At 43.4% G+C, this 72,089-nt stretch overlaps 1 protein-coding gene and 1 non-coding gene across 2 annotated transcripts; both read right to left on the reverse strand.

Annotated features, from left to right (window-relative positions):
* Nucleotides 1-16,157: 16,157 nt before the first annotated feature.
* Nucleotides 16,158-16,237, reverse strand: LOC141256924 (small nucleolar RNA SNORD103/SNORD85). The gene has a single exon (XR_012317863.1). It is a non-coding gene; the product is annotated as a small nucleolar RNA SNORD103/SNORD85 (small nucleolar RNA).
* Nucleotides 16,238-26,725: 10,488 nt separating this feature from the next.
* LOC141219524 (cbp/p300-interacting transactivator 3-like) lies at nucleotides 26,726-30,667 on the reverse strand. The gene is made up of 2 exons (XM_073666151.1): nucleotides 30,517-30,667; nucleotides 26,726-28,924 (listed from the first exon to the last, which is right to left on the reverse strand). The coding sequence occupies exon 2, from the start codon at nucleotides 28,919-28,921 to the stop codon at nucleotides 28,376-28,378; it is 546 nt and encodes a 181-aa protein (XP_073522252.1). The 5' UTR covers nucleotides 28,922-28,924; nucleotides 30,517-30,667; the 3' UTR covers nucleotides 26,726-28,375.
* Nucleotides 30,668-72,089: the final 41,422 nt, after the last annotated feature.

The following is a 72,089-nucleotide window of genomic DNA, read 5'->3' on the forward strand; positions in this document are numbered from 1 at the left end:
AAAGATGACGATATGGCGACTAGTGTTGAACGCAAGTGCTCGCTACTTGAGTTTGCATCGGGTGCTCGGGTACGTACTGAGTATCACAGGTGCTCAAGTGACATGCTCGAGTCTCCGCCCCATATGCTTTGCGGCCAAAAAAACCTCGTGGGGATTGCCTGCCATGCACGAGTGATCCCCGCATGTTTTTTTTCGGGTCTAATAATCATGAAACATGTGGGCGGGGACTCGAGCATGTCACTCGAGCACCCGTGATACATGGCGGATACTTGAGTACCCGATGCAAACTCAAGTAGCGAGCACTTGCACTCAAAACTAATGACAACTTATTCAATATGATGACCTAATGTTATCAAATTCTGTGTCGTACCTCTGGGTTCAAAATGTTCTCTATACCCCTTGATAAAATCCTTGAGGGGTGTAGTTTCCAAAATGGGATCACTTGTGGGGGGTTTTCACTATTTAGGCACATCAGAGGCTCTCCAAACGAGACATGGCGTCCGCTCTCGATTCCAGCCAATTTTGCATTCAAAAAGTCACACAGTGCTCCTTCCCTTCTGAACTCTGCCGTGCGCCCAAACAGTGCATTTTCCTCACATGGGTATTGGCGTACTCAGGAGAAATTGCACAAAAGTTTTTGGGGTCCATTTTCTCCTCTTGTGAAAATAAAAAAATTGGGGCTAAAACATCATTTTTGTGGAAAAAGTTAGATTTTTTTATTTTCACGGCTCCATGTTATAAACTTCTGTAAAGCACTTGAGGGTTCAGGGTGCTCACCACACATCTAGATAAGTTCCCTGAAGGGTCTAGTTTCCAAAATGGTGTCACTTGTGGGGGGTTTCCACTGTTTAGGCACCTCAGGGGCTCTCCAAACACAACATGGCGTCCGCTAATAATTCAAGCAAATTTTACAATCAAAAAGTCAAATGGCGCTCCTTCCCTTCCGAACCCTGCCGTGTGCCCAAACAGTGGTTTTCCCCCACATATGGGGTATCTGCATGCTCAGGGGAAATTGCACAACAAATTTTGGGGTCCATTTTTTCCTGTTACCCCTGCAAAAATAAAAAAATTGGGTCTAAAGTAACATTTTTGTGAAAAAATTTAAATGTTAATTTTTTTCTTCCACATTCCAAAAATTCCTGTGAAGCACCTGAAGGGTTAATAAGGTTCTTGAATGTGGTTTTGAGCACCTTGAGGGGTGCATTTTTTAGAATGGTGTCACTTTTGGGTATTTTCTGTCATAAAGACCCCTCAAAGTGACTTCAAATGTGATGTGGTCCCTAAAAAAATGGTTTCGTAAATTTTGTTGGAAAAATGAGAAATCGCTGGTCAACTTTTAACCCTTATAGCTCCCTAATAAAAAAATATTTTGGTTCCAAAATTGTGCTGATGTAAAGTAGACATGTGGGAAATGTTATTTATTAACTATTTTATGTGACATATCTCTCTGATTTAAGGGCATAAAAATTAAAATTTAGAAAATTGCAAAATTTTCAAAATTTTCGCCAAATTTCTTTTTTTTTTCACAAATAAACTTAAGTGATATCGAAGAAATTTTACTACAATCATGAAGTACAATATGTCACGAAAAAACAATCTCAGAATCAGGGGGATCCGTTGAAGCGTTCCAGAGTTATTACCTCATAAAGTGACAGTGGTCAGAATTGTATAAATTGGCCTGGTCATTAACGTGCAAACCACCTTGGGTTGTAAAGGGGTTAAAGGAATACTGTTTTTATTTCAAATAAAATATTTTATTCTGGGTGTGGGTGTTTTATTTTACATTTTACTTATACTATGGGGTTAGTAATGGGGGGCGTCTTATTACTAACTTGGGCTTGATGTCAGCTGGCATTATAAGCTGACATTAACAACAAACCCTATTACCCCACTGCCACCGCTACAAAGCAGTGTATAGAGCGAGGCTAAGTGCCAAAATTGGCGCATCCTATGGATGCGCCATTTCTGAGGCGTCTGAGGGCTCCTGTTTCTAGCCTCGGAGGGGACCAATATTCATGGCCCCTTCCTAGGCTATTAATGTCAGCCCCAGCTGTCTGCATAGCCTTTGCTAGCTGTTAAAATAGGGGGACCACACGTCATTTTTTTTGGGGGGGGGGGGGGTTCCCCATTTTAATAGCCAATAAAGGCTATGTATACAGCTGGGGGTTGATATTAGTAGCCTGGGAAGCTCCATGGGTATTACCCCCTTCCCAGGCTAAAAACATCCTCCCCAACTGTCCTTTTTCCTTCTGCTGGTTAATAAAATTACGGGGGACCCCACGCCATTTTTTCCCCATAAACTTAATCATTTATTAATTAAAGACATGAACAGTAAGGTACACACGCAAAGCACTGATTATATATATCACATATTTATAGCTATCTGTATATCTATCTATTATCTATATATCTAGCTATCCATCTATCTATCTATCTATCTAGCTGTCCATATATCTAACTATCTATCCATATATCTATTATGCATCTATCTATCCATATATCTATTATCTATATACACTGCTCAAAAAAATAAAGGGAGCACTTAAACAACAGAATATAACTCCAAGTGAATCAAACTTCTGTGAAATCAAACTGTCCACTTAGGAAGCAACACTGATTGACAATCAATTTCACATGCTGTTGTGCAAATGGAATAGACAATAGATGGAAATTATTGGCAATTATCAAGACACCCTCAATAGAGGAGTGATTCTGCAGGTGGGGACCACAGACCACATCTCAGTACCAATGCTTTCTGGCTGATGTTTTGGTCACTTTTGAATGTTGGTTGTGCTTTCACACTCGTGGTAGAATGCGATGGACTCTACAACCCACAAAAGTTGCTCGGGTAGTGCAACTCATCCAGGATGGCACATCAATGCGAGCTGTGGCAGGGTTTTCTGTGTCTGTCAGCGTAGTGTCCAGAGGCTAGAGGTGTTACCAGGAGACAGGCCAGTACACCAGGAGACGTGGAGGGAGCCGTAGGAGGGCAACAACCCAGCAGCAGGACCACTACCTCCACCTTTGTGCAAGGAGGAACAGGAGGATCACTGCCAGAGCCCTGCAAAATGACCTCCAGCAGGCCACAAATGTGCATGTGTCTGCACAAACGTTTAGAAATTGACTCCATGAGGGTGGAATGAGGGCCCGACGTCCACAGATGGGGGTTGTGCTCACAGCCCAACACCGTGCAGGACGCTTGGCATTTGCCACAGAACACCAAGATTGGCAAAGTCGCCACTGGCGCCCTGTGCTCTTCACAGATAAAAGCAGGTTCACACTGAGCACATGTGACAGACGTGACAGAGTCTGGAGACGCCGTGGAGAGCGATCTGCTGCCTGCAACATCCTTCAGCATGACCGGTTTGGTAGTGGGTCAGTAATGGTGTGGGGTGGCATTTCTTTGGAGGGCCGCACAGCCCTCCATGTGCTCGCCAGAGGTAGCCTGACTGCCATTAGGTACCGAGATGAGATCCTCAGACCCCTTGTGAGACCATATGCTTGTGCGGTTGGTCCTGGGTTCCTCCTAATGCAGGACAATGCCAGACCTCATGTGGCTGGAGTGTGTCAGCAGTTCCTGCAAAATGAAGGTATTGAAGCTATGGACTGGCCCGCCCGTTCCCCAGACCTGAATCCGGTTGAGCACATCTGGGACATCATGTCTCGCTCCATCCACCAACGTCACGTTGCACCACAGACTGTCCAGGAGTTGGCGGATGCTTTAGTCCAGGTCTGGGAGGAGATCCCACAGGAGACCATCCGCAACCTCATCAGGAGTATGCCGAGGCATTGTAGGGAGGTCATATAGGCACGTGGAGGACACACACAATACTGAGCCTCATTTTGACTTGTTTTAAGGACATTACATCGAAGTTGAAGCAGCCTGTAGTGTGTTTTTCCACTTTAATTTTGGGGGTGACTCCAAATCCAGGCCTCCATTGGTTAATAAATTTGATTTCCATTGATGATTTTTGTGTGATTTTGTTGTCAGCACATTCAACTTTGTACAGAACAAAGTATTCAATGAAAATATTTCATTCATTCAGATCTAGGATGTGTTATTTGAGTGTTCCCTTTATTTTTTTGAGCAGTGTATATATCTACTAGCTATTGAGCCCGTTCTACGCCCGGGTGGTGAGCATTTTTATTGGCATATGGTCTCCCATGCTGGTATTTGTGCTGCCCCCATCCTGGTAATTGTGCTGCCCCCATCCTGGTATTTGTGCTGTCCCCATCCTGTTATGTGCTGCTCTTATCCCTATCCTGGTATGCATGGCACGCTTCATCCCTTTCCTGGTATGCATGGCACCCCTCACCCCCAATCTTGGTATGCATGGCACCCCTCACCCCCCATCCTGGTATGCATGGCACCCCTCATCCCCAAATCCTGGTATGCATGGCACCCCTCATCCCCCAATCTTGGAATGCATGGCACCCCTCATCCCCCAATCCTGGTATGCATGGCACCCCCCATCCCCAATCCTGGTATGCATGGCACCCCCCATCCCAAATTCTGGTATACATGGCACCCCTCATTTCAAATCTGGTATACATGGCACCCGTCATCTCAATACTGGTATGCATGGCATCCCATCTCTCATCCTGGTATGCATGGCACCCCTCATCCCAAATTTGATATACATGGCACCCCTCATCCAAATCCTGGTATGTATGGCACCCCTCATCCCCCAATCCTGGTATGTATGGTACCAAATCCCTCATCCTGGTATGCATGGCTTTCTCAGCCCCAATCCTGGTATGTATGGCCACCTCATTCCTATCCTGGTATGCATGGCACTCCTTATCCCCCAATCCTGGTATGCATGATACCCCTCATCCCTCAATCCTGGTATGCATGGTACCCCTCATCCCCCAATCCTGGTATGTATGGTACCTCTCATCCTGATATGTGTGGTCCCCTCACCCCCAATCCTGGTATGCATGGTCCCCTCATCCCCCAATCCTGGTATGCATGGCACCCCTCACCCCCGAAGCCTGGTTTGCATGGTATCCCTCACCCCTCAATCCTGGTATGTATGGTACCCCTCATCCCCCAATCCTGGTATGCATGGCCCCCTCACCTCCCAATCCTGGTATGCATGGTCCCCTCACCCCCAATCCTGGTATGTATGGTACCCCTCATCCCCCAATCCTGATATGTGTGGCCCCCTCATCCCCCAATCTTGGTATGTGTGGTCCCCTCACCCCCAATCCTGGTATGCATGGTCCCCTCATCCCCCAATCCTGGCATGCATGGTCCCCTCATCCCCCAATCCTGGCATGCATGGCACCCCTCAATCCTGGTATGTGTGGTACCCCTCACCCCTCAATCCTGGTATGTATGGTACCCCTCATCCCCCAATCCTGGTATGCATGGTCCCCTCATCACCCAATCCTGGTATGCATGGAACCGCTCAATCCTGGTATGCGTGGTACCCCCCACCCCTCAATCCTGGTATGTATGGTATCCCTTATCTCCCAATCCTGGTATGCATGGCCCCATCATCCCCCAATCCTGGTATGCATGGTCCCCTCACCCCCAATCCTGGTATGTATGTTACCCCTCATTCCCCAATCCTGGTATGCATGGTACCCCTCATCCCCCAATCCTGGTATGTGTGGCCCCCTCATTCCCCAATCCTGGTATGCATGGTCCCCTCACCCCCAATCCTGGTATGCATGGTCCTCTTATCCCCCAATCCTGGTATGCATGGTACCCCTCATCCCCCAATCCTGGTATGCATGGTACCCCTCATCCCCCAATCCTGGTATGCATGGTACCCCTCATCCCCCAATCCTGGTATGTGTGGCCCCCTCAACCCCCAATCCTGGTATGCATGGTCCCCTCACCCCAAATCCTGGTATGCGTGGCCCCCTCATCCCCCAATCCTGGTATGTGTGGCCCCCTCATCCCCCAATCCTGGTATGCATGGTCCCCTCACCCCCAATCCTGGTATGCATGGTCCTCTTATCCCCCAATCCTGGTATGCATGGTACCCCTCATCCCCCAATCCTGGTATGCATGGTACCCCTCATCCCCCAATCCTGGTATGTGTGGCCCCCTCAACCCCCAATCCTGGTATGCATGGTCCCCTCACCCCAAATCCTGGTATGCGTGGCCCCCTCATCCCCCAATCCTGGTATGTGTGGCCCCCTCATCCCCCAATCCTGGTATGTGTGGCCCCCTCATCCCCCAATTCTGGTATGTGTGGCCCCCTCACCCCCCAATCCTGGTATGTGTGGCCCCCTCATCCCCCAATTCTGGTATGTGTGGCCCCCTCACCCCCCAATCCTGGTATGTATGGCACCCTCATCCCCCAATCCTGGTATGCATGGTACCCCTCATCCCTGTCACGCTGCACACATACAAAAAAAAAAAATAAACACTTATACTCACCTTTTTTCCCTGTGCTCCAGTGCTGCGGCGTCTTTTCTGCCGGAGGCCGGGGGAGGAGTGTGGCGCCGGAGTACGCCCGTGCCCATACCGTGCTGTCCGGCTCCATTTTGCTGAAGACACACTGCAAATGTGTCTTCAGTAAAACAGCGCCGGATAGCGCTATGCGCATGCGCCGATTCCGACGCCTTCACTCCTGCCCCAGTCTCCGGCGAAGAGAGGCGCCGCGGCAACGCTCCTCCCGTTCAGGTATGTAAGTATGGCGCCGGAGATCGCGGTATGCGTTCAGTGTCTACGCATACCGTGATCTCCGGCGCCATACACACTCCTCTTACCTGTAAAGGCTCCATGCGTGCTTCTGTCTGGAGCCAGACTGCGTGTCGAGCTTGCTCAGTCTATAAAGGCTTCAGGCAGAGACACGCATCCCCGGTTATATTATAGATATATCTATTATCTATCTATCCATATATCTATTAATCTATTCATATATCTATTAATCTATCTATCCATATATCTATTAATCTATCCATATATCTACTAACTATCAATGTATCTATATATCCATATAGCTATTTTCTATCTATAAATCAATTTATCTATCCATATATCTATCTAAATATCTATTCATATATCTAGTATTGATCTATCTATCCATATATCTATTATCTATCTATCCATATATCTACTATCTATAAATCTATTTATCTATCCATATATCTATCTATCCATAGTCTTTCTATATCTATTAATCTATCAATATATCCATATATCTAACTATTATCTATCTATAAATCGATTTATCTATCCATATATCTATTATCTATCTATCCATATATCTATTAATCCATTAATCAATCCATATATCTATTATCTATCAATATATCCATATACAGGTGCATCTCACAAAATTAGAATATCAATCATCAAAAAGTTAACTTATTTCAGTAGTTCTTCAATACAAAAAGTGAAACTCATATATTATATAGTCATTACAAACAGAGTGATCTATTTCAACTGTTTATTTCTGTTAATGTTGATGATTATGTCTTACAGCCAATGAAAACACAAAAGTCATTATCTCAGTAAATTAGAATACGTTACAACAACAGCTTAAAAAATGATTTTAAAATCAGAAATGTTGGCCTACTGAAATGTATGTTCAGTAAATGCACTCAATACTTGGTCGGGGCTCCTTTTGCATCAATTACTGCATCAATGCGGTGTGGCATGGAGGTGATCAGCCTGTGGCGCTGCTGAGGTGTTAAGGAAGCCCAGGTTGCTTTGATAGCAGCCTTCAGCTCGTCTGCATTGTTGGGTCTGGTGTCTCTCCTCTTCCTCTTGACACTACCCCATAGTTTCTCTATGGGGTTAAGGTCAGGTGAGTTTGCTGGCCAATCAAGCACAATGATACTGTTGTTTCTAAACCAGGTATTGGTACTTTTGGACAGGTGCCAAGTCCTGCTGGAGAATGACATTTCCATCTTCAAAAAGCTTGTCGGCAGAGGGAAGCATGAAGTCCTCTAAAATAAAACACAGTGGATCTACACCAGCACATGACATGATTCCCCAAACCATCACTGATTGTGGAAACTTCACACCAGACCTCAAGCAGCTTAGATTGTGGCCTCTCTACTCTTCCTCCAGACTCTGGGACCTTGATTTCCAAATGAAAATTGGAACTCTGGGACCTTGTGGAATGTGTCAATGACTGCCTTCTGGACATCTGTCAAGTCAGCAGTCTTCCCCATGATTGTGGAGCCTACGGAAGCATACTAAGGGGCCTTTTAAATGCTTAGGAAGCCTTTGAAGGTGTTTTTTGTTAATTATTCTAGTTCACTGAGATAATGACTTTTGTGTTTTCATTGGCTGTAAGCCATAATCATCAACATTAACAGAAATAAACACTTGAAATAGATCACTCTGTTTGTAATGACTCTATATATGGGTTTCACTTTTTGTATTTAAGAATTGAAATAAACTTTTTGATGATATTCTAATTTTGTGAGATGCACCTGTATCTAACTATAAATCTATTTATCCATATATCTATCCATCGATCAATTATCTATCAATATATCTATAGATCTATCTAGCTATCCATCTATCGATCTATTATCTATCAATATATCTATTATCTATATTAGATAAGTCAACAGATAAATAGATATATGGATAAATAAATAGATAATAGATCGATAGATATATGGATAGCTATATAGATAATAGATATAAATATCTGATATATATAATCATTTATTACCCCCTTCGCAACCTTGGGATTTTCCGTTTTTGCATTTTCATTTTTTGCTCCCCTTGTTCCCAGAGCCATAGCGATTTTATTTTTTGGTCAATAATGCCATGTGGGGGCTTATTTTTTGCGGGACGAGTTGTACTTTTAAACGCCATTACTAGTTTTACCATATCATGTACTGGAAAACGGGAAAAAAAATTCCAAGTGCGGTGAAATTGCAAAAAAAAATGCAATTCCACAGTTGTTTTTTTTTCTTTCCACGTTCACTGGATGCTAAAACTGACCTGCAATTATGATTCTCCAGGTCATTACGAGTTTGTAGACAACAAACATGTATAAGTTCTTCTTAATTTAAGTGGTGAAAAAAATTCCAAAGTTTGGTAAAAAAAAATTTAAAAAAAAAATGCCGCCATTTTCCGAGACCCGTCTCCATTTTTAGGGGTCTGGGGCCGGTTGAGGGCTTATTTTTTGCGTGCCGGGCTGACGTTTTTATTAATACCATTTTGGGGTAGAAACGATGTTTTGATCGCCCGTTATTGCATTTTATTTCAATGTTGCGGCGACCAAAAAAAAGTAATTCTGGCGTTTGGAATTTTTTTTCTCGTTACGCCGTTTACCGATTAGATTCTTTTTTTATATTGATAGATTGGGCGATTCTGAACGTGGCGATACTAAATATGTGTATGTGGGTTTTTTTTTTATTATTTTATTTTGAATGGGGCAAAAGGGGGGTGATTTAAACTTTTATATTTTTTTTAATATTTTTGAAAACATTTTTTTTTTTACATGCTTCAATAGTCTCCATAGGAGACTAGAAGCAGCAACTGTCCGATCGCCTCTGCTACATAGAGGTGATGAACAGATCACCTCTATGTAGCAGAAATGCTCCTGTACTATGAGCGCCGACCACTAGGTGGCGCTCATAGTAATCTTTACATGACAACAACTGGAGTCTGCTGCAGACTCAGGGTTGTCATGGCCACCCATCGGTGACCCGCGATCACGTGACAGGGTCACCGATGGGCAGGGCTAATGCCACGCTTCCGGCGCGGCGATGTTAAATGCCGCTGTCCGAGATTGACAGCGGCATTTAACATGTAAACAGCCGTGGGTGGATCGCAATTCCACCCGCGGCTGTTGCAGGCACATGTCAGCTGTAATAATCAGCTGACATGTGCTCGGTTCAGTGCGGGCTCAGCGCCGGAGCCCTCACTGAACAGGGGGTGATGGCCTGGGGCATACTAATACGCCCCAGGCCAGTAAGGGGTTAATACGAGTCAATTTCTTGAAAAAAAAATGGTGTGGGGTCCCCTGTAATTTTATTAACCAGCAAAGGAAAAGTGTAGTTAGGGCGAAAGTTTTTAGCATGGGAAGGGGGTAATACCCATGGGGCTTCCCAGGCTACTAATATCAACCCCCAGCTGTATACATAGCCTTTACTGGCTATTAAAATGGGGAACCCCCCAAAAAAATTACGTGGGTCCCCCTATTTAAACAGCTAGCAAAGGCTATGCAGACAGCTGGGGGCTGATATTAATAGCTTAGGAAGGGGCCAAGAATATTGGTCCCCTCCGAGGCTAGAAACAGTAGCCCTCAGCGGCCCCAGAATGATGCGCCAATTCTGGCACTTAGCCTCGCTCTACCCACTGCTTTGTAGCAGTGGCAGTGGGGTTATAGGGTTGGGGTTGATGTCAGCTTATAATGCCAGCTGACATCAAGCCCAGGTTAGTAATGGAGAGGCATCTAAAAGATGCCCCCATTACTAACCCCATAGTGTAAGTAAAATGTAAAATAAAACACCCACACCCAGAATAAAATATTTTATTTGAAATAAAAGACAGTATTCCTTTAATATTCTAAATTAAACCATACTTACTGTCACGCCCATTCCAGCTGAAGCATAGAAACCTAACATGTTGGTTAGACACGACTTATTTTTCGTGAATCCGTGCTGATTACCATTTATTATATTATTCTCTATGGTAGTTACCTGGATCCACCTTCTTACCTTTTTTAAATATCGGTATCACATTGGCTATCCTCCAATCCTGTGGCACTAGCCCTGTTACAAGAGAGTCTAAGAATGCGAGATACAGTGGTTTGTCAAATACTGAGCTGTTTGTTGGTGAACATGGATGCAAAGTGTCTGTTTAATATCGCAGCCTTTTCTTTGTCCTCTATAATTATCTTGTTATCGTCTTTTAAGGGGCTGATGCCATCTGATTTTCTTTTTTTGGCATTGTATAAAAATTTTTGGGATTTATTTTAATGTCCCTGGCGAGTTGTTGCTCTGTAGATAATTTTGCTAGCTTGATTTCTTTTTTACATTTCTTATTTAGGTCTTTATACTTCTGAAGAGCTATTTCTGTATTCTCGGCCTTCAAGATTTTGAATGACCTTTGTTTTTGTCTTATTAAACTTTGTACTGTCTTATTTATCCATAATGGTTTCTTTTTATTCCTGAACATTTTATTACCAGAGGGTATATACATTTTCTACAGGATTCTAGTAGTATTTCCTTAAACATGCCCCATTTACGTTTGGTATCCCCAGTTACCATGAAATTTGTTGAAATCAGCCTTCCTAAAGTTCCAGGTTTTTGCATTTCTTTTTTTAAATGTTTTATTGAATATTACAATGAAACTTACCATATTATGGTCACTGTTTCCCAAATGCTCCCGGACCTGTAGATATGAAATAGTATCTGGTCTATTTGACAGCACCAGATCCAGCAGATTACCTCCCCTGGTTGGTTCATCTACCAGCTGAGAGAGGTAATTGTCCTGAACTGTGGATAAGAACTTACAGCTTTTAGCACAGCTGGAAGATTCTTTGTCCCATTGAATATCTGGATAGTTAAAATTCCCCATAATAAGAACCCTATCATTATTTGCTGCATTTTTAATTTGTTCCAGCATTTCGTCCTCTACCAGTTCAGCTATATTAGGAGGCTTGTAACAAACTCCAATTAAAAGCTTTCCATTATTGCCATCCCCATGTACATTAACCCAGACTGATTCTACATTGTTGCCGCTCCCCCCAATGTTGTCATTGAGCACAGGTTTTAAGTTGGATCTTATGAAAATACACACCCCTCCACCTTTTTTGCCTTTCCTGTCCTTTCTAAATCTGGTATATCCCTCTATGTTTGTCACCCAGTCATGGCTTTCATCCTGCCAGGTTTCCATAATACCCACCACATCGTATTCTGTGACCAACATAAGAGTCTCCAGTTCAGCCATTTTGTTTGCGAGGCTTATTGCATTTGCCAGCAGACATTTAGTACAGTTAGCACATTTGCTACTCCTACTCGGCTTCCTACTTTCCTTGCGTATCCCAGCACCCCCCCCCCCCCCACAAGATCCTATAACCCCTACTGTCTCACTCTCTGTCTACTCTATCCCCTTATTAGCATGAATACCCTCCCTCTCCCCAGATCCTAGTTTAAAAGCTCCTCCATCCGTCTGACCATTTTTTCCCCTAGCATAGCTGCACCCTCCCCAGTGAGGTGCAGCCCGTTCCTACCACAGAGCCTGTACCCAACAGCAAAGTCAGCCCAGTTCTCCATGAACCCAAAAGCTTCCTTCCTACACCAATTTCTAAGCCACTTATTTATCTCCCTAAGCTTCCGCTGTCTCGAGTGACACCGGCAGTATTTCTGAAAACACCACCTTGGAGGTACTGGCCTTCATCTTCTCTCCTAGTTCCCTGTAATCATTTTTAAGGACATTCTACCTCCCTCTAACGTTGTCATTAGTACCGATGTGTACCATGACCGTTGGGTTTTCACAGCCCCACCCAACAATCTGTCTATCTGATCAGCAATATGCCGAACCTGAGCACCCAGCAGACAACACACTGTTCGGCATTCACGGTCTCGGCGGCAGATGTCCCTGTCTGTCCGCCTAATTATAGAGCCCCTACCACCAACATGTCTTTCCTTTACTGCACTCCTATTTCCCTCCTCCTTACAGCAGTCGTCTTCCTGGTTGCTAGGAGCAACGTCGGGCTGCAGTGATCCCAGCCTTGGGCTTGCATTTCTAATATCAGCCAAACAGGCATATTTACTAGGTTGTGCCGATGAGGACTGGGCTCCCTGACACTTTACCACCTACCCCTTCTTCTGTTACCCAGGTACCTACTTCTGGGTCCTGATCTTCCCCATCTCCATGTCACTGGCCCCAGCCAGCACAAGCTCAGTGAGATCTAAACTCCTCTCCAGGTTTGCAATGCTCCTCAGTGTTGATAGCTGCACATTTAGATCCAGTATCTGGGCTTCCCAACATGTAACTCGCTGTCATCGAGCCAGACATATTCACCCTCAAACGGCAGGTCAAGTAATGCATACATCTCACATGACGCACACCTGGTAGCATTGCCCATGGAGCACATTATATGGGGATAAACAATACAAGTAAGAACATAAAAACTAATGGAAGACTAGTTAAAAAAAAAAAAACTATGCTCTGGCGTTAAACTATGTTATTGTGTTTAACCATGTACTTTGCTGCCACCTTTGTACTTAACTGCAGCCTCTGAGACGCTCAATCAAGCCTCTGCACGCTCAGGAACCTTGCTTTTTTTTCATTATTATTTCATTATTCTGGCCTTTGGTAAATATTAAACATTATGGTAATCCTAATTTACCTAAAACAGGAAAGGTTTATCCTGATTTCATGTCAGATATTGAGAAAACCATGGATATGTGTCTTTTTATGTAGTGTATGTAAACTTCTGGTTTCAACTGTATCAAATATATGTGTAGTTACTTTCTTACCCTTATGCCATGTTTGTAATTTCCATGGGGATATTTCATACATTTTGTTGTGAGTCCATATAGTAATAAAAAAGTTAATTTTTAGGGGTCTATTTTGTTCTGATATTTTCATGTGTAAAGGACACTATTACGTTTGTTAAGAAAAAGAGTAAAGGAAAAAAATGAGTAGAAAAAAAGTAATTAATATATTACACACCTATATACAAAAATTTGTGACATTCGCTACACTAATGCCCTATATATACATAAAGCTACTCGGCCCCAACTATTATTTTGTTCTGCAAAAGAAAAAAAAACGGACATCTCTAAGGTTATGTGCCACGATGCAGAAATGCTCCGGATTTTTTCCTGAGCGTTTCTGCATCTCCCTGGAAGGAAAAGCACATGTACAATCTGCATGCGTTTTTCCTGCCAGGGACATGCGGAAGTGAAGCGTTCTTCACATGCATTTCTGCATGCGGGTTGACAAGCGCTTTCCAAGCGATTTTAGCATCACCTGGAAAGTGCTTGACAACTTGGTCACACTATATAAATCCATGCAAACGGCATAGATTTATATAGTGTGACCAAAAGACTGGTAGAAAAAAAATTGCTTGCCGGCAGCTCACGGTACATTGAAGGACCTGCCGTCACATGACTAAATGATGTCAGCACAGGTCCTTCAGTCCACTGCAATCTGCCGGAAAGCGAAAACAAGCGCACTGCGGGCCATCAGAAGGTAAATATATATATTTTTTTTATTATTCTTTTTTTTTAAAGTTCTACGGTACCCAGGTCCAGACGAGAGTCTCTTCTCCAAACCCAGATACCATCCGCACATTGAAACGCATGGATTCTGCATGTACAGATGCAGTGATGCGTAATCCATGCGTTCCAATGCAAGTCAATGGTGGCAAAAACGCAGCGCTTCTGCAAAATAATTGGTAATGCTGCGTTTTTTTCCGCAACGATAATCCGCAGTGGAAATTTCCACAGCATGTGCACAGCACATGCGGATCATCAGGGAACATGGCAGACCTTCTCTACCAAGCGTTTCTGCAGCGGAATTGCCGCTGCAGAAATGCTTAAAAAAAAAAAAACCCACAAAAAAAAACCATAGTGGGCACACAGCCTTACACAGGTCAGAATTGATCCGCTGATCACAGTGAAAGCTGAAGTGGGGAGGTAGTACAGCCACCCAGGACAACGTGCAGGAATGGTTAAGAGACAGCAGCAATCTCCACCGTCACCGCATGGTAACCAGAACTTGCGGCACCCTACATGTACAGCAGATTGTGGGAACACACTTCCATGGCACTGTACATGTACGGTAGATGTCATGAAGGGGTTAAAAATTCAACATCTAAAAGTGAATCAGTAATGCTGACTCTGCACCACAAACCAAGTCACAGATTTTGCATTATAATTTGTAAATTAAAAACCAAGAATAGATCCAAGATGCTTTGGGGAACGCTTATGCAAACTAGCTCACAAGTGAACGAGCTTGGCCTGCAGTTACAGCTCTTCAGCCTCTTTCGCCTCCTAATGCCAGTGATTGCCAGGTCACTCTTCGGTGAAGGTGCAGTCACTCCTGGAACACCAGATGCACAGATTCTTGCTCTCACAACATTAGGACACTACTGCACATGCACCACCCCCAGAATGATGGTGCATGCACAAGATGACAGTTCAGAAAGCAGGTCACAGAGAAGAGTAGTCTGTCAATTAACAGAAAGATGTGCACTATGAGAAGGGCCAGGTAACCTCCCTGGCTTAAGCACAGACCAAGCTCAGAAAATTTTATAGGGCCCTAATTTGTACAGAGCCATGGTCATGCTCCAGTCTATGGGACTGAGTGATAGTAAGTTACAGCACATTTGCCATTACTGCTACATTGGAATACAGAAGTCCTGTTCTGGTGAATTGTAGGGAACAAGAAATCAGACCAATCTAATCATCAGCTTGCTACTGGATAGGCAATTTAGCATTACTGGTATAAACCTTTTGAGGCTCAATCTGTTGTCAATTGTCTTCAGTCCCCCATACCATCAAAAAGTATAAATTATATGTAAAGTGTGCATTACAATACTAACGAGTCCCTGCCATTTCCAGCATCATGGGCCACAGCTCTGACTTGCCAGCTCATTCCTTTCTTAATGCAACCCTATGGGACCACCGTTCTGAGTTTCAGTCTTAGACCACATTCAGTATTTGTAAGCTAAAAGCAGGAGTCTGTGCAAAAAGGCAGACATGCTGCACGTGTTTCTATTATACTTTTCATTTGACTTTCACTCGAGCATTTATAAGCCAAAACCCAATTTAAAATACTGACCGTGGCCTTCCATTGAGAATGTTACTTGTTGTCCATACAGAAAGCTGAGCTAGCAGGTAACAATGCTGTCAGGTGAGGCAGGAGAGGACAGGAGCAGCTCTGAAAACAGCAGCCAGCAAGTATTTTAATGTACACACTACTGATTGGTAACAAAGGGGGCAATAAAGAAATTGGCCTATTAAGAGAGTTGGATAAAAGTTATCAGAATTATAAGACAGACACAAAGTTCAAACAGCCACTTTATTAACCATTACTCCACATTGCTCAGTTTAATGTATAAGTTTCTAATCATGTACTAATCCTCTTCTGACCAATACCACACGTGTTCCTGTATGAAGAAAGTCAAAGATTAGGAACACTGAAGAATAAGAGCAAACAACCCAACACCCAAGTGCTGACCGCTACACATTCCATTATGTCTCAATCAAGCTCAGATAGAGTACAGCAAAGCTCTCATAAGCGAACAAGGTTCTCAGTGAGGGCAAGTTTGACATCCTTGCTTGATCAAGACACTGCAGTATAAACTTATACCAAAGGCCACTTACCTGCTCACTGGAAGGTCCCATTCCTCAGGATTCTGCTGCTAGGGAATAGAAAAACAAAAAGTCAATTTAGACATTTCAGACTAGACCTAGTCTGCAGACTAGCTGCATATCACAGCCAATCTGCTATAAAGACCTGGCTCAGGTTCAGTTGAGTACTGCTTGTGAATCGTCATTCTATTCAGTGAGGGCAAGTTTGTCATCATAGCCAGGCCTCTCTCATAGCAGTAAGTGAAAGGTCAGGAACTTTGTAACAGGAAATATTGGCTCAACCCAACATGCCATGCATGAGAAGGCCACAGACGTGAGCCCATAATGCACCTACTATACTGCAAATTATCCTGCAGCCAGTCTACTGGGGGCTACACTGCTTGTAAGGCCGGCTGCAGACCAGCGTATGAGAAAGCGGCAGAGTTTCAGCCAGAAAACAAAGTACGATTTTTCCTAAATGACATCCAATTGCCATCTGTTTTTAAAAAATGTACCTGATCAAATACAGTTTCCTAGGTTTATAGTAGAAATGTATCCAGAAAAACTTCCATGTTTCAGGCAGGATTTTTTTTTTTTTTAAAGCTAAGTGCCCACGATGCAGAAATGCTGATATTTTCAGCATCTCCCAGGCAGGAAAAACACATGCGGATTTTATATGCGTTTTTCCTGCCAGGTAGAAGCATCTGTCAAGCGTCTTTGCATGCATTTCTGCATGCAGGTTATCAAGCGCTTTTCGCATCACTAGGAAAAGTGCTTGACAACTTGGTCACACTATATAAATCCATGCGGTTGACCAAGTAATAGTTAAAAAAAGAAAAAAAAAAAAAAAAAAGAAAAAAATCTCTCCGATGTATCCGGTCTCTTGTACAGCTCGTGGTGTAAAAGGACCTTCCATGACATCATTTAGTCATGTAACAGGTCACGCGACCACCAACGTCAGCTGTTGCATGACTAAATGACATCATGGAACCAGGATGCACTGTACAGGAGACAGAGGCCATCAGAAGGCACATATAATGTATATTTTCTCATCTTAAATTATTTTAACAGATACTATGGTACCTGGGTCTGGAGGAGAGTCTCCTCTTCTCCCGACCCGGGTACCATCCGCACATTGAATCGCTTAATATCCGCATGTGCACATGTAGTCATGCGGATATTAAGCGATTCAATGCAAGTCAACGGCGGCAATTACACCGCATGTCCGCAAAAATAATGGGCATGCTGCGGATTTTTCTGCAATGATAATCCACAGCAGAAATTTCCGCAGCATGTGCAGAGCACATGTAGATCATTGGGGACCATGGGGCATGCATCACCAAGGGTTTAAGTGTTTTTTTGTTGTGGAAATTCCACGGCAAATACACTTGAAAAACACATAGTGGGCACACAGCATAACACCTATAGCCCTGAATGGGTGACTAACCCAGGACTTGGAAGTAGTGCATTCTGCAATTTTCTCAAGGACAGTCAAAAAAAGTTCTGAACATCCTTATTGATTGACATGGGTCAGTGCAGTCCAGGTGCCATCTGATTCATATGCTAGTCTGAGTGAGCCCTAAAGCTGACACTTCTGTACCACAGACATCTGATAAATCAGCCAAACACCCCTCCCACCCATCTGAAGTGTATGGGGGCATCCCAACTCCCACAAGACAGTTTTGGGGAGCAAATGATTGAGTAGTTAGAACAGCTGATTTTTTTGCTTGCAGAAGAGAAGCAGATCTAGATGAAGGCAGCTATTGCCTTTACCAGTAGTAAGCACAACACTAGGCCAAGGCAGGCACTCATGTGTACAGGCTGCGCCACTGCCCCCCACTGGACAGGCCCCATGCCACCACCCCCCATGTTACATAGATGAGGCAGGCCAGATTCACAGGCCAAACGTACCTTCCAGCTGGCGGGATGATGCAGAGCACCGCTTCTGGTCATATTAACACTCCTACAAGGAAAGAGGGTCAGTGAGTGACAGTCACAATGGCAGGTCTAAATGAGTGAAGGTGGCGGCCAAGAGACAGCGGCCGCCATACTCCTGCCACTTACCACACGCACTCACATGGCGGACCTTTCTGCGTGAGAAGTCGGATCAGTCAGATCACCGCTTCCAGCCGGCACCACGTGGAGCATCCGCCAACACTGCCGCCGCCCATACAGGTCACCGCTACCAGTACGGGCAATGGCCCAGAGACACCTAGCCCGTACACGAGCCCAGGCCGGAGCATGGCCTCATCCCACCGGAGCAGCCCGCGGCTTCCCTCGCTCCGCAGTAACACAGTACGCTAACCGATCAGCACACGGCGCCATGCCGGCAGCAAGAGGCCGACCACACGCTGCACGCCCCTTATATTGCCTGCGTGACGCAGCACCGCGCCGGAAGCAGAACTAGAGGACTCTGGGAATTGAAGTGTTGTTCGGGAGGAGTCCTGGATGTTCCGGACTGTGCAAAGGTGTGAGCGCGCATGCGCGTCTCAAGTGTTTGATTGATTGATTGATTTATCTATCTATCTTGCCAGAACTCTTGTATTCTCTGCCAGACTCGTAGTCACACATCCCAGACACCAGATCCGCTCCCCAACATCCGGGAGACTCATCCGCTTGGTGGACCTGTGTGTGCACTATGCTGCCATTGCCTCCAGTAGCCACATAGGAGGGGAGATCAGCTCTACTATGGTGGCCCACAGTGTGATAGCCAGCTCTTCCATGTGTAGCTTGTAAATAGCCCATAGATGGGTTATCTGGAGCGCCTATCCCTGGGGTATCACACCGGAGGGGGCAGCTCTCAGCCCTAGAGGTGAGCGGATCGCCTCACACAGCCCCGGTCCAGGTCACTGCTCTCCGGCCGTGGACTGTGCATTTCCTGACCATCCGGCTTCCTTGGTGCGGCGTTTGATTCGCTGGCCTGGTGTGAAGTCATCAGTGCGCCATGTGGTTCACAGGTGATGAGGCGCCAGCACAGCAAACCATAAGATGGGCCCAGGATCGTGGAAGGTCAGGATATTCTCACAGGCCCTGTCCACAGCCAGAGAGCATAGACCGATCCCCTCATGTGTAATCAGCCCCCCCTTAATCAGCTGTGTGAAAAGGTGGTCCGGCTTGAGACAATGGTCTGCTGTCATATATAGTCCCTATACGTCAGGGTTCCCCAACTCCAGTCCTCAAGGCCCACCAACAGGTCATGTTTTCAGGATTTCCTTAGTATTGCACAGGTGATAATTCCATCATCAGCACAGGCAATAGTTACATCACCTGTGCAATACTAAGGAAATCCTGAAAACATGACCTGTTGGTGGGCCTTGAGGACTGGAGTTGGGGAACCCTGCTATACGTGACTACAGACTATACAGGCTTGAGACAATGGTCTGCCGTCATATATAGTCCCTATACGTGACTGCAAACTATACAGGCTTGAGACAATGGTCTGCCGTCATATATAGTCCCTATACGTGACTGCAGACTATACAGGCTTGGGACAATGGGCTGCTGTCATATATAGTCCCTATACGTGACTGCAGACTATACAGGCTTGGGACAATGGGCTGCTGTCATATATAGTCCCTATACGTGACTGCAGACTATACAGGCTTGAGACAATGGTCTGCCGTCATATATAGTCCCTATACGTGACTGCAGACTATACAGGCATGAGACAATGGTCTGCCGTCATATATAGTCCCTATACGTGACTGCAGACTATACAGGCTTGGGACAATGGGCTGCTGTCATATATAGTCCCTATACGTGACTGCAGACTATACAGGTTTGAGACAATGGTCTGCCTTTGTATATAGTCCCTATATGTGACTGCAGACTATACAGGCTTGAGACAATGGTCTGCTGTCATATATAGTCCCTATACGTGACTGCAGACTATACAGGCTTGGGACAATGGTCTGCCGTCATACATAGTCCCTATACGTGACTGCAGACTATACGGGCTTGGGACAATGGTCTGCCGTCATATATAGTCCCTATACGTGACTGCAGACTATACAGGCTTGAGACAATGGTCTGCCGTCATATATAGTCCCTATACGTGACTGCAGACTATACAGGCTTGGAACATTGGTCTGCCGTCATATATAGTCCCTATACGTGACTGCAGACTATACAGGCTTGAGATATTGGTCTGCCGTCGTATATAGTCCCTATACATGACTGCAGACTATACAGGCTTGGGACAATGGTCTGCTGTCATACATAGTCCCTATACGTGACTGCAGACTATACGGGCTTGGGACAATGGTCTGCCGTCATATATAGTCCCTATACGTGACTGCAGACTATACAGGCTTGAGACAATGGTCTGCCGTCATATATAGTCCCTATACGTGACTGCAGACTATACAGGCTTGGAACAATGGTCTGCCGTCATATATAGTCCCTATATGTGACTGCAGACTATACAGGCTTGAGATATTGGTCTGCCGTCGTATATAGTCCCTATACATGACTGCAGACTATACAGGCTTGGGACAATGGTCTGCTGTCATACATAGTCCCTATACGTGACTGCAGACTATACAGGCTTGAGACAATGGTCTGCCGTCGTATATAGTCCCTATACATGACTGCAGACTATACAGGCTTGGGACAATGGTCTCCCGTCATATATAGTCCCTATACGTGACTGCAGACTATACAGGCTAGAGATATTGGTCTGCCGTCGTATATAGTCCCTATACATGACTGCAGACTATACAGGCTTGGGACAATGGTCTGCCGTCATACATAGTCCCCATACGTGACTGCAGACTATACAGGCTTGGGACAATGGTCTGCCGTCATATATAGTCCCTATACGTGACTGCAGACTATACGGGCTTGAGATATTGGTCTGCCGTTGCATATAGTCCCTATACATGACTGCAGACTATACAGGCTTGGGACAATGGTCTGCCGTCATATATAGTCCCTATACGCGACTGCAGACTATACGGGCTTGGGACAATGGTCTGCCGTCATATATAGTCCCTATACGTGACTGCAGACTATACAGGCTTGAGACAATGGTCTGCCGTCATATATAGTCCCTATACGTGACTGCAGACTATACAGGCTTGAGACAATGGTCTGCCGTCATATATAGTCCCTATACATGACTGCAGACTATACAGGCTTGGGACAATGGTCTGCCGTCATATATAGTCCCTATACGTGACTGCAGACTATACAGGCTTGAGACAATGGTCTGCTGTCATATATAGTCCCTATACATGACTGCAGACTATACAGGCTTGGGACAATGGTCTGCCGTCATATATAGTCCCTATACGTGACTGCAGACTATACGGGCTTGGGACAATGGTCTGCTGTCATATATAGTCCCTATACGTGACTGCAGACTATACAGGCTTGAGACAATGGTCTGCCGTCATATATAGTCCCTATACGTGACTGCAGACTATACAGGCTTGAGACAATGGTCTGCCGTCATATATAGTCACAGAATTAAATCTAATTCACCACCTGCAGTCCCACACTTCTGGAGCACGGATTGCACTTGGGCAGGGCGCAACATCCAATAGAGAAAGCAGAAAAATCCAGCTCACATATGAAGTCCAAAAAAGTGCATTTTATTTTCCAAGGTACATGAAGGAAAGATTAAAATTGTGTGTTCACAAAAATGAGAATACAGGCATCTTTTGACGCGTTTCGAGCGGCGAGCTCTCTTTGTCAAGAATAAAGCACTGTTCTATTGCACGGGCGATGCTGCAGTACCCGCCATCAGCTTTGTGAAGAGATGCTACCAATACTGGACAGGTGTCTGGCTGCATTGCTGACCAGAGGGGTCCTTGCTTGCTCTGCATGTGTTCAGGCTTTTAAAGGCCTTTTAACCGTTTCAAGGTCCTAAAAATGGTTAAAAGAAGTGCCCTGTCCATTCTTCTGGCATCTTCCGCTCTGTAGACGCTCTGTACTTTACAATTCAAGTCAATGGGAAAACCCAAAAGATGCCCGAAAGACGCCCAGACATCTTTGTGGAGCTTTTTGCCATCGTTTTTGCTTTTAAAAGCACTAGTGGTTTCTTAATTATTCAGTGTATTGAAAAAAAAAAGTTCAGGAAAGGACAGTAAATAGGACAGTACTGAAACCATGGGATAACCCTCTAAAAACACTGGTGGCCAAAACTGGCAGAGAAACACTCAGGAAATAACCAAAAAAACACAGAAAAGATGTTTCAGGATAAAAAACACCAGAGTTTCCTAAAGCGTCTTCTGATTGAAAAACTCCTGGGGTTAAAAGATGTTGTGTGCACATGGCCTAATATTGGTGGCCATTGTTTAGGAACACTGGATAGCCCTTCTCTAGCCACACTCCCTCCTTAGCTGTTTTTCATTTGCCCCTTATTTTTCTTTTAATTTGCACCTAATTTAAAGTCTATTTTATACGTGTTTGCCTGCTTTTTTAGATGAAAAAAAAGAAAAGTGAGTTAAAAAAATGCAAGTGATGAATCAGGCCCATAGTGTTTAGCAAAATGACTTCTGTTTATAAATAAGTAAACATGGCATTAAACACATGGGACAGTAGGTGGCAGTATACAACTATATCATAGACCAATGAAGCCATTTCATAGGGCAGGAACTTCCGCTGAAGGAATAGCCCCATGCTATAAATTCCTGATATCTGTAAATGATTGGCTATGCAGGAAAATCCAAGGATTTTAATGGTATCAATTAAGCTGTCAAAAAGTATCAGAAGTGCAAGGACTGATTAGGGAGCTTTATTGCTGAGGATAGTACCCTCTGGAGTAAATGCTTTTGCCCTACATTGTGTTAGAAATGTGCTTCCTATTCCTTTCCTTCTATTTTATATCTGAGGCTCTATCAAAATCATTTCACACATAGAGTTTTCTTCTCTGAAAAACATGCAGAATTCACCGCACTTACACACCTCGGCTTCTATCAGTGAGGTTATTAATGGATGTCTGAGGCATGCTCTGCCACACTAAATGCATTTGGGCATGTCAATTATCAATATGCCTTTGCAATTGCCGACCAACGACGTCCCAGATCCAGATGTGCTCGATGGGAGACAGGTCCGGAGATGCTGCCGTTTGCAGTTTCAATGTTGAGGTGCGTAGAAATGCTAAAAAAAATAGCGCAGTCTTCAGTCAGTGGTGCAATCCCTCCCGGGGCAGTAGCCAACAATCCTCTGGAAATACCAAAAAAAAACAAAAAATGGAAGCAGCACTCACTTGGGCCAAGTTAAAGAGAAAATGTGGAGTTTATGCAGGCATATGGGACCTAGATGGGGAATCAGACTCCAGTTTATTTACACATGGATGCCTTGAGTGATGCAGTGCTGCCTCCATTTTTCATATATATACACTTTTTTTGACATTTCATACACTACAGTTTACATTTTTTCAACAGCATAATTCAACATATGTATGCTGCACCAGGAGAGCGCTTTTTTGGCCTTTATAAACCTATGGGTATGCTGGTGTAATTGTTTCATTGTTTGAAATTTGACTAGAGATGAGCAAACCCGAACTGTAAAGTTTGAGGTCCGTACCGGTGCTGAACTCTGAACAAGGACTTCTCCTGGAAAAGGAGAGAGAGAGACAGAGAGCGAGAGAGAGATTTCAATGGGAATCAGGATCAGATTCAAGTTCGGGTACAGTCATGGTACCCAAACCAAACTTTGGACTAAAGTTTGATCGGGAACCATTACCCGAACATCCCCGAGTCTGCTCAACCCTCAATTTGACCAGTAATTATGTTATGAATATTGTGGAAATCACACTTAAGTTTATTGAGAATTTTTTTTTTTTACTACATCGCCTCTGAAATCCTCCTAAAAAAAACTGTGTAAAATACTCTTGGGAAATCTACTTTTGCTGTTCAAATGAGCTGGTATTTTTTTTTACCTTTTTCTTCCTGAAAAGGTTTTGAAAATTGCCTGGTGGAAAAACAAAAGTGCATGTCCCTTTTCTGAAGTGGATCCTGAAGGAAACCTTTTCAAACTAGGCACTGTCCAATGAAAAGGCAACGAACGCTTCAGGAAAAAACTCTTCCTAAATAGATTCAGAAGAAAAACTGGTTCATGGTTTTAAATTCCTCAAAAACCTAAGTGTGAGTATAGCCTAAATTCATCTCATATTATTTATTTTACTTGTATAACACCATTATATTCCGCAGCACTTTACAGACATTATTGGCATAGTCCCCATTGGGGCTCACAATCTAAGCTCCCTATCAGTATGTCTTTGGAGTGTGGGAGGAAAGCAGAGAACCAAGGACAAGGACACCGGCACTGCAAGGTAACAAAGCCAACCACTAAGTCACTGTGCTGCACATATATATATTTTTTAGTGAACAGATAAAATCCTGTTCTGATGGCATATTTTTTTTACTACTCACTATAGTGTTTAACCATGCATGAACTCCATTGTTTTATCATTTTGTTTGCTTATGTGGTAAAGATCAAAAACATATTTAATAAAAGTGGTATAGCAAATACAGAAAGCAGTGCTATTGAAAAGCCCAAGCATTCCATGAAATTGTGAACATTTCACTAAGTGCTGTGTCAGCACTTGCTGCAACATGCCCTTATAGATGACACATCCTTGGAGACCAGCTCATCTTCTTCCAGCCTTATATGGTATGTATGAGGGGGCTGCGGAGCCCTGACATCAGCATTGGGGGCTGAGCTTGTCCATGTTACAGTAAAAAATAGACGTTTTGCTTCACATCCAAACTGGTCCATCACTCTGGTGGACAAAATATAAATTGTCTGATGCCCATCCCTGCCTATGGGCACAGGGCAAAGGCTGCAGATTGCTGTAATCTAAGACCTCATTGAGACGTCTGATTTTCTTCCATATATGAGAAAATTAGATTGATTATTCTGATCAGAGTTTGATCAGAGTATGGTCCGAGTGTCATCTGATTTTCTTGTATGTGGAGAAATGAAACATTTTTTCCACATTCTCCATTCTGACAGTCCGTGAAAATCGGACCGCACTCGGATGTCATTCGAATGCAGTCTGATTTTTTTCACGGACACATTGACTTGCATTGCTGATTTTGAACCGACCTCGGATCAAAATCGAACGTCTCTGATATTTTCCGTGGACCACTCAGTCCAAGGAAAAAAATCAGACATGTGAATGGCACCATAGAATGTCATAGGTACTCGTATGTAAAAATCAGATGTCTGAATGAGGCCTTACAGTCTCTCCATTCCCATGTGAGAAATACCGTTCTACCTACAGTACATTTCTGTTCTTGTAAATAACATTGCAATCACCGTACATATTACCGCACAGATTAGACTAGTACCACTTGGAGCTGTATTTGTTTTTCTTTTATTGTGATTCTTTATTTTCAGCATTTTTTGACCAATAAATTAAGATACCCAAACACTTTAAATAGCTGTCTGCCCAACGCTATTTCGGATGACCGCCACGTGCAGGCAGTTTTAATAGGAAATAGGCCACCGACACGTATTTTTGGCGGCAGCAGAGAAGAAAAAGTGCAAATTGAAATTCAACATCCCCATCCTCCTTTCCCTCAAAATCGTCAGGAGCTCCCCACACACATAATAGCAGGGCTTCTCAAACCTTTTGTAGTTGGGCCTCACCCGACAGACCAAGGTGATACCTGGACCTCACCATCTATTGTGGAAGTCTGTGCCAAAATTAAAAATATTGCCCAATTGATTTCATTGGTCTCCTAAATGTAATATGATGTTAATATTAGTAGAAATAACTAGCTAATTACGTTGCAGCAAGGGATTGCTGCAGCCAGAGAAAAAACTTCAATGTTACTTAATATTAAAGGGGTTTTCCACCAATCAGCAGTGTGCAATGCTGAAAGTTTGATATAAACAGTGTACAGAGCAGAACACCACCTCTCAGTCACACTCGACTGCAGATCAGCTCCTGTTATTGAATAAGGACATCAGTATCAAAGTGGGGGGAGATCCTTTTAAAGTGCTCAAGAAAACTGTCTGAGACTGCAGATTGCTGAATCCTCACAGTGTGTAATGTGCACACTGTCAGGATCCCCTTCTACTTCCAGCGATAATGGGTGGTCATGTGACTGCAAGTGTGCAATTTGCATGCCTGGGTCGCATATTGACTAGCTTTTCATCTGTTTCTCTCAATGTTCTATACATATAGGTAAAAAGAACTTTGTAAATGAATTGCCACATTGTGATACCGATGATCACAGACAGGACAGTGCAGAATTCTGTGTGACTTTTTGGCCCACACTTTGTAGCACAAATTGGCATAAAAAATCTGCGAGGAAAGGTGATGCAGGACAATTAGCGATCAGCCTGAGCCATTTCTGGTGTTATTCCACTAGCATACTCTAGGGGGCGTGTATACATTTCCTCTCATAGGCCCAAGGTATCTGATGGTTGTTTTATTCTCAAATTCCTTACAATTACGGTGTCTTTGAGATGCACAGATGACTGGTCTTTCTTTTTTCCGGAAATAGTAAAGAATTCCATCTTATTTCTTTGTTTGAAAAGCCACAAGATGATTATTTTATTTCATTTATATTACATTTGTGTCATTAATCCAAGAACAAATTCCTGTAATATTATTGTCTATTTCAACATAGAAGAGGACCAGCCCTCAAGATTGTGTGAGCATCAGGAAACATACAAGAATACATTTTGTGCATCTACAGTTAAAGAAAATCTGCAATATTGTTTTTATTTCATGGTCATAAATCACCAGCAAGCAGGAAGGAAGCGTTAAACCACTTGAGTAGATCTAGAAACCCAATGTATGATATGTTGTTTTTCTCTTACTAATATTTCCTTTTGCTAGTTCTTCTTATAGGAGTTATATTATGAAGACAACCCCTTTAAACACAGAAGCCAAACCTTTAGGGATTAGCTGTGTCTACCTGTACAGAGTATGACATGGATTCCCTTCAAATGAACAGCTGACTGTGTAACATGTGGACGGCTGTATCCTCCAAAGTGGTGGTTGCTCTTAAAGGCAAAGTCCCAAGTCCCCTTCTATGACATCTTCATGCTTAGTAGGGATAATAGGAGCTGTTTTAATGAAAAAGTCCCTTTAAAGAGAAGCAGAATTTCAGTAAGGCTGTATTATGTAGAGATAAAGTTTAGTCTGTTCAGATCTAACCTTAATTGTTTAAATCCATAAATGCAGTGTCACTGTATATCTTTTATCTGCAGCATTCAATGTGACTACCCAATTGTGCTTATCACCCTGATTCACAGCCAGTTCCTGTAATGGAATAAGTTACTATTATTTCCACAAACATGACTTGCTCAACTGTATAGTGCAAACTTTTATTTCCAATTCTCTAAACTTGTCTGACATTGCCATTGGGTTGATGCCTGAACAGACACGAATAAGCCATTGCTGGCTGTATACAGATAGTGACCCCAGTACGTTCAGTCTTTGTGTCTATAATGGTATCATTACAAAGAGATCTCACAGTAAGTCTGGAACGCCTGACATCACCGCCGCCGTACAGCTCATTCATTGCAAATTATGATACAAAACAAGCAGTTAGTTTTCTTCTCTTTAGGATCGCCTCCTAGCTTTGGATAAAAGACAATACATCAAAAACTGCACTGTGTGAACCTGATCTACAAAGGTTTAGACCACCTTAATAGGTCAGCTCTGGTGACAGTCAAGTAATAAGCCTTTAGCAGGATAGTGCAAATCAGGAGCGAATTGTAACAATAATTGTTTGTCCCATGTAAATCAAGAAGTGTGTTTTATCATATGGAAAACTGATTGTACATACAAAGAAAATGTAAACCCTCCCAAGTACAGTGACATGGAATCAGTGGAATTATCACATGTAAACAGAACTATTGCTATTGATTAAAATTGTTATTGATGATCAATATGAAACTGGTGGCCATGGTTCAGTGCATAGTTTGAAGTTAAATGCATTATGGTAATATTTTCCATATATTATTTCTTGAATCCTTCAATTACAAATGTGATTATTGAACAGTATCTCTCATGATTATAATCTAGTTCAAACAGCCTTATTTTACCAAAGCCTGTTTAGAGGGGAGGGCAGTGGTGAAGGGTTGTTATAAGTAGGACCACTGGAAGCCATGTACAGTGCCGCGGAGTTTCACAGTTGTCTTGTTACCAAGTTGTCCATCAGCAGGTTATTGTGCCAACCTGCTGCTTGCCTACAAAGTCCAAAATGAAATCCATCTCATTGTGCCCCAAGTATAGTTCAGGTAGCTCTTCAATTCTATCCAAACCTAACTCCAGCACCAGAGATGTTAATACATCCTCATCAATGAGGTCAGCGTCCGTCACATTTAAGGTAGGCATGTTTTGGTGATGACTTGGAGCCATTTTGTAAGGTGGTAGTCCCTGTACAAGTCCATTATTAGTCATCATAGGATGTCCCTGGTACTGAGTGTTGAGTTTTTGAAGATGCATTGTAGCCATTAGTTGCTGGGTTCCCATACAGGACTGAGCTTGTCCTGGGTACATCATAGAGCTAGCCATATGCTGGTGCATATTCATCCGTGCCCTCATATTTCCATCTGGATGAACAACTCCATATTGCATCATTGGTAGTGAAGGCATGCCTCTAGCTGGATGAGGATGTGACTGAGACTGCATACCGTTCATGTTCATCCTATAACTAGGGTGTCCGTTTTGCATGGTTTGCATCATCATTGGGTCTGCCATTCCCTGTTAGGAAAAGGGTAAATCGTTATTTTTACGATAATGTAATATTTATTTACATTTACAATAAATATGTTTAAATCCAAGCAGAATGTCCTTTGCTTGGCTTTACAGCCGATATTGAAATGGTGCCCGCCGTAAGCTACTCTAACAGCACGCGGATTGTACATGACGACAAGCCCCCAAGTCCAGACATTACTCCTCAGTTTATTACTTTAGCATAGACCCTAATGGGTAAAAGGCAGACACACCAAACTAGGTGCAACCTGCCCGATTTATAAGATTGCTTCCATTAATCAATAGTGAACTTCCAGATCACGCTTCCTCATGTTTGTATGTAATTCCTACATTTTTATATATAGCTTTATAAGTATACCGCATTAGTTTCCTAGATATCTTGCATCACAAATCCTAAATATAAGGGCTTTATGCTCTATTCTGGTCTAGTGTGTATGAGCATTGCGAAACATTGCATTTAGCCTCTGAAGCAACAATTCATGCAAATATGAATGTTAGGAAACAAGAAGTGACCTCCCTCATTAAGTACAAACCCCAGCAAAAATGCATAGTTCAATATACCCAGCTAAGTACAAGGGCGTGAGAAGTAAGGGCGGCCTTTGATTCTCTTTATTTCCAAGTATTTCTTCTTAGCATACTGATCTAATTCTATAGTTTGATGTTAGAAGGTCGATCCATAATCTTATGAAACGCTCCCTTGTGTGTTTGTGGTTAGCAATCTAAGGAAAGGACTGATATAAAGAAGACGCTGATACGACTGTCACAAGATTGTATTATTCAGTAATATTATGTCCATATAGTATTATATTATGTAAATACAAATTTATAGGACTTTGGCTTTAAACTACTAGTCTCTTCTGCCATGGCACAGGGTTTGTTCTTTGTTATAAAGTCATTTACAATGCAGGATTACACAAGTTGATGCTATAGAGCTTTCTAATGTAATATATTGGGGCACATTATTATTGTCCATGCCTTTGTGATAATGATGAAAAGCATTCATAACACTATAAAGCCAAGTGCATCCATATGTAGCCACAAGCCAGGCTCTAATAGGATTGAGTGTCCCTTTTCACACCCATCTGAATGTGTTTTAAAGTCATAGGGGATTTAACAATGAAAACAAAAGCGTTTCAACAGAAAAAGTTTAACCCTTAACAAGTCACAGAATTGCTCGGGTATCTGAACAAAGGAATATGACTCCACTTACTGTTTTGTGTTTCATTTTGTTAATTTTTCTTTTTCTGCAGCGTTCATGTGAGTTTTAGGATTATCTTAGGGTTTAGTTTGAGCACATTGAGTATAGCGTGTTGTTATACATGTCAGCACAATATAAATAGCAAACACATGCTATGTAACAGTAATACTATAATATAATAAGACGGAGTATGCAGAGACTAGGGATGAAATTACACGTGCAAGTTTGTGGCAAAAAAAACAAATTAGAAAAAAAGAATAAAGGAAAGATTGATACATCACCATTCTTTTCTGTCCACGCCTGTGTTTGCTTAAAGAAAAACTCAAAAAGTGCAACTGTGATTCTAGCAGCCTAAATATAAGAAGAGGGTTACTGCACTCACCCAAAGCTGAAGCTCCCTAGATCCTTCCTTTATAAATCCAATCAGTGTGTAAATGCCAGGAACCCTGAGCAGTCCTCCAGACTACTTCCTACCCCAGTGTGCATTGCTAAATAGGACTTTCTGGAGGAATACAGGGAGGTGGTGGCTAATCAGGCACGCTCCTCGCCCATGATAGGTTGGCCTCTAGCCACTTTAGCTGTAGCCCGGCCCATGTGTTGTTGGACTCCATGAACTGCTGCCTATCAGACGGTTATGCCACTGAGGCAAGGTGCCCTATGGTAAACGACAGTCAGCGTTTACACAATGTCTTTATAGAACAAGGCAAAAATAACAATGATATTGATGGTGAGCCTTGGACATAATTTACTCCTTATAGATTGTAAGCTCCTATGAACCAGTCTGTCTTACTTGATGTATTCCGGCTTTTCTGTGTCTTAGCGTTCCTGCGTGCACTCACGTGTATGCTGAATTGCCTTTATACACTGTAAACATGAGGCACCATAAATAAATGATATCAAAGTATCACGACTAATGTATGTTTGGTTTGTATACTGGAAAAGCTCCCCGTGTACACACTAAACTTGTCAGAATCCAAAAGTGGGACCTGGTCGGGATACGTCAGTGCTGCTAAAAAAGTAGATCAAACAGTCTAGTACATTATCCAATGGTATCCATTAAAAATATGTATGTTAAATACCGTATTTTGTGGATTATAAGACGCACCGGATTATAACACGCACCCCAAATCCTTTTTACCTGGGGGGCAGCGGTGGTGGAGCTGGGGTTACACATCCCGGAGATTGGCGGCGGAGGTGGCTGCGGTAGGAATCGGGCAATGCTGCGGGCCTCATTCTCAAAAGAAGTGTTGCTGATTCAAGACGATGGTGCTGCGGCCCTGTCCTCAGAGGAAGTGTCGCTGATTCAAGGCGGTGGTGGTGGTGGTGGTGGCGGGGCGATGCTGCGTCCCCCGTGGTGGCGGGGCGATGCTGCGGCCCTGTCCTCAGAAGTCGGCGGTGAGCTGAGACGAGGTTCCATATGCCGTACATAGCTCTGCGCTGAGCTTTGGCAAAATGGCTGCCGGAGCATGCACAGATCGAGATCTCGAGAGATGAGCCTTGCATCAGCGACACTTCTTCTGAGGACAGGGCCCGCAGCATCGCCTCGCTACCACTGCAGCCACCACCAACCTTCTGTATCTGGGACCCCGATCCGTCGTCGCTCCCCAGATAAAATACTGTAAGTTCGCATTATAAGACGCACCACCTTTTTCCTCCCAAATTTGGGGGAGAGGAGTGCATTTTCTAATCCGCAAAATACGGTATATGCCTTTTTCTTTTTTACAATGGGACTCTATCAGTTCTAACTATAAGGCACATGCAAAAAATAATATGCTATATAGACAACTCGGAAAGGAACATGGGAACAGCATTCGGGCAGAGTTGATCAATATCTTATCCCGTGAACTAATGTTTTTGAAGGAATGCTACTAATCTGCCTGATTAAAGGGAACCTGACAGATGATATATGTTGCCCAAACCATAGGCAGCATGTATCAGATTATGGCTGTAGTATCTTGGCCATGTTGGTTGGACTCTGAAATGCTGCGGTGTTTCAGAAAAAAACATACTTTTCGTTAGTAGCTGCTGGTGATGACGCGCGTATAGGCAGAGAGTTGTCAGTCACTTTCAGCCGACTGGGAGAAGCCACTGGAGACGGGGAGAAGCCTGTACGACTAGTGCACAGTGCGGCTCGGCCCTCAGCCGATATTAAAAGTGTGTTTTTCTCTGAAATGCTGCAGTGTTTCAGAGTCAAACATACATGGCTGTAATCGCATAGCCAATGTTTGGACAGCATGTATCATCTGTCAGGTTCCCTTTAAAGAGTTATCCTCATGTTCTTTAATGGTTACTAGTGAGTTTGCCTAGGGTGCTCGGGTATGTACCGAGTATCGTGGGTGTTCAAGTGGATGTTCTCTTCCCCGCGGCCACTTGTTTCGCACCTGTTAGACAAAACTTTAGGATTGCCCATGTTTGTCAGAGAATCCCGCATGATTTGTGACTGACTAACAACTGCGAAACATGCGGCCGCGAACATCTCACTCGAGCAGCCACACTACTCAGTGCGTACCAAGCACCCTCAGCGAACTCGAGTAGCGAGCACTTGCGCTCATCACTAATGGTTAGGATTGCAAAGTGCTTGAAAAAACACCAATTGCAACTTACTTGCTAACAGAGTAAATGGTGGGATTTTTTATTTTATTGTTTGCTGTTCGTTGCCTAGGTTATTGCCAACGCTGCAGACTTTTAGTAGTTCGCGAACATGTGCTGTGCTCTTTCCATTAGAGGCTCTAAGTGCTGCTCTGAAGCTGTCAGGGATTGCTGAAGCATACTTTTAGCTCCCGATCCTGGCCAGCTTCAGTGATACTTTGCTCCCCCAGTGCTGCAAAGGAAAAGCTGTCAGTTTTCTGTATCAGATAGCGCACAATTCAGGCCAGTGACATAACAATGCCATCGGTAACAAACTGTGATACAAGCAAGGGCGGACTACCTGCCCCCACCAAGCAGGAAGCCAGGATAATGAAACAATCCTTAATAATAATAATAATAATAATAATAATAATAATAATAATTTTTATTTAATAATAATAATAATAATAATAATAATTTTTATTTATATAGCGCCAACATATTCCGCAGCACTTTACAATTAAGCGGGGACATGTACAAACAATAAATTCAATACAAGGTGAGACAGTTTAACAGTTACATCAGGAGTGAGGTCCCTGCTTGCAAGCTTACATTCTACAAGGAAATGGGGGGACACAATAGGTGGAAAGTGCTTGTTATTTCAGGTCAGGCAATTATAATAAGTCGGGATTATCATATAAAGCTGTATGATTCGGTCATCAGCCTGTATGTTCAAGTGCAATACTCAATTACCGAGTGCAGTTATCGTGTGCATGGAGGGTGTAGAGACAGATGAACAGTAGGAGGCAGATTCTGAATAGTATTTACGAGGGAACAGGGGAAAGTTAGTTTACTGGGTATTTGAGGTGGTAGACTTGTTTAAAGAGATGTTTTTTTAAAGCGCGCTTGAAGACATCGGGGCTAGGCATCAATCGGTTAGTCTGGAGTAGAGCATTCCAGAGAACTGGCGCAGCACGAGAGAAGTCTTGGAGACGGAGGTGCGAGGTTCGGATTATGGGGGATGTTAGTCTTAAGTCATTTGTGGAACGGAGGGGCACGTGTAGGATGATAGACTGAGATGAAAGAGGAGATATAAGGTGGTGCAGAACTGTGGAGAGCTTTGTGGGTGAGAGCAATGAGTTTATATTGGACCCTGTAGCGAATGGGTAACCAGTGTAATGACTGGCACAAGGTGGAGGCATCGGTGAAGTGGCTGGACAGAAATACGACCCTGGCTGCCTCATTCAGGACAGATTGGAGAGGGGAAATTTTGGTAAGAGGGAGACCGATCAGAAGAGAGTTGCAGTAGTCCAGACGAGAGTGAATAAGAGCGACAGTAAGAGTTTTAGCAGTTTCAAAAGTGAGAAAAGATCAGATTCTGGAGATGTTTTTAAGATGCAGGTGACAAGAGCGAGTGCGTGATTGGATATAGGGAGTAAAGGAAAGGTTAGTGTCGAATATGACCCCAAGGCAGCGGGCGTGCTGCTTGGGAGTTATGGTTGAACCATCCAAGGTAATTTTGATGTTAGGTAGAGTTAGGTTAGTAGAGGGGAGAAACACAAGAAGTTCAGTTTTGGAGAGACTCAGTTTAAGATAGAGGGAGGACATGATGCTAGACACAGCAGACAAACAATCCTTTAACTGTAGTAGTCTTACAGTCCTGGTCATCGTTATTGGCACCCATGAAGTTTAAGTACATAATGCGGAATATCTCCTGAAAACAAATAAATCAAGTGAAACAGTTTTTTTTGTATAGACCCCTCTTGTTAAACACAAAAGAGCAAATGATAAACAATAATTCAAAACAAAAAACAATGGGAGGGAAAAATAGAAAAACTTAAAGCGTGCTGTGTCACTGGTATTGGCACCCCTTACATTAATTTAGTATGGAAACACATTTTGACTCACCTGTGGCAAATCACAAAAGAGATTCACCTGTGATTAATTGTCGGTGCCCATGTGACATGAATTAGTCAATGAATGATGACTTCAGTGTTTTAAAAAGCCACATGGTAGGCCCTGTTCCTTTGTCACAATGGTAAAGACAAAGGAGCTGTCTGAGGACATCAGAACTGCTATTATTAGCAAACAGAAGAGTTCCAAAGGGCGATCTCCAAAGACCTTGGTATCCCAGTTTCATTAGTACGCAAAGTTATTTAGTTTGCCAAGCATGGAACAGTCAAGAACCTCCTTGGATATCGGGGAAAGAGGAAAATTGACAAGACATGTCTTCGAAGGTTGGTGTGAATGATGGAAAAAACACCACGTCAAACATCCAAAGACCTGAAGGCCAGCCTGGAACAGTCTGGGGATATGGTCTCAACAAGTACCATATGCCGCACACTAAACCAAGCAGAGCTTTATGGGCGAAGGCCAAGGAAGAAACCATTGCTGAAGAAAAGACATAAAAAGGAACGACTGATCTTTGCCAAAGAGTACCTTGATAAACCACAATCCTTCTGGGAAAATGTTCTGTGGACAGGTGAAACAAAAATAGAGCTTTTTGGCAATGCAAAGCAACAGTTGGTTTACAGACGGCGCAATGAAGCTTATAAGGAAAAGAAAACCTTACCAACAGTTAAGCATGGTGGAGGATCCATAATGCTGTGGGTTTGCTTTGCTGCGTCTTGTACTGGAGGCCTTGACCGCATCACAAGAATCATGAAATCTCAGAATAATCAAGAGATTTTAGAGAGAAATGTCCTACCCGTTGTAAGAAAACTTGGTATGAGTCGAAGATCATGGGTCCTCCAGCAAGAAAATGACCCAAAGCACACATCCAAAAGTACACAGGAATTGTTGATAAAGAAAAAATGGACTTGTAAAATGGCCAGCAATGAGTCCTGACCGCAGTCCCATTGAAAATCTTTGGGGTGAGCTGAAATCTGCCAATGGGAAAAAGAACCCTGCAAACATTCAAGAGCTTGAACAAACTACAAATAACAAGCCTTTAGATGGCTGCAAGAAACGTTTGGAGGCTGTCAGCAATGCCAATGAGTGTACAACCAAGTATTAACTAGGGGTGCCTTTATTGCTTCACATGCTGTTTATTCTGTTTATTTCTTTGAAATTGCAACATGGAAGTTGAAAAACAATGTTTTATTGTTCTATTACTTTGGACCGCTAATTAAAAAATCCTGAGGATATAACTTTGATACCTTTCCATTTATTTCTGAAGATATTGTACAGTCTATGAAAAAAATAAAGGAGTGCCAATAATGATGAGCAGCACTGGAGTTTTTACCACACTGGTTAATTTGTTATGTTATATTACAATTTTCTTACATATGGAAAATAGCTTTCATGTACAGTGTTGTATGCTGTGTACTGTATATATGAAGGAAAGGGGTGATTGGCTGAGTGACACCTCCTACACCTGTCAAACCCAAGAGAACAAAAGAGAGTTTAAAAAAATAGCAATGCTCTTACATCCCTAGAGTGGAAGACAAATGTTTCCAAAAACTGAATTCTAAGTTGTTTGGCCTATTTAAGCTCAATGGTGACAAAAAACAAACATGTCTAGATGGCCAGAGGGCAAGAACAGTTGTGTCCTGATGCAAATCCCAGTGGGACACTTTTATCTCAATGGCATTACAGAACAGTATGTGGTGGCACATGACAATAGGCATATAGTTTATACTAGGTAAAAGCATGCATGACTAGAATTAGCCTATGTTTCATTACTTTAGCCAAAGCTAAACATAATCTGAAGCCCAAGTGAAGGTGCCCACACACTGGCTATAGGCTGAACCGTCTGACTTTCCGTAAACTTGCCAGCTCGGTTTGGCAGAGGTGTCCAACAGTGGCTTAATGCCCCTGAGAACAAAAGGATAGGGGTGGGAGGCCTTCACAAACAAAACATAGTTGATTAATCTCAATGAAATCTGCAGTCCAATTTTTCTCCAGTATGTATGAAGGACTTAAGTAAAATCATCGATTAGCTACTATGATCAGTTCAATTAAAGACTAAATCTACAATGTTTATACAGTGTAAGTTCTTCATCTGATATAGTCTATGATATAGTCTGCCCTGTTTACAAACCATAAATCCTTTGCATTCCAAGAAAGGAATGTACTGTATGTGCTGATCCTTAATTATACCCTTATCTGATTCATCGCTCTCTTGTGTTTATATGCATTTATTTTTAGTGCTGGGTGTGTGGATTGCATGGCAAAGACAAAGCAATCGTTTTGTTGTTACAGACAACAAACAGTGACTGAGCCCTGGGTCTGTGTGCTGAGCAGGAACATGCTCCTTATTTCCTTGACAAAAGGAGATCAGATTATACTGTATGGGAAGAGTTAATGCATACATGGCATTGAACACACTATATGCACAAATGGATAGCATCTGTACCCTTGGGACCTGTAGGTGCCTAGAGTAATAGAAATAATGCCTCAGCCCTCCGAATAATGAGAAGAGAACATCTGCTGTACTATTACTTAGGGCTGGCAGGACCCTTCTACTAAGCTCTATACAATGTCCATGTGTGCAGTGTAAGCTGAGGAGAACATAAAGCCATTCTTACGGTGTATTTACACTGACAGATAATCATGAATGAGCGTTCTTAAAAACATCAGTGTAAATGGCAGTGTGATCAGACTGACAATCATCCAATGAAAGAACAAAATGCTCGTCCATCTGATGAAGTCATCTTTTACACAGCGCAAAAAAATCATCATCCTCGGCGGTGCAACATCCTGTAGAAATAGGACTCACACTGCCGAGAGCCTTGGCAGCCTATGTGCACTAAGCCATCTATTACAGATCGCTCAGTGCCCATCATTTAATCTGTTGTGTCTGTGTAAACAGGCTATTAAACAACCGCCGATCAGTAAAGGTTAACGAATGGTGGTCGTTTAGTGCCACTGGTCGGGCCATGTTAGTTTCTGCTATTGGGATCTTTGAACCAAAAGCATATATTAATGTTTTTCAGCTAAAATAGATAGATGCTTCAAAAGTTTAAAAAAGCAACACTAAAAGTTGAATGTGTTTTATACATGGCTGCATGCTGTATTAGAGAAAAAAGTTGTGTTTCCAATAAAAGGTATTATTTCTATATGTAACTATAGAATATAGCTATATGTCATTCAGTTCGTTCGTCAATGGTCATGTAAATGGACCGTAGTATTTTACATTATGCAGAGTGTTTCTATTTCTCACTATTTTTTAATTTGCTGCTTTATGGAGATGTTGTTGAACATTAACGAACCGTTCCCCTGCCTCCCGATATCCTTGTTGCTGCGGGGCAGAACGCTCCTGATGGATTCTCGGTTAGGACTAGTGGCATGGTTGAGCATCTGTCCCAAACTGTTCACTTTATGATGCTGCAGACATACACTACCGTTCAAAAGTTTGGGGTCATCCAGACAATTTTGTGTTTTCCATGAAAACTCATACATTTATTTATCAAATGAGTTGCAAAATGAATATAAAATATAGTCCAGACATTGACAAGGTTAGAAATAATGATTTTTATTAGAAAGAAAAATTTTCTTCTTCAAACTTTGCTTTCGTCACAGAATGCTCCCTTTGCAGCAATTACAGCATTGCAGACCTTTGGCATTTTAGCTGTTAATTTGCTGAGGTAATCTTGAGAAATTTCACCCATGCTTCCTGAAGCCCCTCCCACAAGTTGGATTGGCTTGATGGGCACTTTTTGCCTACCATACGGTCAAGCTGCTCACACAACAGGTCAATGGGGTTGAGATCTGGTGACTGCGCTGGCCACTCCATTACAGATAGAACACCAGCTGCCTGCTTCTTCCCTAAATAGTTCATGCATAATTTGAAGGTGTGCTTTGGGTCATTGTCCTGTTGTAGGATGAAATTGGCTCCAATCAAGCGCTGTCCACAGGGTATGGCATGGCGTTGCAAAATGGAGTGATAGCCTTCCTTATTCAAAATCCCATTTACCTTGTACAAATCTCCCACTTTACCAGCACCAAAGCAACCCCAGACCATCACATTACCTCCACCATGCTTGACAGATGGCGTCAGGCACTCTTCCAACATCTTTTCAGTTGTTCTGCGTCTCACAAATGTTCTTCTGTGTGATTCAAACACCTCAAACTTTGATTTGTCTGTCCATAAAACTTTTTTCCAATCTTCCTCTGTCCAATGTCTGTGTTCTTTTGCCCATATTAATCATTTCCTTTTATTAGCCAGTCTCAGATATGGCTTTTTCTTTGCCACTTTACCCTAAAGGACAACATCCCGGAGTCGCCTCTTCACTGTAGACATTAACACTGGCGTTTTGCGTGTACTATTTAATGAAGCTGCCAGTTGAGGAGCTGTGAGGTGTCGATTTCTCAAACTAGAGACTCTAATGTACTTGTCTTGTTGCTCAGTTGTGCATCGGGGCCTCCCACTTCTCTTTCTACTCTGGTTAGAGCCTGTTTGTGCTCTCCTCTGAAGGGAGTAGTACACACCGTTGTAGGAAATCTTCAGTTTCTTGGCAACTTCTCGCATGGAATAGCTTTCATTTCTAAGAACAAGAATAGACTGTTAAGTTTCACATGAAAGTTCTCTTTATCTGGCCATTTTGAGAGTTTCATAGAACAAACAAATGTAATGCTCCAGATTCTCAACTAGCTCAAAGGAAGGTCAATTTTATAGCTTCTCAAATCAGCCAAACCGTTTTCAGCTGGGCTAACATACTTGTGCAAGGGTTTTCTAGGGTTTTCTAAACATCTATTAGCCTTCTTACACACTTAGAAAACACAATGTACCATTAAAACACTGAAGTGGTGGTTGTTGGAAATGGGCCTCTATACACCTATGTAGATATTGCAATAAAAACAAGACGATTGCAGCTAGAATAGTCATTTATCACATTTATCACATTAACAATGTATAGAGTGTATTTCTGATTCATTTAATGTTAGCTTCATTGAAAAAAAATGTGCTTGTCTTTCAAAAATAATGAAATTTCTAAATGACCCCAAACTTTTGAACGGTAGTGTAGCATTGGAAGAGGACAGTAGCGGGTCAGATCCAGAATTCTGTCCCACTTCAGAGCAGCGCTTACCAGATTATATATATATATATATATATATATATATATATATCTGTTGTAAAGAGCTTGTAAGTACTGCGCTTCTAGCCTAGGAGACCAGACACCACTGATAGACCACAGAGGTGGCTGGTAATCTAGACAATCAACAGTAAACTATAAAATTAAAAGTCCATCTATTCTTGGGAATGTCAGAATGATTGCCTGAGTTATTGCACTGATACATATGTAGCCCAATACCAATTATAAGAAAATGTACTTTTATGGAACACGATTTACCAAATATTTGCATTATCACCCATTATTCCCTTATTTTCTTTGATCCTACTCCTGAACTATTGGGAAAGGACTAAAGTCTGCCACATACGGCATATGGAATTAGGGAAAGTAGTCAATGGATCATAGGTAATGGCACAAATGATACTGCTTGCCAGGATGAAGCTATCACACAATTCAACTGAAAGGGCACATACTTTTTTGTGTTTATTCTTTCAGGGGTGTGAAGAGGAGGAGCTGGCATTTAGACTTAAATGCCTAAAGGCCTGCTGAGGGCAGCTTGAGAAAACACATACTCCAGGCAGCTGTCAAAGCTAATAGAAAAGCCCTATGCAATTTATGAATGAACTACTTTATCTAAGTGGAACCATTCTGATTTTACATAACAACAATAGCTCAATGGATACTCCAAAATACAATACATGAAAGTGATACATTGTTCTTGAGTAGAGATGTCCATGTCCCATGTATATTAGGATTATTAAGGAATTAAATCTATTTTTATACAGATGTCTTATAGACTGGAAAGCATATTTCATTGGTTGTTTTTTTTTACGGTTTTTGGAAGCAGTATATTGTTAAGACTACATCCATGCTGTATCTTGTCTGAACATTTTTTTCTTACTACAGGTGCTTCTCACTAAATTAGAATATCATCAATAAGTTAATTTATTTCAGTTCTTCAATACAAAAAAGTGAAGCTCATATATTATATAGAGTCATTACAAACAGTGATCAATTTCAAGTGTTTATTTCTGTTAATGTTGATGATTATGGCTTACAGCCAATGAAAACACAAAAGTCATTATCTCAGTAAATTAGAATACTTTATAACAACAGCTTGAAAAATGTTTTTAAAATCCGAAATGTTGGCCTACTGAAATGTATGTTCAGTAAATGCCCTCAATACTTGGACGGGGCTCATTTTGCATCAATTGCTGCATCAATGCGGCGTGTCATGGAGGCGATCAGCCTGTGGCACTGCTGAGGTGTTATGGAAGCCCAGGTTGCTTTGATAGCAGCCTTCAGCTCGTCTGCATTGTTGGGTCTGGTGTCTCATCTTCCTCTTGACAATACCCCATAGATTCTGTATGGGGTTATGGTTAGGTGAGTTTGCTGGCCAATCAAGCACAGTGATACCGTTGTTTTAAACCAGGTATTGGTACTTTTGGCAGTGTGGACAGGTGCCAAGTCCTGCTGGAGAATGAAATTTCCTTCTCCAAAAAGCTTGTCGGCAGAGGGAAGCATGAAGTGCTCTAAAATTTCCTGGTAGACGGCTGCGCTGACTTTGGTCTTGATAAAACACAGTGGACCTACACCAGCAGATGACATGGCTCCCCAAACCATCACTGATTGTGGAAACTTCACACTAGACCTCAAACAGCTTGGATTGTGGCCTCCCCACTCTTCCTCCAGACTCTGGGACCTTGATTTCCAAATGAAATGCAAAATTTTCTTTAATCTGAAAACAACACCTTGGACGACTGAGCAACAGTCCAGGTCTTTTTCTCCTTGGCCCAGGTAAGACGCTTCTGGCGTTGTCTATTGGTCATGAGTGGCTTGACACAAGGAATGCGACACTTGTAGCCCATGTCCTGGATACGTCTGTGTGTGGTGGCTCTTGAAGCAATGACTCCAGCAGCAGTCCACTCCTTGTGGATCTCCCCCAAATTTTTGAATGGCCTTTTCTTAACAATCCTTTCAAGGCTGCGGTTATCCCAGTTGCTTGTGCACCTTTTTCTACCACACTTTTTCCTTCCACTCAACTTTCCATTAATGTGCTTGGATACAGCACTCTGTGAACAGCCAGCTTCTTTAGCAATGACTAGTTAGCTGGATCAATGTCCCATCACAGAAGCCAGTAACCATAACCTGTAATATTGTCTCCAAGCACTATGGAATTAATGGCGATATATAAGCCAATAGAAATAAATACATATTATATTACTCTAGGAATTCACTACTTTTGTAGTGAATCAACCTTTACAACATTATGTGGCAGAGAGTTCCATAGTCTCACTGTTCAAAACTATAGAGATAAATGATAAAACTCAGGAATGCCCTAGACTAGAGGTGCACAACCTATGGCCCGAAGGCCAAATGTGGCTTGTGATGCTGTGCTGCGCAGCTCCCAGTCATCTAGTCATAGACATGCTTGTCTTTTTATGTTGGCTTCTGACATGTGTATTCTTTGCCAGAGAGAAGTGTGGTGTAGTGTAGTACTGGAATGGATAAGTACCTATGACTGTGTCCATCTCTGGAGCTCCCAAAATATTAACAGAATGGGTGTCTCCTGACCCCACTCTAGAAAGAAGTTGACGACATGGAGAGGTGAGTCAAAAAACACTAGCTCAATGTAATTAGTGCTTCACACCTTAATATAGTCGTATTGCAGTTATTTCCCTTAACTGCTTACAGTACATAGTATTGAAAAACGGCACACCAAATTATTTTCTCCATAATTTTATAGTAGAAAATTCTTTGTATTTGTTAGGAATCGTGGTTCTGTGCTCCCACTTGGAAATAGAGCAGGTCCGGTGCTGCACTACTCCAGTCGCAGGTGCCACCATTATCCCAATTCTGGATTCAAAGCTACTACACTTGCATGGAGACTGTCCCAATCTTTTCGAGCATCACGTCAGGTCTTGTAGGATGTGTGAGGACACGGGACGCCATGTCTGTCACTGATTTCCCCGGATGCCAGGCAACACTGGATGCTACTTTGTCTGGTACTAAGCAATGGTGGAATTGTATTCATTCTGCTATGCAGGCTAGCTCTTCTCTTCTGGTTTCACTTCCTGGGGTTCTTGCAGAGGTACTCACCTGGTTCTTAACTAGGCACTAGCCGTGTCACCAGACGCCAGCTGTCTGCGACAGTGGGCCTGGGAAGGGCTTTGCCAAAGTCCCCATTCCATTTACTGGGAGCTGGATGAAGAGTATTCCCGGCCCTCAAGGGCTTGCCTAGCTGGGCAGCTTGCGCCAAGTGCATCTGTGGCTGCGCCTTTGCTGGTTTGGCGCCAGTCTTCCTGGGTCCCTCTGCAAAGCGCATAACAGTATTAAACACTTTCAAATTGAATTCATTATACTCACCACTATGAACAACTGCACTGCAGGCTTATCCAAACTTCCAAGCTACAGTTAGATCTTTGGTGTGGGCTGTCCATGCACATTCATGCACTACGAATCCTACGATGGAGTGAACAGGAGAGCAGAGACGCTGACGGGGAAGAACAACTGCGGCGACATTTCACTTGAGAAAATGGTTACAGCCGAAGCTCTGTATATTCAGAGCAGTGACTGAACCAGCGCCACCCCATGACTGAAACTGTGCCACCAGCTCTGACTAACACTGGCTCTGCATTAAGGCCGGTTGTCAGTCAGGGCTGGGGGCGCGGTTACACTGGCCTCTTATTCTCAAGAGTGGTAACTGAACCCACTCCGCCCCTGCCTCCATGACTGAACATCGAATGCTGGCGGGTAGAATAAAGTTAAATTTTCTACCTGCTGCATTCAGCTGCATGCAGGTGCTCGACAGCTTAATAACGCTGTTAACCTGCAGATTAACCGCATTTTACACTTTAACAGCGTTATTTCTGGTGACAGGTTCCCTTTAAGTACAGTCGCATGGTCTCCTACTTTCTAGAAAGCAAACAGACGATAAAATGACTCCTCATTTTGGTGATAGATGGGAGCCCTGTCACTTGCATATGTCTGACATTCAGTGGGGAAAATAAGTATTATATACACTGCCAGTTTTGCAACTTTTCCCACCTACAAAGAATGGAGAGGTCTGTGATTTTTATCGTAGGTACACTTCAATTGGGAGAGGCAGAATCTTAAAAATAAATCCAGAAAATCACATTGTATGATTTTTATATAATTAATTTGCATTTTATTGCATGAAATAAGTATTTGATACAATAGAAAAACAGAGCTTAATACACTGCTCAAAAAAATAAAGGGAACACTTAAACAACAGAATATAACTGTAAGTAAATCAAACTTCTGTGAAATCAAACTGTCCACTTAGGAAGCAACACTGATTGACAATCAATTTCACATGCTGTTGTACAAATGGAATAGAAAATAGATGGAAATTATTTGCAATTATCAAGACACCCTAAATAAAGGAGTGGTTATGCAGGTGGGGACCACAGACCACATCTCAATACCAATGCTTTCTGGCTGATGTTTTGGTCACTTTTGAATGTTGGTTGTGCTTTCACACTCGTGGTAGCATGAGAGGGACTCTACAACCCACAGAAGTTGCTCAGGTACTGCAGCTCATCCAGGATGGCACATCAATGCGAGCTGTGGCAAGAAGGTTTGCTGTGTCTGTCAGCGTAGTGTCCAGAGGCTGGAGGTGTTACCAGGAGACAGGCCAGTACACCAGGAGATGTGGAGGGGGCCGTAGGAGGGCAACAACCCAGCAGCAGGACCGCTACCTCCGCCTTTGTGCAAGGAGGAACAGGGGGAGCACTGCCAGAGCCCTGCAAAATGACCTCCAGCAGGCCACAAATGTGCATGTGTCTGCACAAACGGTTAGAAACCGACTCCATGAGGGTGGTATGAGGGCCCAATGTCCACAGATGGGGGTTGTGCTCACAGCCCAACACCGTGCAGGACGCTTGGCATTTGCCACAGAACACCAGGATTGGCAAAGTTGCCACTGGCACCCTGTGCTCTTCACAGATGAAAGCAGGTTCACACTGAGCACATGTGACAGAGTCTGGAGATGCCGTGGAGAGCGATCAGCTGCGTGCAACATCCTTCAGCATGACCGGTTTGGCAGTGGGTCAGTAATGATGTGGGGTGGCATTTCTTTGGAGGGCCGCACAGCCCTCCATGTGCTCACCAGAGGTAGCCTGACTGCCATTAGATCCCGAGATGAGATCCTCAGACCCCTTGTGAAACCATATGCTGGTGCGGTTGGCCCTGGGTTCTTCCTAATGCAGGACAATGCCAGACCTCATGTGGCTGGAGTGTGTCAGTAGTTCCTGCAAGATGAAGGCATTGAAGCTATGGACTGGCCCGCCCATTCCCCAGACCTGAATCCGATTGAGCACATCTGGGACATAATGTCTCGCTCCATCCACCAATGTCACGTTGCACCACAGACTGTCCAGGAGTTGGCAGATGCTTTAGTCCAGGTCTGGGAGGAGATCCCACAGGAGACCATCCGCAACCTCATCAGGAACATGCCCAGGTGTTGTAGGGAGGTCAGACAGGCACGTGGAGGCCACACACAATACTGAGCCTCATTTTGACTTGTTTTAAGTACATTACATCAAAGTTGGATCAGCCTGCAGTGTGTTTTTCCACTTTAATTTTGGGGGTGACTCCAAATCCAGGCCTCCATTGGTTAATAAATTTGATTTCCATTGATGATTTTTGTGTGATTTTGTTGTCAGCACATTCAACTTTGTACAGAACAAAGTATTCAATGAGAATATTTCATTCATTCAGATCTAGGATGTGTTATTTGAGTGTTCCCTTTATTTTTTTGAGCAGTGTATTTGGTACGGAAACCTTTGTTTGCAAATACAGAGGTCAGACATTTCCTGTAGTTCTTGACCAAGTTTGAACACACTGCAGCAAGGATTTTGGCCCACTCCTCCATAAAGATCATCTCCAGATCTTTCAAGTTCCGGGGCCGTCGCTGAGTAACATTGAGTTTCAGCTCCCTTCAAAGATTTTTTATTGGGTTCAGGTCTGAAGATTGGCAAGGCCACTCCAGGACCTTGAAATGTTTTTTGCGGAGCCATTGCTTAGTTGCTCTGGCTGTGTGTTTTGGGCCATTGTCATTCTGGAAGACGCAGCAGCGACCCATCTTAAATGCTCTTACTGAGGGAAGGAGGTTGTTGGCCAAAATCTCACGATACATGACCCCGTCCATATTCCCTTCAATACGGTGCAGTCATCCTGTCCCCTTTGCAGAAAAGCACCCCCAAAGTATGATGTTTCCCCCACTTGCTTCATAGTTGGGACAGTGTTATTGGGGTTGTACTCGTCCTTCTTTTTCCTCCAAACACGGCGAGTGGAGTTGATACCAAAAAGTTCTTTTTTTGGTCTCATCTGACCACATGACCTTCTCCAATGCCTCCTCTGGATCATGCTGATGGTCATTGTGTAACTTGAAATGGGCCTGGACATGTGCTGGCGTGAGGAGGGGAACCTTGCGTGCACTGCAGGATTTTAATTCATGATGGCGTAGTGTGTTACTAATGGTAATGTTTGAGACTGTGGTCCCAGCTTTCTTCAGGTCATTGATCAGTGCCCCCCATGCAGTTCTGAGCTGATTCCTGACCTTTCTCAGAATCATCTTAACCCCACGTGGCAAGATCTTGCATGGAGCCCCAGACTGAGGAAGATTGACAGTCATCTTCTGTTTCTTCCATTTTCTCATAATTGCGCCAACAGTTGTTGCCTTCTCACCAAGCTGCCTTCCTATTGTCCTGTAGCCCATCCCAGCCTTGTGCAGGTCTGCGATTTTGTCCCTGGTGTCCTTAGACAGCTCTTTGGTCTTGGCCGTGGTGGAAAGGTTGGAGTGTGATTGATTGAATTGTGTGGACAGGTGTCTGTTATACAAGTAACAAGTTCAAACAGGTGGAATTAATACAAGTAATGAGTGCAGAGTAGGAGGGCTTCTTAAAGAAAAATTAACTTTCTGGTTGGTAGGTGATCAAATACCTATTTCATGCAATAAAATGCAATTTAATTATTTCAAAAATCATACAATGTGATTTTCTGTTTTTTTTATTTTTATATTCTGTCTCTCACAGTTGAAGTGTACCTACAATAAACATTAAAGACCTCTACATTCTTTGTAGGTGAGAAAACTTGCAAAATCAGCAGTGTGTCAAATACTTGTTTTCCCCACTATTTATGGCATTTAATTACAATAATATATAAATGGCCCCGATTATAATACCTCTTCAGGTTTAATTGCAGCCTTGGAATTGATTTAAAGGGAACTTGTCAGGTTCCCCATGTCCTCCAATCAACAGTATTTGTATATGTATTACTAAATTCCCTGCGTAACCAGTCCATTTTTAAATGTATTAAAAACAGTTAAATTAATAAATTAAATTAAATGTATGCACTTTGCAGGGAGAAGAAGCCCCGCCCCAGAGGAGAAGCTACTGGAGCAATGAAGAAGTTGGAGAGGTGAGTATAAGCCGGGAACAGCTGAGACGTGATGGGACAGTCCCGCCGAATCCGGGACGCTTGGGAGCTATGCAATAGCACTGTAAGCTTCTATGCACCCATAGTATCAGCTGAAGGTAGCTCACATTTTGTTAATTATAGGGGAAAAGTCTGATTTTTTTCCCCTAAAACAGTGCCTTAACTGTCTACAGGTTGTGTTTGGTTTTGCAGACCAACCTGCTTATAAGGCTGTGTTCAAACAAACTCTCACACAATACATGGATTGTAATGCCTGGACTGACCATGCGTTTCTCAACCAAAATGTACAGCCTCATATGTGCCTATGAATTGAGCTGCAGCAACCAGGCACAACCCATGGACAGACTTGGCTCAGTTTCTGGAAGAAAGCAGTTAGGTCTACAACGTCTCAATGCCTACCAGAGATGTGTAGGCCCACTGGGTTGACACAAATTTGGCATTGCACTAAACGGAATACTGGAGTCTAAGGGATTCCCTGTTTTTCAAATTTTAACCTCCAGACAGAGATGTGGACTTAGCAGCAGGGAATCCCCAGGTTCACTTCAATGGGACTGATAAAGATAGCCATTCTGTCTGTTCCATAGACGTGCGTGAAGCAGTGGTCATTTATGCGCACTGATTTTCAAATGAGGATGAAGAACTATGGTAGATCTGATGCCTCTGTCATACCAGCTCTATTCCCCACCCAGCGCGGCCTCCTTGTCACACCAGTGTCTCGCACGCCATCTCAGTGCCACCCTACTCACTGCATTCACCACTGTGTTTCCCCAGCGTCAGACCATCTTCCAGAGCTGCCTTGTGTTCGCTGCCAGCTCTGCCCCTAAAGAATCTCCAACTGGCTATAGGGAGGCGCAACTGGATTCTGCAGGAATTTAACCCTGCTGTGTCCTGCAGAGTTTGCCTTCGCCATCCTATCCCTAGGCAGCCGTGGGTTTATTAGGCAGTTTCTCCCACCACATCTGGCCCAGTTGTTTGTTCCCAGTTGCTTGTTTCTGGATCCTGTGGGTGCATGTTTGTTACGTCTCTCCTGCTATTGACCCGGATTGTTTATTTACCATTTATTCTGACCTCTCCGCTCCTTACCTTGGCTATGTATACTGAACCTGTACTGCCTGCCCTGAACCCGATTATCTGACCTCGTCTTTACCCCTTTCCTCCTGTAACTTGTACCCCTTTCTCTGGCCCTCTGGTCAACTGCTGCAGACCTGGAACTGCTCTGGAGTGGTACCTAGTGTCTATCAGCAGCCCAGCCTATCCTCACCATCAAGGGCTCTGGTGAAGACAAGATAAACACTTTGTCACACCCCTCCAGAGTAAGCCCAGCCTGTGACGCAATGGGTCCACACCCACCAGTGTTACACTCATCCTGGAAGTTGCATAACATAGAGGCTGTCAGTCAAGCAGGCACTGGGCAGGGAATAGAGGTGGAGTGTCAAAGGCTTCAAGATCTACGGCCTCATTTGCATATTAATTTAAACACTGATTTCTCAGTGGAGGACCAGACTGGCCATGTGAAAGTATTGCTGATTTGTCTTTGATAGAGCTACATGCACATATAAATAATTTGGAGGGTGAAATCCACCAATCCTTTAAATTAGTGGAAGAAAGCCATACACCCCTGAAGTCACTTTCAGCCAATGTGCACCTTAACCCCTTTACAGCCCATGACGTATAAATACGCGTCTGTGCCCTGGGCTTTAAGAGCCTGACCCGTATTAGTACGTCATCGCGATCGCGTGCGCACGCAGGCTGTGCGGGCGCGATCGCCGCCGGGTGTCAGCTGATTGTCACAGCTGACACCCGGTAGTATGTGCAGGGAGCGGTCCCGCACCGCTCCCGGCACATTAACCCCCGCAATGCTGCGATCGAAGTCGATCGCAGCATTGTGGTGGCAAGGGGAGGTGATCGGTATACTCACCTCCTCTTCCGGCCTCCAGCGCTGTCTGCCGCGGCTTCCCGGGTGTTGCCATGACGACCCGATGTCGTCATGACAACATCCGGGTCACTAGGCAGCAGGAACATTGTTTGGTCATGCGCAGTGCACGACCACACAATGTTCTCACTGTGCAGCGCTGACTGCCTGCATGGCACAGGGATGGTGCTCCATCCCTATGCTGTGCAGGCGATCAGAATAAAAAAAAGTTAAAGTCCCAGAGTGGGACAAAGTATAAAAACTCTCAGAAAGTGAAAAAAAAAAAAAAAAAAAATTGTAAAAATATAAAAAAAAAATTAATCCACCAAAAATAAAAATATAATGTACCCATCAATAAATATTATTATGAAAAAAAGCAAACAAACAATAAAAGTACACATATTTGGTATCGCCGCGTCCGGAACGACCTGACCTATAAAACTGTCTCACTAGTTAACCCCTTCAGTGAACACGGTAAAAAAAATAAATAAAAAACAAAGCAAAAAACAATGCTTCATCATCATACCGCCAAACAAAAAATGGAATAACACGCGATCAAAAAGACGAATATAAATAAAAATGGTACCGCTGAAAACGTCATCTTGTCCCACAAAAAACAAGCCACCATACCGCTCCATCATCCGAAAAATCAAAAAGTTATAGCTCTCAGAATAAAGCAATGCAAAAAAATATTTTTTTCTATAAAATAGCTTTTATTGTGTAAAAGCGCCAAAACATAGAAAAACAATATAAATGTGGTACCGTTGTAAACATACTGACCCAAAGAATAAAGCTACCTTATCAATTTTACCACACGCGGAACAGAATAAAAAAAAAAAAAAAAACAATTCCTGAATTGTTGTTTTTTGTTTATTCTGCCTCCCAAAAATCGGAATAGAAAGCGATCAAAAAATGTCACGTGCCTGAAAATGGCACCAATAAAAACGTCAACTCATCCCACAAAAAACAAGCCATCACATGATTCTGTCTGCCAAAATATGGAAAAATTATAGCTTTCAAAATATGGCGATGCAAAAAATAGATTTTACAAAAAATGCGTCTTTTAGTGTGTGACAGCTGTCAATCATAAAAACCCCATATGATTCTGGTATCACTGTAATCGCACCAACCCGAAGAATAAAGTCGTCTAATCACTTATACTGCATGAGGAACGGCGTAAAAAATAAACTCTCGGGTTAGGGTTGTGCTAGGGTTAGGGTTGTGCTAGGGTTAGGGCTGGGGTTGGGATTTTTTTCAAAAGTAAGAAAAAAAGATGACGATATGGCGACTAGTGTTTAGCGCAAGTGCTCGCTACTTGAGTTTGCATCGGGTGCTCTGGTATGCATTGAGTATTGTGGGTATTTGAGTGACATGCTCGAGTATCCGCCCCATATGCATCGCGGCCAAAAAAACTTTGCGGGGATTGCCTGCCATGCACGAGCGATCCCTGCATGTTTTTTTTTGGGTGTCTAATAACCGTGAAACATGCGGGGCAGGGACTCGAGCATGTCACTCGAGCACACGCAGTACATGGTGCATACCTGAGTACCCGATGCAAACTCAAGTAGCGAGCACTTGCGCTCAAGACTAATGACAACTTATTCAATATGATGACCTAATGTTATCAAATTCTGTGTCGTACCTCTGGGTTCAAAATGTTCACTATACCCCTTGATAAAATCCTTGAGGGGTGTAGTTTCCAAAATGGGGTCACTTGTGGTGGGTTTCTACTGTTTAGGCACACAGGGGCTCTCCAAACGCGACATGATGTCCGCTAACAAATTGAATGGAAAATCAGCTCAAATTGTTAGCGGACACCATGTTGAGTTTGGAGAGCCCCTGTGTGCCTAAACATTGGAGCTCCCCACAAGTGACCCCATTTTGGAAACTAGACCCCCCAAGGCACCTATCTAGATGCATAGTGAGCACTTGGAACCCCCAGGTGCTTCACAAATGGATTCGTAAAAATGAAAAAGTGGGAAAAAAACCCCTGCGAAAATAAAAAAAATTGGGTCTAAAGTAACATTTTTGTGAAAAAAGTTAAATGTTCATTTTTTTCTTCCACATTCCAAAAATTCCTGTGAAGCACCTGAAGGGTTAATAAAGTTCTTGAATGTGGTTTTGAGCACCTTGAGGGGTGCAGTTTTTAGAATGGTGTCACTTTTGGGTATTTTCTGTCATAAAGACCTCTCAAAGTGACTTCAAATGTGATGTGGTCCCTAGAAAAATATTTTTGTAAATTTTGTTGGAAAAATGAGAAATCGCTGGTCAACTTTTAACCCTTATAGCTCCATAACAAAAAAAAATTTTGGTTCCAAAATTGTGCTGATGTAAAGTAAACATGTGGGAAATGTTATTTATTAACTATTTTGTGTGACATATCTCTCTGATTTAAGGGCATAAAAATTAAAATTTTCAAAATTGCAAAATTTTCAAAATTTTTGCCAAATTTCCGTTTTTTTCACAAATAAACGCAAATGATATAGAAGAAATTTTACCACAATCATGAAGTACAATATGTCCCGAAAAAACAATCTCAGAATCAGGGGGATCCGTTGAAGCGTTCCAGAGTAATTACCTCATAAAGTGACAGTGGTCAGAATTGTAAAAATTGGCCTGGTCATTAACGTGCAAACCACCTTGGGTTGTAAAGGGGTTAATTTCGTATTCCTGTTTTAACAAATTATCACCTATACAGAGGATGTATAGGTAACTACTGCTAGATTGGTGGGGTCCAACACGTCCCCCATTTAAATGGAGCTGCAGTCACGTACAGAATATGTACTGACACTCAAAGTCCATAGGACTGCTGTAATAACAGGCAGGTATTTCCAGTTTTCCAGCATGTTTTATTTTCTTTCAGAGAAGGAAAGGTTTTAGAAACCACACGTTTTTTCAAGTCATCTTTCCCTGTATGACGACCAGCTTTAGGAGGAACAAGCAGTGTTGTAAAAAGTACCATACATTAAGAAACCCAAATATTCGTAGGAACATAAAAAGAAGTCTAGCAGTGGTTAGTATGCAATTTCCTTTATAAGGTTGTGTAAATTCACACTTACACATGCTTACATGGGTTGTGCAAGGTACTGTACTTAAAGAAAAATTCCATAAAACTTCACACATAAAGGTGAAAATGTCTACTGTTATTTACTGTTAGTAATGTGAATCAAGAACTCTCACACCTCAAAAGCTGATGGGACCTGGCTTAGTTTTAATATTTTTGAATGAATTTTTAGCAGGGACCTGACAGCTACCTCATGCTGCCACTGCCCGAAACCATGGGCATCATGGATTACCGTCTGACTTTGTAATTGTAGCTATGCTAATTTTACTTTAAAATATTGTGTGGTTTCAGAAAAAAACATAATTTTAATAGCTGACAGAGTGCTAAGGATATATAGCCCAAGAGGCTAGTCCCTGGTGGCATCTACCCGCCCCACTCCCCTAGACTGATAGGTCTTCCCCTATATACACACATAATGAGAGACCTGTCAGTCTAGGGGAAGGAGCGGGAAGAAGCCACCAGGGACCCGCCTCTTGGACTAGTCTCATCATACCTGGCTAGCTTTCAAAAGTATGTTTTCTCTGAAACACCGTAACATTTCCGAGTAAAACATACATGGCTGCAATAACAGAGTCGGTCTCTGATTCATGCAGCATGTGGATTGGGCAGCTGTCAGGTTTCCACTTTAAGTAGAGAAAGCAGTGGTAAATTCTGAAATACCAAGCATACTATATATTATAAATACTGTGAAACCTGTTAGATGACCATAATTGTCTTGTCTAGGCTGGTGGTGTGCTCAAAACCAAGGAACTGAAAGTCGTCACAGTATAAACTAGTATGGATCAGGGTAATCTTTTGGAGAGGTTTACACTTAATACATAAACTTGTCCATCTATGCACTGGATTAAATATATCAGTGAAGGACAGTCTTTTGGATCATTCAGACAGCCAATAATTGTCAAACAACTGTCCGTTGCCATGCTCGTTGCTGACTATTGACCCGTCTAAACAGGCCAGCAATTACTTAACAAACGAGCAAAACAATTGCTCGTCGGGTACATTGATTTTTTTGCTAGCATAAAAATACTTATTATCGGTAGCACATCATCTTATGTCAACAGATGTGCTGCCGATAACATGATATTCTGTGTACAAGGAGCAACTATATTAGCCATCTTTCTGTGCAAGTAGACTTTTCATCAGTCTGTATAAACAGGCCAGTAAATGACTGTTTATCGGCTTGTATATAGCCGATTGGTGGACGTTTAAATGCCTGGATCAGTCCGTCTAAAGGGGCCGTTAATTATGTAGGCACCAGCTCCTTACCAATCTTCCTATTACACTATACAAACCTCTACATAGCAGTTCCCTGTAACTCCTTGCTCTTTCTAACTGCATTCTCTGTGGCATGATAATGCATCTTAACCACTTCCTTTCTCTGTTATTTTGAAACTCAATTTCTACTGATCATATCCTAAAAAGGAAGCATCTGTTTTACATGCTAACGACAAAACATTTATATTTTTGTTCAAATATTTTATAGGAAATATGTTTTAAAGGGGTATTACAGTTTACACAGTCTAATTGGTGGGAGTCTGACTATTGCAACCCTCACTAATTGTTAGAATAGGAAACTTCTGACTATCAATGGGGGTCCCAGCAATCAAATCCACAATCTAACAGTTATTAACCCATCAAGTGGTGATTTCCAGAATGAAAATTACATTGTTTTTGAACCTCTTTTAAATATATAATATGGAGTATTTAAAAGACACGGTGATTAAATATAGGTAATTTTTTTATGTTTTCTACATTATAGATGATAAATGTCATCACTGAGACCCCAACTGGTCGCTAGAACTGGAGTGCCACGCCCCATGGCTTCTAACTGGGGTCAGAGATTGAGTGCTGTACACATGACTGATCATGCTACACCATTTAATATCTGTAGGGCTGACAAATGCTGAGTGCTTTACTCATTTGTCTCCGTCACCCTCATTTGTACTATACATTTGTTTTCAGATTACAACATCTTTTTTCTTCGTCTAAAGTTTATAAGAAAATAGTACCAACAAGGTAGTTTTTTGTGTTGTTGCCAGTAAATTCATATGTTTTAACAATTTAGGATTAAGTATTCCCTATGAAGGACAATAAAAATCTTAATACCTCCTTCCACCCCTGATATTAAACACTCCCACATTACAAGTGTATAGCAATGGTATCTATATCTTGCTTTTTGAATGTGAACGCGATCTCATACAAATATGCCATGCAAGGATATTCCATAATCACCACTAATCGATCCTTTCATTGTTTATCAAATGTATTGGATGCTTTAAATAAGAACAATAATGGTTACATTGAATTGGACATTTCGTCATAAGGAAAGGCTCTGGCAATAAGAATGATTAAAGTGCATTTGTTAAGTTTTACTAGTGTTACGCTTCACTTTAAGCCCAATTTAAGGTTAATGGGACAAAATGAGTAAATGAGCTGCATTTAGTGGCATCTGTCATTCTGAGTCTTCCTATAAACATTAGAGGAGTGTGCTGTAAGGAGTACTGTCACCTAGAATTCAGGCTTGTCATCAATGTAACATAAACTATTGTAATATTTTCAGGAAGAGAATAAATCACTAAGTCATGAATCATGCGACTGTTAATGGTTAATATTTCTGAGGATTTGTACGATCATCAGATAAGTAAGGCTATTGAATGGTTGACTTGAAAAACAATTATTTGACTCACATGTCTTAGCATACTGAGTGTAAGGCTTCTGTCTGTACTCTGTGGGGTGACGTGGTGTAATGTCCTAGGCGTCTCAGACACAAGCACATACAAACACACACACAATGTGAGTCACATTGTGCAGTGATCCATGTCCATGTGAACTTATCTAGCTCCTTCTGGCTGCCTTGTTCTCACACACACACACCTTATCTGTTTTCTTCTGTCAACTCTTGTAAATTTGCTATTTTGCCTGAAGTATCTTGAATTGTTTGTAGACAGTAGACATTAAAATCCGATGATTTTAAGATATATGGCATTGAACAGAAAACTGCATTGCAGATATATATATATATACATACATACAGTGTACTACAGTATTCATACCCCGTGAACTTTTCCACATTGCACCCACATACTGAAATGTACTTTATTGTGGTTTTATGTTAATATACCTACACAAAGTAGCAAGTATTTGTGAAGGAAATGATACATGGTTTTCTAATTATTTTAAAAATATAAATCTGAAAATTTAGATGTGCATTTGTATTCTGACCCATGTAGTCTGATAACCTTAAATAAAATCCCAAGTGGCTAATTGCCTTCAGAAGTCACATTATTAGTAAACTGAGTCCATCTGTGTGTAATTTATTCTCACTAATACTACAGCTCTTCTCTGCAGGCCTCAGAGGTTTGTTTGAGAACATTAGGGATCAAACAACATCATGAAAACCAAGGAAGACACCAGACAGGTCAGGGATAAAGTTGAGGAGTAAAGTAAAGCCGGATTGGCTTATATAAAAAAATAGCCCAAGCTCTGAACATCTCACGGAGCACTGTCCAATCTATAATCCGAAAATGGAAAGAGTATGATACAACTGTAAACCTACCAAGACATGGCTGTCCATCTAAACTGACTTCTCAAGCACGGAGACCACTAATTAGAGAAGCAGCAAAGAGGACCATGGTCACTCTGGAGGAGCTACACAGTTCCACAGCTCAGGTGGGAGAATCTGTCCACAGGACAACTATTAGTGATATACTCTACAAATCTGGTCTTTATGGAAGAGTGCCAAGAAGGAAGCCATTTTTGAAAACAAGCCATAAGAAGTTACATTTGCAATTTGCAAAAAGCCATATAGTGGACACAGCTAGCATATGGAAGAACGTTCTCTGATCAGATTAGACCAAAGTAGAACTTTTTGGGCTAAAAGCAAAACGCGATGTGTGGTAGAAAACTAACATTGCACACCACCCTAAAAACACCATCCCCACCATTAAGCATGATGGTGGCAGCATCATGCTGTGGGGATGCTTTTCTTCAGCAGGCAAAGGGAAGCTGGTGAGAGTTGATGGAAAATGGAGGGAGCTAAATACAGGGCAATCCTGGAGGAAATCCTGTTAGATGCTGCAAAAGACTTGAAACTGGGATATAGGTTTACAATCCAGCAGGACAACAACCCCAAACATTCTACCAGAGGTACAATGAAATGGTTTACATCAAAGCATATTTGTTAGAACCTTGCTCTTAGGTTTTTTCCTTTGCTGGTCACATGACCTTGTTGGCCTATTTAATCCTGCTCCGCCCTTCTGGTTTTGCTGGACTCCATTGTATAACTACTTTCTAGCTAGCCTGTGCTCTGTATCTAACTCTGTTAGTTTGCTTGGTCTACGGACCTCTATGTTCTATATATTTTGTTTGTTCGTCTGTCTGCTACTATTTCTGTTAGGAGGTGTCCCATTTTCCTCCCAGTCCTTAGTACTTGTAGGGATTCCTTCCCCACATCTATAGGTCTCCGTACAGACTAGCTTAGGACTTTAGCAGGTCTGATCGCAGGATCAGGTTCCCTGTTACATCGTAGGGATTCAGCTGAGTTCTATTGTAGGGACAGATCTCCTCTCTTTCCTTAGCTCTGGTAGCAGAACATAACAGTAAGTCCAGCCTGCAAATTCTCTAAGGAAAGATTTTTCTGTTCCATCATGGTGTCGGTTCAGGATTTGGCTCATCGCCTGCAGGGACTCTCTCTGGAGGTGGCCGAGCTCCGTCAGCACGTGAGTAACTGTCCTGGAGCACATTTCTTGGAGCCTAAGGTATGTTTGCCGGATTTATTTTTTGGTGAACACCGAGAATTTTTTTCATTTAAAAATGCTTGCTTATTGTATTTTCGTTTGAGACCCAAGTCCTCTGGGGATGAATCCCAGCGCATAGGGTTCATAATGTCACTTTTCGCAAAGAGCCTCAGGAGTGGGCCTTTTCTTTGCAACCTAGTGATACATGCTTTAGATCAGTGGATAGTTTTTTTTCTGCTTTGGGACTATTATATGATGATCCTGACCGTGTCGCATCAGCTGAGACTGAGTTGAGACGTTTGAAACAGGGATCAGGTAATGTGGAAAAATATTGTACTCATTTCCGTCGTTGGTCTACTCAAACAGGGTGGAACGATTCTGCTCTGAAAAGTCTATTTCTTGCTGGGCTCAATGAAAGGGTTAAAGACCTGCTAATTGCTTATCCTACACCTGAAGATTTGCAACAGGCTATGCAATTAGCTATACGGGTGGATAGGAGACTGCGTGCAAGGGTTAATGAGAGCAAATCCTCTGCTATGTCAGTTTCTGGTTATGAGAATGTGTGTACTAACAGTGGTGAACCGATGGAGATTGGATCGGTGGCACCTCGCTCTCAAGAAAAAGACCGTCGATTTTTTGAAGGCTTGTGTTTCTATTGCGGAAAATCTGGTCATTTGATTAAAGGCTGTGAGCTTCGTATGAAGAAAGAAAAAAAAGGGTCAGTCATGCCCGTATTGCCTGTTTAAATTCCAAGGGTGTATTTTTAGCTGCTTCCACGATTGCTCAGGAAAAATTAATGGAATTTCGGGTGTTTGTTGATTGTGGGTCTACTCTGAATGTAATTGATGGGGGATTCTTGGAAAGACTCAATTTAAAACCCGAACCTTTATCATCCCCCATTGCTGTGGTTTCTGTGGATGGTTCCCATTTGAAGAATATTACTCTCAAGGTCTGTGAATTTCCTCTCACTATTAATGGTGTTCACCATGAGAAATTGGATTTGGTAGTTTTGAATAACTTGCCTTCTCCAGTAATATTGGGATTGCCCTGGTTAAAATTTCACAATCCTGTACTGGATTGGTCTACCAGTGAAATTAAATCCTGGAGCCATAAATGTTATGACAAGTGTTGTAACGGGCGTATTGCAGCTTTGGATAGGGGAGAATTGCCTGTTCCTATTCAGGATTTTTGGAGAGTTTTTTCTGAGAAGGAATCGCAGGTTTTGCCTCCCCATAGAGACTATGATTGTTCTATTGAATTTGTCCCTGGAGCGACTCTTCCTAAAAGTCGTTTATTTAACCTTACTATTCCTGAGAGGAAGGCTTTGGAGGAATACATACAGACAAGTTTGGCCGCCGGTCACATTAGGCCCTCTAAGTCTCCTGTGGCGGTTGGATTTTTTTTTGTAAAAAAAAAGGACGGCGGTTTGCGTCCTTGTCTGGATTTTCGTGAGATTAACAAAATTACTGTACGCAATCCTTACCCACTGCCATTGATTCCTGATCTGTTTAACCAGTTAATGGGGGCCAAGTGGTTCTCTAAAATTGACCTTAAGGGGGCATACAATCTGTTGCGCATGAAGGAGGGTGACGAATGGAAGACTGCTTTTAACACTCCTGTGGGTCATTTTGAGAATCTGGTTATGCCTTTTGGTCTTACTAATGCTCCTGCATTTTTTCAGAATCTTATTAATGACATCCTTAGACCTTTGATCGGCAAAAATGTGGTTGTGTATTTGGATGACATTTTGATTTATTCGCCGGATCTGGAGTCTCATTGGCGGAGTGTACGTGAGGTATTACAGTTATTAATGGACAATTCGCTTTTTGCTAAGCTGGAGAAATGTGAGTTCGCTGTACAGAGAATTAGTTTTTTGGGTTACATTATCTCCAGCGAAGGTTTTGAGATGGACCCGGTTAAAGTTCAAGCTGTACAGGAATGGCCTAGGCCTATTGGTTTGAAATCGATACAGAGGTTTTTAGGTTTCGCCAATTATTACAGAAAATTCATAAAAAATGTTTCTAGTATTGTCAAACCTCTGACCGATCTCACCAGGAAAGGTGCTGATGCGGTTCAGTGGTCTTCTGAGGCCATTGAAGCTTTTGTGTATCTCAAGGAGAGGTTCACCTCTGCTCCCATCCTTATGCAGCCTGATGTGACTAAGCCGTTTTTGGTTGAGGTTGATGCTTCCTCTGTGGGGGTTGGCGCAGTATTGTCTCAGGATAACGGGGATGGATTACATCCCTGTGCCTTTTTTTCAAAAAATTTTTCGGAGACTGAACTGAATTACGATATTGGTAATCGGGAATTATTGGCTATTAAACTAGCATTTGAACACTGGCGACACTTCTTGGAAGGTGCGGAATTTCCCGTTCAGGTTCTTACGGATCATAAAAATCTGATATATCTTGATGCTGCCAAGCGCCTAAATGCCCGTCAGGCTAGGTGGGCACTGTTTTTCTCGCGGTTTAATTTCTCCGTTACTTACATCCCTGGTACTAAGAATGTTAAGGCGGATGCCTTGTCTCGCAGTTTTTCTCCCATGGTCGGTGCTGAGAAAGAGGAGAGCATTTTGCAAGAAGGTGTTGTGATAGCTGCTTTGGACTCCGTTTTGGAAGATGGGATTCTTAAGGCACAGGAGAATGCCCCATCTAACACTCCTCATGGGAGGTTGTTTGTGCCTGGGACCTGTAGGAGAGATTTGTTTGTTGAGTGTCACGAGTCTCGGTTGGCAGGTCATCCCGGAATCTCTGAGACCAAGAGACTGGTGGGTCGCAGTTTTTGGTGGCCTGGATGGCAGAAGGAAGTCATTAAGTGGGTGCGTCAATGTACTATATGTGCTAGATCTAAGTCCTCACATACTCCTGCTGCGGGGTTGCTTTGTCCTTTGGAGGTTCCCAGTGCTCCTTGGACACATTTGGCTATGGACTTTATAACTGACCTTCCCCCCTCTGAGGGTTTTACTGTCATCTGGGTGGTCGTGGACCGTTTTAGCAAGATGTGTCACTTGGTTCCCTTCGTCAAACTGCCCTGCGCTAAAACTCTCGCTAAGGCCTTTGTCAAGGAAATTGTCAGACTTCATGGCGTTCCTACTGACATTGTTTCTGATAGGGGTCCTCAGTTCGTGGCTCGTTTTTGGCGTGCCTTTTGTGACAGGTTGGGAGTTCATTTGTCGTTCTCGTCCGGATATCATCCTGAATCTAATGGCCAGACAGAAAGGAAGAACCAGGATGTTGAGCAGTTCTTGCGTTGTTTTGTGGCAGACAATCAAGAGGGGTGGTCTGAGTTTCTGCCACTTGCTGAATTTGCTCTGAACAATCATACATCTTCTTCTGCTGGTTGTTCGCCTTTTTTTTGTTGTTCTGGGAGACATCCGTCGTTTGGGTCGTTCTCCAAGTTGGGATCTGCCGTGCCTGAGGAGGAGAATTTTTCCGGTGATTTGGAGAGAGTTTGGACGGATGTGCGTGGTAATCTTCAGGAGGCCAACAGAAAATCTAAAGACTACTTTGATAGGAAACGACAGGAGGTTTTGTTCGCTGTTGGTGACATGGTTTGGTTGTCCTCTAGGAATCTGCGGTTGAGGATTCCTTCTAAGAAATTGGGTCCCAAGTTTGTAGGGCCCTTTAAGGTGCTTCAGGTTGTCAACCAATCTGCTGTTAGGTTGGAGGTTCCTACCTCCTGGAGAATTAATCCGGTATTTCATGTCTCTCTGTTAAAAAAAGCTGTTGTGTCGGATGGTGACGCCTCTGCCTCTGTTCCTCCGGTGGTGGAGGACGGGGAATATGAAATTTCTCGCATCCTTAACTCTAGACGGTATAGAGGTAGTTTGCAGTATCTTGTGGCCTGGAAAGGTTTCGGACCCGAGGATAACTCTTGGGTGAGGTCTGATGATGTTTCCGCGTCCAGACTTATCAGAGCGTTTCACAGGAGATTTCCTGATAAGCCTGGTCCTAGGGGATCCGGAGGATCCTCTTAGAAGGGGGGGTACTGTTAGAACCTTGCTCTTAGGTTTTTTCCTTTGCTGGTCACATGACCTTGTTGGCCTATTTAATCCTGCTCCGCCCTTCTGGTTTTGCTGGACTCCATTGTATAACTACTTTCTAGCTAGCCTGTGCTCTGTATCTAACTCTGTTAGTTTGCTTGGTCTACGGACCTCTATGTTCTATATATTTTGTTTGTTCGTCTGTCTGCTACTATTTCTGTTAGGAGGTGTCCCATTTTCCTCCCAGTCCTTAGTACTTGTAGGGATTCCTTCCCCACATCTATAGGTCTCCGTACAGACTAGCTTAGGACTTTAGCAGGTCTGATCGCAGGATCAGGTTCCCTGTTACATCGTAGGGATTCAGCTGAGTTCTATCGTAGGGACAGATCTCCTCTCTTTCCTTAGCTCTGGTAGCAGAACATAACAATATTCATGTGTTGGAATGGCCCAGTCAAAGTTCAGAGCTAAATCCCATTGAGAATCTGTGGCAAGACTTGAAAATTGCTATTCACAGACACTCTCCATCCAATCTCACCGAGCTAGAGCTAGTTTGCAAAAAAGAATTGGCAAAAATGTCAGCTTCTAGAAGTGCAAAGCTGGTAGAGACATACCCAAAAGACTTGGAGTAGTAATTGCAGCGAAAAGTGGTTCTACAAAGTATTGACTCCGGGGGTTGAATACAAATGCACGTCACAATTTTCAGAAGTATATTTTTAAAATATTTAGAAAACCAAGTATTATTTCCTTTACGCTTTACAAATATTTGCTACTTTGTGTTGGTATATCACATAAAATCCCAAATAAACAAATATTTAAGTTTGTGGATGTAACATGAAAAAATGTGGAAAAGTTCATAGGGTATGAATACTTTTTCAAGGCATTGTATATGTATATATAGACACACACACTCCTCAAAATTGAAATTTCAACACCAAAATAGCAAAAATGGAAATAAAATCTCAATTTATTTAGTATCAAGTATGAGCGCCATGCGCAGATATACACGCACTTACACGCCTTGGCTGCTATCAGTGAGGTTATTAATGGCTGTCTAAGGAATGTTCTGCCACACTAAATCCACACTTGGGCACGCAAATCATCAATATCTGCTTCTGTCTGCTCCCTTTGTAATTGCTGATCAATCACTTCCCAGATGTGCTCAATGGGAGACAAGTCCGGAGATTCTGCAGGTCATTGTAGCATGTCTCAGTCATGCATGCTACTCACAGTAGCATGAGGAACATGCAGCCTGGTGTTGTCGTGTTGAAAAACAAACAGCTCCAGGGGCACGTTGGAAAAATTACCATACCACCACCAAATTAATCTAATGCTGAGATGTTAGTGTACCTGTAAGGAAGACAAGAGGGCTCTGGCTGCCATATATTAAGACACCGCGCACCGTAAGAGTAGAACCAGTGTGACATTCCCGCGTAGAGGCCTTTTCGTAGCATTGCCCAAATGGTCTCCACACCAATCTTCAGCTATCATTGCATCCAAGACAAAAAAAAGCAAGAATCATCACTAAAGAAGATAGACGTTGATTCCAGCTTACATATCTAAATTCAAGTTTCTGGTCTCTAATTGGAGACTACATTGGCAACACAATGAAGACATCTTCACAAGGGAATGTCACACTGGATCTAGTTCTGGGATAATTGAATTTGGTGCTATAATATACGGTAACCAGAACCCTCTAGTCTTCATTACAGGTACACGAACAGCTTGGCATTACATTGATTTGGTGATGGAATCAGTGGTACAGCATCTGTCCAAAGTGCCCTAGGTGCTGTTTTTTAACACGAGAATGCCAAAATATATGAGGCCCATACTACTGTGAGCAGGCTGCATGACAAAAACACTCTACGATGGCTTGCATCATCTCGCAACTTGTCTCCCATTGAGCACATCAGGGAAGTCATTGGTCAGCAATTGCAAAGGGAGCTGCCAGCAGCGGATCTTGATGATTTTCTTGCCCAAGTGCTTTAAGCGTGGCAGAACGTTCCTCAGACAACCATTAACCTCACTGATAATATGCCAAGGCAAGAAGAGCATATATTTCTGTGTGTGGCACTCATACTCCGTACTGAATAAATTGAGATGTTTTGAAAATTTTGTTTTCATTTTTTCATAATTTTCGTATCATTAACATGTTTATCGATCTTGTGATTTCTATAATTTCACAAATTTCAAATTTTCCTTTTGGTGTTGCAAGTTTAATATCGTATATATATTGTAAGGTGGCAGCTTGACAGGGAGGTATGTATTCCCTTTATGCCAAGCCTCGGTGATGTAGGACCCAAAGAAGCAGGCTCCAACACACATAGTGCTCAGAGGTGTTTACTGGGCCCGGATTATGGGCCCGAGTTTTACGAGCAGCTGGAAGAGCTGGGACGGATCGACTGCTCACTTACTTCCAGAACAGGTCTTGGAATGTCTGATTTAAGGCAGTTGCTGCTGTCTTACCTTGTCTGTGTGTTTGCAAGGTGAGGAGGCCTTGCATGTACTGCCCAGACCCTGCTGAAGTCTGAGAGAAAAGGACTGAAATTTAGATGGCTGAGCCCGTGCTTTACATGGACTGGTTATTTTCCATTTTTGTTCTGATATACCTTTTTGTATCTGGAAGAGGCTGTTTTATTTTGTTAACCCTGACTACCTCTTGAAGCTGATCAAGAGAATGCCAAGAGTGTGCAAAGCAGTCATCAAAGCAAAAGGTGGCTACTTTGAAGAACCTAGAATATAAGAAATATTTTCAGTTGTTTCACACTTTTTTCTTAAGTATATAGTAATTCCACATGTGTTAATTCATAGTTTTGATGCCTTCAGTGTGAATGTACAATTTTCATAGTCATGAAAATACAGAAAAATCTTTAAATGAGAAGGTGTGTCCAAACTTTTGGTCTGTACTGTATATATATATTGTAAGGCAGCGCTACTTATTATCCTGGGGGATACTCGCTTTGCTGCGTCAATCACTGCACACCAGCAACTACTTTGCCGTTTTTCACAATCCACAGTTTATTACACTTCATAAACCGTATTTCACATACAACATGTCCACGAGCCCAAGTGGCAGACCGGCCCACTTGGCTCTAATTACAGCCTCCCGCAAGGTAATAAAACAATGTCCATGAAAATGTCCATAACATAAAGAGTATTACCTTTATCGGCTTTCAGCTGCTTTTAGTCCGCCACCACTGTGACTCTAAGGCTTGACCACACGTGGTCTCCAGCCGTCCACCTCTTAAGGCTTACTGGCGTATTTCACATACCCAGGCTTCACCCTCCAGGACGCTTGTGTGGCACTCCGAGGCTTACTGGCATCCCACACACACACACATAGGGATCCAGGCTTCACCTCCACCGGAGTCCACCAGGATGCTTGTGTGGCACTCCGAGGCTTACTGGCATCCCACACACTCTCACAGAGGGATCCAGGCTTCACCTCCACCGGAGTCCACCAGGCCTCACAGGAGCGGTGTTCCCCACACACACAGGGAACAGCCTCGTGCCTGACACACGGTGCCCACACAGGAGCTCCTACACACCGGAACACACCCACACAGGAACACACAGGGTTTTTATATCTTGCAGCACACATGCACACATCCACAGATAGGACCTTAACTGATGTCAGAGTCATGTGTCCACACCCTCTGTGTGCATAAGGACCTGTGTGATGTCACGGTCATGTGACCAGTCAATTAAAGGGGAAGGTACATGGTCATTCAAACACACTGAACCATTAAAGGGATGTCTGCTACATCACATATTCCCCCCCTCTGTTCAAACTTGTGAGGTTGAACACATAATATATAAAACAGTCTATATCCCACAGTTCACACTGAGACCATGCACTTTACCCTTGCGTTGTCCAGCCCCTGGAACATTAAACATTGACATTAGCCCACTCCTTAGGGATCTACCATCTGTCAATGTCATCGACTCCGTCAAGTCACATTTCCGGGTCGTAAACTTGTCAGATCTCCCCCGCTCCCAGCGGTCAATCGAAACCCTACCAGGTCTCCCCCGCTCCCAGCAGTCAATACAACAGTGTGACTCCACATGGTTCCGTCCTCTATTGGGTCGATTGTATGGGCCACTCAATCCTGAGTCACTGGAGGTCTCACTACCTCCAAACCCACTCCCAGGAGAACTTGAAAGGTCCCTAACCTCACCTGTTCTGATATTTAGGGAGCCCTTTCTCTGTCTGGTCTCACACTTTCTAGACGGCTGCCATCTTCTGCTGCTCAGATGATGCTGTCTATCCACTCGCAGTCTAGCGAGATTCAGCTTTTCCATCTCTCGCAGGTAGGTCACTCGGTACTCCACCAGCATGCTCATATCCGCAAGACTTTCTTCCGTTCCTACAGCGTAGAACGACACCATGCCGTCTTCATCCGGCATCCAGTCCCGACAATCACGTGGACTGCTTACTTTTACCACACCAGACTTCTTCACCATCATCTGCATGGCTCGGCCATTTCTCCCAATGAGCTCTCTCACCAGAACACGAGGCACCCGGATGACCTCTTCCCGCAGACTGTGAGCCTTTCTCATCAGCTCCAGTTGTCTAGCGGCTTGCTCCGTCTTCAACCGGAGAAACCGCTTCGTGCGAATACATCGCCAATGTATGTCACTCAGGATCGCCACCCTCTTCACTGAAACTTCAGTCGTGGACAGGACCACCAGCTGTCTAGCCTCTGAGGTCAAGTACACCTTACAGGCTCCCACGGCCTTCTTAAACTCCTCATGCACGAACTCACGGGTGCATTCTTCCCTTAAGTCCTCGGGTACATCTACGAGGCACTTGTACCGAGAGGTTTCGGTCTCATCAGTGGTTTCCAGACGATCAACCAGCTCAGGTTTCAGGGACAACTGACTTCCAGCTTCTTCACCCTGGATGCTTCCCCTGAGCTGACTCACAGCTACAACTTCACAACTTTTCGTCTTGACCACCTCCACTTCACCTTTATCTTCCAACACCATACTCTTAGCTCTCCTCAGGTCCACCTTCTCATGGTCTAAGGGAGTAAGTGCAACTTGTTTGCCTTTTCCCTTCTCCAAGGAGACCTCGTTCACCACGTGACACTTTGCTAGGCGACCTTTGAGCTCTAAAACTTCTCCTTCCAGCTCAGTTACTCGCCTCTCAGCAGTCCATCTCTGAAGCTCTTCCTGCTTCAACTGCTCTTCCAGCAGCAGAGCTCTCTCAGACCTCTCCGTCTCCAATGCGCCCACTCGGCTCCCAATAGCCAGTCTCTCACGCTTCTCTTGCGTCCACTGGGCTTCTAGCAATTCCTTGAGCTGCTTGATCTCGGCTCCGACATCCACCGAACCCTCCGAGCCCACATCACTCGAGGAGGTATCTGCTTCATACCTCCCATCACCAGAGGTCAACTCCTGGCCTTGGTCTGTGGCTTTTCCGATGGACTCCTCCATCTTCTCTCTCAGCTTCCGTCTTGCTGACTGTTTCCTTAAGGTACGTCTCCGCCTTCTGGAGAGTATGACAGGACATCTGTAGCTCCTTCACCTGAGCTTCCAGACCTAGGGTCTTTCCCCGGAGATCATCATTCTCCTCACGGATATCTTGCAGAGTGGTCTCAACCACTTGGCGCTCTTGCTCTGCATCCGCCTTATCCTCCTCTAGTTTTTTCTTCACCTTGAGGAGATCCTCATAATCTCTCTTACTCTGTTGCAGTTCCCTACTGCGTTCACCACACTCCTTCCTGGAGTCACACAGCTCCTGGTTGAGCTGTTTGCGCAGTCGTTCTAGGATTTGTTCACGTCCAGAAACACCATCCTGCCGTGCCTCCTTCTCAAGCTTCAACTGCAAAACCTCTTCCTTGATTTTGCGGCGGTCCTCCTTAATTGCGTTGAACATCTCCTTCCATTGATTAACTTCCTCGTTGCTTTCTTCCAGTTCGGTATCGGAGGTTGCTACTGGCAACGTCACCTCCTCTTCTTCCAAAAGAGGATCCAAACTTGGAATAAAGGCACACAGCATTACATTCTCTTTACTTTCAGCAAAGAGTACAGGAGCAACCTTTATGTGGCCCCTGCGCCATCTACGACGAGATGTGGACTCTCTCCCCTCTTCTAGCCCCGCCTGACTGACCTCTCCTTCTACTTCCATAGTGTCACCGTCAGCTATGGGGCCTGTGTCACTCCCCATGATGTTGTGGACTACCAGGTCACCTCCCACTTTGACTTCACCCCCTTCCACTGGAGCTACCCCGTTCTCAACGGTCACCTTGTCATTTTTAGGAGGTACCCACCCACAATCATCAACAATTTCCAGTTTTTTACATTCTACGTTCTTGTGAAAATCCGCCCCTTTTTAGACTCCGCCCCCTTTTTAACAACCACACCTGTAAGGGAATTTTTACACAAAACATCAGCGACACAGTTCACAAGATCTCTTACCACCTCCCCGGGCACTCTGGGACAACACTGGCGCCCCCGGAGAGTCCATAGAATGGTCCACCGCCGCCATTCTATACGGTGCCCACAGCTCCTGCGGTTCCCGCACCATGTCCAGTAACAGTTTCTCAAATACCTGCTCCGGTCCCAACCGGCCCTTCAAACGCTCAATAGCTCCAGACACTTCTGCTGCTTTGCTCACAGCCATCACGGTACACTGTTCACACTTGAACTTCACCGCTCTCCCCGAAAAAATTTTCGTGGCCCCGCCGAGCCACCGCAACACAGGATTTGAGTGCGATGTCAATCTTCGCAACCCCGCCGAGTTGCAGCAAGATGCTTTAACTTCGTGAGCCCCGCCGAGCCACAGCAAACCAGGTTTGAGTGCGACGACGACCTTCACAACCCCGCCGAGTTGTAGCCAGATGCTTTGACCTTCGTGAGCCCCGCCGTGCCACAGCAAACCAGGTTTGAGTGCGACGACGACCTTCACAACCCTGCCGAGTTGTAGCCAGATGCTTTACCACACTCGTCGACCTGTACAGTTGCTCCCAGCGACCAGACTGCAATTGCCCCTAGCAACCAGACTGCAATTGCTCCCACTAACCAGACTGCAGAGTGCCCCTAGCAACCAGACTGCAGAGTGCCCCTAGCAACCAGACTGCAGCTGCCCGCACTCTCAAACCACATGTAAGGCAGCGCTACTTATTATCCTGGGGGATACTCGCTTTGCTGCGTCAATCACTGCACACCAGCAACTACTTTGCCGTTTTTCACAATCCACAGTTTATTACACTTCATAAACCGTATTTCACATACAACATGTCCACGAGCCCAAGTGGCAGACCGGCCCACTTGGCTCTAATTACAGCCTCCCGCAAGGTAATAAAACAATGTCCATGAAAATGTCCATAACATAAAGAGTATTACCTTTATCGGCTTTCAGCTGCTTTTAGTCCGCCACCACTGTGACTCTATGGCTTGACCACACGTGGTCTCCAGCCCTCCACCCCTTAAGGCTTACTGGCGTATTTCACATACCCAGGCTTCACCCTCCAGGACGCTTGTGTGGCACTCCGAGGCTTACTGGCATCCCACACACACACACATAGGGATCCAGGTTTCACCTCCACCAGAGTCCACCAGGCCTCACCAGGCCTCACCAGGCCTCACAGGAGCGGTGTTCCCCACACACACAGGGAACAGCCTCGTGCCTGACACACGGTGCCCACACAGGAGCTCCCAACACACAGGAACTCCTACACACCAGAACACACCCACACAGGAACACACAGGGTTTTTATATCTTGCAGCACACATGCACACATCCACAGATAGGACCTTAACTGATGTCAGAGTCATGTGTCCACACCCTCTGTGTGCATAAGGACCTGTGTGATGTCACGGTCATGTGACCAGTCAATTAAAGGGGAAGGTACATGGTCATTCAAACACACTGAACCATTAAAGGGATGTCTGCTACATCACAATATATATATATATATATATATACATATATATATATATATACTGTATACACTACTATATATATGTGTATATATATATAAATATTAGTGTATATACAGTACAGACCAAAAGTTTGGACACACCTTCTCATTTAAAGATTTTTCTTTATTTTCATAACTATGAAAATTGTACATTCACACTGAAGGCATCAAAACTATGAATTAACACATGTGGAATTATATACTTAACAAAAAAGTGTGAAACAACTGAAAATATGTCTTATATTCTAGGTTCTTCAAAGTAGCCACCTTTTGCTTTGATGACTGTTTTGCACACTCTTGGCATTCTCTTGATGAGCTTCAAGAGGTAGTCACCGGAAATGGTTTGCACTTCACAGGTGTGCCCTGTCAGGTTTAATAAGTGGGATTTCTTGCCTTATAAATGGGGTTGGGACCATCAGTTGTGTTGTGCAGAAGTCTGGTGGATACACAGCTGATAGTCCTACTGAATAGACCTTTAAAATTTGTATTATGGCAAGAAAAAAGCAGCTAACTAAAGAAAAACGAGTGGCTATCATTACCTTAAGAAATGAAGGTCAGTCAGTCTGAAAAATTGGGAAAACTTTGAAAGTGTCCCCAAGTGCAGTTGCAAAATCCATCAAGCGCTACAAAGAAACTGGCTTACATGAGGACCGCCCCAGGAAAGGAAGACCAAGAGTCACCTTTGCTTCTGAGGATAAGTTTATCCGAGTCACCAGCCTCAGAAATCGCAGGTTAACAGCAGCTCAGATTAGAGACCAGGTCAATGCCACACAGAGTTCTAGCAGCAGACACATCTCTTCAACAACTGGTAACAGGAGACTTTGTGCAGCAGGCCTTCATGGTAAAATAGCTGCTAGGAAACCACTGCTAAGGACAGGCAACAAGCAGAAGAGACTTGTTTGGGCTAAAGAACACAAGGAATGGACATTAGACCAGTGGAAATATGTGCTTTGGTCTGATGAGTCCAAATTTGAGATCTGGTTCCAACCACCGTGTCTTTGTGCGACGCAGAAATGGTGAACGGATGGACTCTACATGCCTGGTTCCCTCCGTGAAGCATGGAGGAGGAGGTGTGATGGTGTTGAAGCATGGAGGAGGAGGTGTGATGGTGTGGGGGTGCTTTGCTGGTGACACTGTTGGGGATTTATTCAAAATTGAAGGCATACTGAACCAGCATGGCTACCACAGCATCTTGCAGCGGCATGCTATTCCATCTGGTTTGCGTTTAGTTGGACCATCATTTATTTTTCAATAGGACCCCAAACACACCTCCAGGCTGTGTAAGGGCTATTTGACCAAGAAGGAGAGTGATGGGGTGCTACGCCAGATGACCTGGCCTCCACAGTCACCAGACCTGAACCCAATCGAGATGGTTTGGGGTGAGCTGGACCGCAGAGTGAAGGCAAAAGGGACAACAAGTGCTAAGCATCTCTGGGAACTCCTTCAAGATTGTTGGAAGACCATTTCCGGTGACTACCTCTTGAAGCTCATTAAGAGAATGCCAAGAGTGTGCAAAGCAGTCATCAAAGCAAAAGGTGGCTACTTTGAAGAACCTAGAATATAAGACATATTTTCAGTTGTTTCACACTTTTTTGTTAAGTATATAATTCCACATGTGTTAATTCATAGTTTTGATGCCTTCAGTGTGAATGTACAATTTTCATAGTCATGAAAATACAGAAAAATCTTTAAATGAGAAGGTGCGTCCAAACTTTTGGTCTTTAATGTATATATTTATATATATATATATTCTAAAATGGACACCGGACAGGTCTTTGAGTGGAGATATGTATCATTGAGGTTGGTAGCCTCCGTGATGTAAGCCCAGAAAAGTAGGCTCCAGCATATATAGTGCTGAGAGAGTTAATAGGGTGAGTCACGGTCGGGTTTAGGAACAGTCAGATAGATGGGTGGGACTGGCTGCTCACATATCCCCACCCCGGGGTGTGGTACTGCAGATAGAAAGGAGATAAGTTGTCTCATTCAATGTCTGTGAGTGGAGATGAACCAAAATGGAGGAGGTGGTCAAACAATTGGTCCTGCAGCAACAGGCGTAGCAGGAGACCAACAGCAACACCAGTTACAGCGGCAACAGCAGCAGGTGCTTCTGCAGCAGATGCAACTGCTAGCAGAGGCTATCAAGGGCAGGGCAACCACCCCACCCCCAAGGCAAAGTGATGATTCACATGTGAGGAAGATGGTAAGGAGACCCTTACAAAAGAAAACCCAGGGTGATGATGATGGGCATTCTTGACAGTGTTCGAAAGGGTCGCAGAATGGGAGAAACTGTCTCCAGAGCAGTGGGCGGAGGTTCTGGTGCCATATCTAATGGGGGAACCACAGAATGCCTATTATATGTAGATCTAAATGTGGGGAACATAGCGCACAATAGGGTGATACCCTATGGAGGGAGATTAAGAGAGTGCTGGTTACACTCACCTGATGGAGTTGTGACAGGCAGAACTCCTATGAAGGCATGAAGAAAAACAGCTGCTGCTGCACCGTGGCTGGAAGATAAATCCTCCAGGAGATATTGGATCTAGTTGGATAAACACGTAAGTGGGCTGCGCTGCTGAAGTAAATCAATTCTTCAGAGATGATGATGATGATGATGATGAAAAGGCTTTTTATTAACAACGCTGGAATGCCAGATTGCCTATTATAACCTAGTCTTTCAGGACGCAAAAGAGTCCGCCAAGTTGAAAACCGAGAACTTGGCGCAGTTAGGGGTAACTCTGACTGTAAGGCGCAACGGGTGCACCACTGGGCCTATCACGGTGACAAACCTGCCCCGTCCCAAATGGTCGACCTATTACACCTAGTTCAAATCTGGAATCTTCTTCCCCAGCGCGGATAATAGAGCGGGTCATCATGGACATGTTCTTCCACTCCCTTCTGAGGCCAGTGCAGTCTGGGGTTGTCCAAGGAGATCCCCAGAATTCCCATGACCTGGCGTGCTTGGTGGAAAGGTACCAGGTGGTCGAGAGTTCCTTGGGGATGTAAGGGGTCTTAACATCTCCATACTGGGGCTCTCAAAGGGGGACTGGTGCCCAAAAGAAGGGAACTAGAGCCACATCTGGGGGGGGGGATTCCAAGGGCCCAGGAAGCGTCTCAGTTATTACCGAAGGCCCCATCTAACAACGTGGTTTGTTGGAGGTGTCATGCCCCAGGGCACATAGCTGCACGTTGCCCCACGACCACCGAGCTTATGGACTGCAGCATAGGTTGACGCTGCTCATATCTTGCATACCCCGCCTGCAGTGCTGATACTCAACCTGGTGAGGGGCCGCA

Source organism: Phyllobates terribilis, unplaced genomic scaffold (assembly GCF_046119375.1).
Source record: "Phyllobates terribilis strain yellow unplaced genomic scaffold, ASM4611937v1 Scaffold_2__4_contigs__length_985480577, whole genome shotgun sequence".
NCBI classification, from domain to species: Eukaryota; Metazoa; Chordata; class Amphibia; order Anura; family Dendrobatidae; genus Phyllobates; species Phyllobates terribilis.

What these genes read in the sequence shown, in the direction of transcription:
- LOC141219524 (XM_073666151.1), bottom strand. Translation starts at nt 28,921, where the DNA reads ATGGCAGACCCAATGATGATGCAAACCATGCAAAACGGACACCCTAGT.